This window comes from Nothobranchius furzeri, chromosome 5, assembly GCF_043380555.1.
Source record: "Nothobranchius furzeri strain GRZ-AD chromosome 5, NfurGRZ-RIMD1, whole genome shotgun sequence".
NCBI lineage: Eukaryota > Metazoa > Chordata > Actinopteri > Cyprinodontiformes > Nothobranchiidae > Nothobranchius > Nothobranchius furzeri.
In genome coordinates this window covers 8,913,492-8,985,580 of record NC_091745.1, presented here as the reverse complement: position 1 = coordinate 8,985,580, position 72,089 = coordinate 8,913,492, and the positions used below count along the sequence as shown (strand labels likewise).

The window sequence follows — 72,089 nt, the reverse complement described above, 5'->3', positions numbered from 1 at the left end:
ACCGATCTACAACATCCCGAGTAGAGGTCAGCAGCACACCATTACCACTGTAAACAGTGTTAGTAGCGCACTGCTTTCCCACCCGAGCCACATTCCGCTTGGACTACCAGTACCCATCAGCTGCCTCTGGAGTCCCACAGGGCAAAAAGACCCAATAGGACTCTTTCTTCAGCTTGACAGTATCCCTAACCGCTGGTGTCCATCAGCAGGTTCAGGGGTTGCCACCACAACAGGCACAGACAACAACCCTACGGCTGCAGCTGTGGTTAGCCGCCTCGACAATGGAAGCCAGGAATATGGTCCACTCGGACGCAATGTCCCCCACTTCCCTCGGCACGTGTTTGAAATTCTGTGGGGGTTTCAACTGAAGCTCCTTCTGATAGCAGACTCCGCTAGACTTTCCTAGTCCCCCAGCTGAAATCTCCATTAAAGTCCCCCAGCAGAACAAGGGAGTCACTGGAAGGAGCACTTGTGACAGTGTGAGCATCCTATCACAATGTCCTGACTGATCATGCACCCTGGCTAATTGGCCAAGGGGATGACCCTTTGGCTGACTGGTTAGAGCGTATGACTCTCACCCGGGAGTCTGGGGATCGAATCCCGCCCGGGCCCTCGTTTATCCACCTTGCCACATTTGGCGTTGTTGGCAGGATCCAATCCTGTCATTGTGGGGATGAATGTGATTAGTACATGTTGGGATGCTGTCTTCACCAAAGGCAAGTCTGCTTCTCTTCACCAGACATTCCAAGCTCACAGAGCCTGGAAGGATGCTTTTGCTATCTGCCGAGAGACTGTTTCTACTCGAACTGATGGATTTCTGGGTTATGTCTGGCCTGCCAGCTGCAGAGGGGTTCGGGTGCCCCAAATTGTGAAGTTACAGTCTGGGGCCGAGCATGCGGAGGCAGGGGCGGAGCAGAACATTTGGTGTTGGTGGACACTCTACCTGGGGATAAATCCTGGGGAATAGCCAGAACTCTAGCTGTAGTTAAAGAAGGAAGACTTCCTATCATACTTTGTAACCCCCACCCGCATGAAGTCATTATAGGTCGCTACCCGTAGCTGGGTCAGCTGTACCAGGTGGAGGATGTATAGAGGGAATGTCACAGTTAAAATATGGGGGGATGTCACACAGTGGAATGTGTGTTTTCTGTTGCTCTAAATTCTTTTATTAATTGTTGGAATTTCTTAACAGTTTTGTGTTATTGCATGATTTTGTCGTGTGTTGTTGGTTTTATGTGCCTGTTTAGTTTAGATTGTTTTGCCACTGTTGACATGACAGTCACCTGAAGAGGTGGGCGTGACTGGGAGAGCGCACCAGGTGCGCATATTTAGCAGGTTGGTAAAGGGAAGAAGCTGCAGAACTGCAGGAGGAGAGAGGAAAAAGAGACTAAAGAAACAAGAAGGCAGAGGGACTGGACTAATATAGGTGGACGTAGCACAGAACGCGTTGGATCGCAGGAGGACCGGTTCATCCCTGGCGTGCAGCGACAACGAGTGGGAGCAACGCCTTTGAATGACAGGAGGGCAGAGGTTGGACCTCTGCCTGCATCCGTGAGTAAACGGCTTCCTCTGTTGTATGCTGGGTGATGCGCCGTATGGGCCAATCCTACGAGAAAGAAATTGCACTGCGTCACAGACAAAAGTTCTGCCCCAATGTTCTGTCCTTGTCAGGGAGGATCGGCGAGAGCCCCCGGGAGATCACACCTGAGACGAGTGTCTGCTGAGAGCGAGACCAGAGACTGATGGAGTCAGACGCTGAAGCCGGGACGCTGCCTTTCCCATCCTGGAAATTCCCTCCGCGTGACGTTGTGGATCTGGGAGGAACCCAACTATCTTTTGGGGGTCTTTTTGAAGGACATGTTTTAAAATGCTTTTATGGACTCACACTTTTTAGTTGTATATTTTTAGACGGGGGGCTTTTATTTAGTTAATAAAAGAGGTTGCAGACAAACTTCTGCTCTCTGGTGTCTCTGTCCCTCTGGTTTTGCATCCTTGCACTCCACCTGTGTCGTTGTGAATCCCTGTGTGACGCTGGAGCGGCAGAGCCCCAGCGTTGCCTAGGTTACAGTTGGCAGGATCCATGTAGTACTGTCAAGTAGGTCCATGGATGTGAAGTTTGTGGCACCCTGCGCGGGAGCACGAGGACGTGCTTGTGGAAAGAGGGGGGAAGATGTGACAGTGTGAGCGTCCTGTCACAATGTCCCGACTGATCATGCGCCCTGGCTACTTGGCCAAGGGGATGTCCCTTTGGCTGACTGGTTAGAGCGTATGACTCTCACCCGGGAGTCTGGGGACTGAATCCCGCCCGGGCCCTCGTTTCTCCACCTTGCCACACACTCTACTTCACCACCTCCAAGGTCTCCAAAAAGGGTGGGTAGTCTGAACTGTAGTTTGGTTCACAAATACAAACCACAGTCAAGACCCGTCCCCCCACACGTATGCGGAGGAAGGCTACCTTCCCGTTCACCAGGGTAAACCCCAACATACAGGCACCAAGATGGGGGGCAACAAGTATGCCCACCCCTTCTCAGCGTCTCTCAGTGGGAGCAACTCCAGAGTCATAGAAAGTCCAACCCCTCTCGAGGAAACTGGTTTAGGAGCCAGGGTCATGCATTGAGGTGAATCCAACTATATCTAGCCAGAACCTCACACACCAACTCTGGCTCTTTCTCCAGCAGAGAGGTGACATCCACATACTGGGGGTTCGCGTCCGGTCGGCAACACGATGGCGCCTGTGCTTGGCTTAGCCACGGTAACCGGTGTAGTGGAATATAGTTGTATATTCTTACACTTTGATTAGGTCCAGATATTATAATCAGAAGAGGTTGTTTTTCTCTTCAGGGAGTTTTATTTAAACACTTTGTATTGACTGAGAGACAAGAAAAGAGAGAGTTGGGATCGTTTAAGAATCTTTAATTTCTATAATTATAAATTCAAACAATCTACCAGGACTAACTCTATGATGGATGCATATGGATTTGAATGTTGAAGGTGTGTGTGTGTGTGTGTGTGTGTGGTTCAGAATCTCTAGGCTGCCGCAGGCGGATCTGGTTGTCTGATGTTATGACTACGGACCACGAGGCTTCAGAAGCTCAGGACATGAACGCCATCTTGTGCCGTGACTACGTACCGTGTCGGAGCCTCCCGTGTCAGGAAATGCCAGGTCCTCGAACCCCCTTGGTACTGGACTGATGAAACAGCGTCTGCAGCACGACAAAGCCCGTCTGCGGATCGACTCCCGGTAGCAGCGGCAGGCGTCAGCGAGTTCAGCTTTTATTGTGAAGGAGCCGTCGTCTTGTTGTTCACATGACAGAATTTCCAGCTTGACAGTTCTCAGCTCAAAGTAGAAAATGCATCTGGCCAGTCTGCACTTCTCTTAGCGATGACGAATTGAGAGCTGGTTGAACTACGTTGAGTCTATGATGTAACTCCTTTGGAACTCAGATCGAACTGAGGTTAAAATTGCATTGCCTTGTTTTATTAACTTAGTTGTTTATAAATCTTAGCAAATCGGATTGGACAATTTAAATAAACAGCCCAGATTCTGCCCTGCGACAGACGAAAGCTCTGATTGGATGAGAACAATGTGTCATGCGTTTCTATGTTGTGGGGGATCAGTATGTCAGGTGCACAGTCCTGTTTATTCATTAAACATAAATCATGACATTTTTATTTCACAGATCAGTCACCTGATTATTATTGATCAACATATATTTTGATTAGCTTTATCACAAATGAAGTACTTTGCGTAATTAATGAAAAGCGTTCTTATTCTTTCTTCGGTCTCCTTTCCTGGAATGTAAACATTGAGAAACAAGCACCCGACCTTGGCAACTCATGCACGTTGCTACTGTGTGAAGGGGCAGCTGTTAAGGGCAGACAATTAGGATCTTAATAACGCTACACCGGCCACTTTTTCAAACTTTTCTCCACTAACCTCCTCTTTTCCACCTTGCTCCTGTCTGCGATCCTCTTTAATAGTGTCCCAGATACCATCTCCTATGATCGCCAGACTCTTTTGTCCTTCCGTTCGTTCACGATCGCCCAAGATGCACCGAGGATTTACCATCCTGTTTGTTTACCTGAGCGGCGCACTGGCCCGTAACCAAACGATGATGCAGAGCTGCGCACCTCTAGCGATGTTTGTCCGGTCCCGGGAAAACGTCGGAGGAAAAGAGGTAAACGAGCAGGAATCCAGGTGAGAATAAGACTTCTCTTAAAGCGTGGTTTATCTAGTAAACATCTGTGCAATCTTCCAGCTTCTTGTCCTTTGTTTGGTGACCTGAGCGCCACTTCCGCATTCCCGCCAGGCCGCGTTGGGACGCGTTTCATCCGTCCAAGTTTTTTAAGGTCGGTTTATCCTCATTCCTCAGTGGTTTTTCCTCCTGTTCCCTCCATAAGTGGTTTTTATAAACAGCGTGGATCTAACCCTGCTAATTTACGTCCACTAACTCCAGCAGTTTCTGTAGTTTCTGATTCCTCCTCCTCACTCAGCATGGCTCTATTAAATACCCGCTCTGTTAACAATAAGTCCTTCCTGCTCAATGAACTAATTCTGTCTAAAAACCTGGATTTTCTGTTTCTGACTGAAGTTTGGCAGCGAACATCTGATTATTCTGGTCTGATTGAACTTTGCCCGAGTGGTTATTCTTTTCTTAGCCAGCCCTGGGGTTCTGGTCGTGGTGGACGCCTAGCTGTTGTTTTCAGAGACCATCTTCCATGTAGCTCTACAACCTCTGGTCACTTTGCTTGCTTTGAACTGCAGCTGATTAAAGTCGGGCGTAAGGACCCGTTCTACTGTGCTGTGGTCTATCGTCCACCTGGCCCAAACAGTTCTTTCCTTCAGGAGTTTAGTGACTCTCTATCCTCCACTGTGAAGCTGTCCAGACTGGTGATTGTTGGTGATTTTAACATCCATGTTGCTGAGCCCTCTGATCTCTTTGCCATGAATTTCTCCAGCCTTATGGACACCTTTGGCTTTACCCAGCATGTTTCTGGCCCCACACACCAGGGGGCACACTCTAGACCTTGTTTTTATCCTGAGTCTAAATGCTGACAGTGATTGTCCTGAGGATGTTTATATTTCAGATCACCATTGCATTTTCTTTAACTTGTCAGTTTCTGCGTCCCCACCTCTTGCTCGCCGTGTGGTTAGTTCTCGTTTTCTTAATGAGAGCACAGCTAGCAATTTTTCTGCTGCTTTTTATCCACCCTGTTCTTCTGATAACGACCCAGATTCCTTAACTTCTCAGTTTAACGAGCATTGCCTCTCCATTCTGGACAACATCTGTCCTGTCAGAACCAGATCAGTTCCTGCAGTGAACCCTACTCCCTGGTTTAATAACAGCCTTCGCAGCCTGAAGCGCCAATGCAGAAAAATTGAGCGTTTGTGGAAGAAAACCCATCTCCACGTCCATCTGCTGCACCTAAAGGATCTTCTGTCATCCTTTAACTCTGCAGTCAGAGACGCCAGGGTTTCCTATTTCTCCAACCTGGTGTCCCAGAGCAAAGGGAACCCCAAGGTGCTGTTTAACACCATCAGCAGCATTGTCTCCCCTGCCTCTCCTACAGCCTCCATCCACTCTGTTGCAGACTGTGAGATCTTTCTGTCTTTCTTTGTGGACAAAGTCAATAAGGTTAGATCTAGCATCTCTCCTTCAGCCTTATCGCTGCCTCTCCCGACTCCAACCAAGCCCATCATCCTAGATAGCTTTGCTCCTGTTTCTTTGCCTGAGTTAACCAAACTAGTTAACTCTATGAAGACCTCTGCATACCCCCTCGACATCTTACCCTCATCTTTGTTTAAAGGTGCTTTTCAGTCCATCGGTCCCAGCGTGCTCTCTATAATTAACGCTTCTCTAGTTTCTGGTCAGGTCCCTGCTTACTTTAAGAACGCTGTAATCCACCCACTTCTTAAAAAACCGAGTCTCGACCCCTCTCTCTATAGCAGCTTCAGACCCATCTCTAAACTTCCGTTCATCTCCAAGATCTTGGAAAAGGTTGTGGCTAAACAACTCACAGCTGCTCTTGATGAACACAACATCTATGATAGCTTCCAGTCAGGTTTTAGTAGAGTTCATTCTACTGAAACAGCTCTTCTTAGGGTCTCTAATGACCTTCTGACTCACAGTGATGCAGGGGACTGCTCTGTTCTGGTCCTGCTGGACCTGACTGCAGCCTTTGACACTGTTGACCATCACCTGCTACTGGAGATGTAATGAACTCAAGCTGGCGGACCCGTAAAAACACCCAACACAGAATGACACGTTTTAGAATGTTTATTAAAGAGGGAAAAGGGGCGATGACTGGAGAGGCAGAGGCTAGGTCAGAAGACAGGCGGTCGTTACCAGAAGATCCGAGAGGTTGAATATCCGACAGGGGAATCCGGAGACGTGGTCAAGGACTGAGCAGGGTCGTGGCCAGGAGGACAGAGAGGCAGTAACTCCAATAGGGGAAATCCAAAGACGTGGTCGGGAGCAAAGCGGTAATCACAGGAGGGCACGAGGAGCAGGCAGGTCAGAGGACGAGGCAAGGTTCGGATCCGTGGAGTCAAGGTGGGTGAAAGGCTGGAGAATTTACTAACAAAAACGTGTTCAATAATCTGGCACCGGTTGGAGAGCAGGCTGGGAGTTATATAGCAGGAGGAGCAGGTGTGTGTGATGAGCTGATGAGGAGCTAATGAGAGACAGGTGGTAGGATGATGTGGATGGTGAGTTGACTGTGGTTGCTGGGGAAACAGCTTGGCTGGAGCTTGATGAGGTGCGGGCTGTGGCTGCTGTGGCAACAGGTCTTAGGCAGGAACAGGATCATGACAGGAGAGGCTGAGAGACTGGGTAGGCCTATCAGGATCTGCTCTGGAGTGGTTCTCCTCTTATCTCTCTGAGCGCTCCTTTTCTGTGGCCGTATCCAAGTTTAGGTCCTCCACCACCTCTCTTACCCATGGTGTCCCACAAGGTTCTGTGCTGGGGCCTCTGCTTTTCCTCCTCTATCTGCTTCCTCTTCAGCACATCCTGAGCTCCTTCAAATGAATCTCCTACCATCTTTATGCAGATGACATCCAACTGTACATCTCCTTTAAGCTCCATGAGATGTCTAAGCTGCAGCTGTTACACACCTGCTTAGACTCTATCAAAACCTGGATGGCTGGGAGCTTTCTTCAGCTGAATGAAGATAAGACTGAGATCCTCATCTGTGCCCCAGACAAGATGGTTCCCAAAGTCAGAGACTCTCTTGGTCAGCTTGCTTCTCACACCAAACCTTCCGTCAGGAATCTTGGCGTGACCTTTGACCCAGCTCTCACCCTGGATTCTCATGCCAGCTCTCTTGTTCGCTCTTCCTTCTTCCATCTCAGGAACGTTGCTAAGCTGAGTCCCAATCTGTCTCGCTCTGAACTTGAGACAGTTCTCCACACCTTCATCTCCTCACGCTTAGACTACTGTAACTCTCTTTTCACGTGTCTGAGCACAACCTCCCTGAACCGTCTACAGGTGGTTCAGAATGCCTGTGCTCGGCTTCTGACCAAGTCCTCCAAACACACCCACATCACCCCGCTTCTCCTCCAGCTTCACTGGCTGCCAGTCAACTTCAGGGTTCATTTCAAGATCCTGGTTCTGGTCTATAGGGCCCTACATGGACAAGCACCATCTTACATTGGTGATCTTCTTAGTCCCTACACCAACAGCAGGTCCCTGAGGTCCAGTGATCAAAGTCTACTGGTTGTGCAACGCACCAGGCTAAAGGCCAAAGGTGACAGATCATTTGCTGCTGTGGCCCCCAGACTCTGGAACTCTCTTCCTCTGAGCCTGAGATCAGTGGATTCAGTGGTCTCCTTCAAAAAACAGCTGAAGACTCACTTGTTCAAGCTGGCTTTTGGATGACCTTCTTCACCACTCTCTTTATTCTGCTCTCCCCACCAATTCAACCTTTAGCCTGATTTATGCTTCTCTGTCTGTGTCAGTGTGGAGACACGCAACACCATTATCCGTCCTTGCGTAGGGCTCCGGCAGGCACGCAAGTACATATGGAGTCGAGCCCACTTTTTTAAACATCCGTCGAACGAGACGGATTACGCAAGCTTGTGATTGGTCAGGACGCCGCTGTTGTTTATAGCGCTGCCATTGCAAAGAGAGCCGAGTTTAACTAGCGGTAGACACGGAGAAGCTTGAAGAATACCTCGCGAAAAAACTCTAAAAATATGAACGTTTAATTCTCCCGTGACTGGAGGAGTGAAAAGATGCGCAGCAAGCATTTTATTTGTGGACGGAAATGACAGGAAACGTGGGTTTAGAGGTGGGGAGTGCATGAAGCAGTGGGAGAATGAGAGACAAATATGTCCGTGTTAAAAGTCTCATATACACAAAAAACACAATATAAACACACAATCTTGGACCGATACATGACAGCATACCACAGAACAGCGCTACGCCCTCTGTTGTCCTGCCATGCAATTGCTTTGCAACACTCCCCAGGAGACGGAGAAGTAAAAGAGCAAAACGCTTCCGTCAATCCGTGCGTGTCTGTCCCTTGCGGAGCTGACGGAGAAGCATAAACCAGGCTTTACTCAGGATCCACTGATTGCCCTCTTTCCTATTCACTCTCTCTCTTTCTTAACATTTTTTCTTTTAAATCACAATTGCTTATTTTTGCTCATTTTACATTAATTTTTAAACATTTTCTAAATGCTTTTTTATATTTTTGCATATTTATTTTTTAATTTTTAATTTTTGTTTTTGTGAAGCGCCTTGTGATTTTTATCTTGAGAGGCGCTATAGAAATGATATTTTCTTCTTCTTTCTCCTTCTTCTACTGAGAGCTAGCTTTTGTAGCCGAGGATCAGACCACTAAGGTCCCTGTCTTCGGGCGCCACCCGACACACAATGCACCCAACCCCTTTGGCCCCTCCCATTAGTGATGAGTTAATGGAAGGGGGGACCTATGTCTCCTGAGGGAACACCTCCGGGTGAGGGAACACTATTTCCATTGATATTGTTCATCACAAGGGATCTGTGGACTGCACTTTTGGAACTTACATACTAGCATCAGCTCCATTTCGCCCCGCCCATCCCTGCCCAGCTGCGTTTTTTTCCACACTGCCTTGCATATTGTAAATCTGGGATCCATGTACCCTGCTTTTTATCTTTATTTATAACAACAAACTGACATCATGAAGGTGTTTTTCATTTGGTTTTGAATCAGATACAAAAAAGTCTTTATTTTTCTTAATTAAAATTTTCATGTTAAAACTACAAAATGGAAAAATAGGTTATGATTTTTAACTATGTAAACATGTCTTTACTGCTGACTGAATATCTGATCAGTTCCCGGCATCTTTTGAGTAGAGCAATAGTCAGCATGTACAAAGGGTTTTTTAGCCGAGAAATCTAGACAGATAGTAGCCAAAGTGAAATGATTTTGCTCTGCATGTCAGTCTAGCCATGCTAGCTATGCATCCAGCAAGTCTATCGCCCATGTTAACTATGGTGATGGCATACTCTTCTATTTCTCCATCTTTGTCTGTCCAAAGGAATCTATGCAGTTGCAATTCCCGCTCCTCCAACCACACAGAGTTGTACATCTTCCCGATGTCTCCAACAGCAGCACACAATCCTCTTCTGAATCTCATCAGGACTGCTCTGGTGGAATTTAGAACATCTGGTCCTTTTAACAGTAAATCGTTCATGTTCATACCCTTGAATTGTTGACTACTGTTCCAGACAAGATGTACTGGAGTAGAGATGGAGTGAGGATTTGGTGCTACAACATGACTTGTGGACCAGACTGGACCTACCCAGTCAACCATTTTCTTTGTGAGTTTTCTGGCAGCTTGCTGATCCCACATTTCATGGATTTGAGCTGTATAAGCAGCCCCCCACTCAGATTCCTTAGACAACCGCTTCTCAGTTCTCAGGAAGGTAGCCTCGACTCCACTTTTGTTGTTAGGTTTGTAGGCTGGATCTGTTATCCAAGGGTATTTTGCATCCCAGTGGGGAGATTCACTGTGCTCATCATTTATGATGTAGGTGAGGCCATATTTTATGATTTCTAGCTCTCTTTCTTCTATTGGAGTCATCTCCTTCCCTCCTAGTTTGCAGTTGCCACAGCGACATCCACCACATTTTGGGTCAAAGGCTGTCCCACTTCCTATATTCCTATATTCCACTAAGCCTCTATGGGTTTCAGCTGTGTGTGCCTTTATCATTGTGTTTTGCAGAGAAACAATCCTTTTCTCTGTTGGGATTTCCTCATATTTGACAACAGCAGTTCTCATGGAGCAGGCAAAATGAGTTTCTGACTTATATGCTGTCACATCAACTTGTTCAAATGGGCTCCACCCACTGTCTTTCTAAGGGGGATTTTCCACAAGACAAGATATCCCACCAATTTTACTCTTTGGAGAGCCAGCCTTCCTTTTCTGTGACTCACAGGAACACAGTAAATTAACCATATTGGTTTAAAAAAATGTGCTTCACATAACTGTTTAACATTTTCACTTCACACTAAGAAATAACCTCTAAGGCAGGGGTGTCAAACTCATTTTAGCTCAGGGGCCACATTGAGGGAAATCTAGTCCCAAGTGGGCTGGACCGGTAAATTAAAAAACAACTTCAGATTGTTTTCTTTGTTTTAATACAATCAATATAAAACAAGGCTGGAGCCTGAGGACAGTGTATCCAAAATAGTACAAGTACAACACCTGAAGTATTCTTGAAAATTTGAAAAAAAAAAATAAAAATCAATAAATAAAAAAAACATTCCTTCGTGATTCAAACAGCTTACAGATCACATGGCAAAATCGGTTTCATGCAGCACTTAAAGCATATTTGACTCATTTTACTTTACATCTTTTAGCTTTCACCAGCACATCAATATCAGAAGTCACATCTAGGGATAAACCGATCAGGTTTTTTGCTGCCGATCACCGATACCGATATCAAAGAGGGCTGATCACGATACCGATCACCGATACCGATAACGTGGATTGGCCAGAAATTTTCTACAACATTATAATGAGTGCTACAAACTACATAATCTGGGAATAAAGGAAATGTAACCTAATCTAAAATGGTCTAGGGTTGTCACGGTGTGAAAATTTAACCTCACGGTTATTGTGACCAAAATTACCACGGTTTTCGGTATTATCGCAGTAATTTTTTTTAAATGTGCTACATTTTCACACAATTAAATAAACCCTGTATATCAGGAAAATATTGTCCTCAGTTTGTGTCTAAATTTTGCCTAAAATGTGTTATTTTGTAATTATATTGTTTATTTGTTTACATTTTTTCCCTTTAGTCTTTAAAATACCAATATTTGCCCATAACTTCTTATTTTATGTCTGTTTGATGTCATCATTTAAAAATATTAGATCAGAAGATACTCAGTACTCAAGTAGCCTTCTAATCAGATACTTTTTTTTACCCTTACTTGAGTAATCCGTATATCAGGAAAATATTGTCCTCGGTTTGTGTCCTTCCAGTGAGCTTTGCAGATTTGGGAAAATGTCATCAGGCAGTAATCATTGCTAAACTCATAGTTATCCTTGGAGAGAGACCAACTCTTATCTGCCCCTGGGAGCCTCGTAATGCATAGCTTCATTTCAACATGGGGGTGTCCGCGACACGGTTTATATGCAGGTAGCTGCGCTGCGGCTGCTTTATATAGCGACTCGTTGCATTCTCCCTCAACCCAAATCCTCGGATCACGCATTTTAGCTAAAGCGCTAACGTTAGCTTGCCTTGCGTTGACTGCAGAGTTGTGGGTGATGGTCATGCAGATGTGTCATGAGATTTGAAGCATTGCTGCCTTTTGAAAATATATGTATCTACCTTATAAGCTTCTTTTATATATTTACCTTGTAAGCTCTTTTGTATTCTTCTATGCTATTTTATATTATCATATGCTATGGAGACCTGCTCAGTTACTCAAGGCCTCTCAGTGTTCTTCTGCACAAAGATTAATAGCAGCATATTCTCTTCTGCACCAAAGAAAGGAGTGAGCACATTCCAGCTCTTCTCAAGTTCCTCTCGGTACCGGTGAATGTGTATCTTTTCCTGTCAAGGACGTACCAGGATGTTCCTAGTTATCTCACGGATGCACGTTCTCGTGATGTATTAAACTGTCCACTAACAAGGCTGTTATTTTTTACCTGTCATGACCAATGACGTATGTACATGGCAAACTGCGTATGTTACATTCCTGTATTCCTTAATAAAAATGAGCCGTATCAGCAGAGCAGGGAGAGTGTCTAAATGCAACAGACAGGAGCAGAACGCGGGTTCTTGCTGGAAGTTGCATGCTCTCCCCCTCATGAGCGGTGAAACAGTGACTGGACTTCTGATCATTTGACTCCACATTCTACCAACGAAAGGTGTTTATCTCCATCTTCTCCGTACCTGTGTTTGGTCTAGCAGAAGAAAGACCAACAAATTTGGCGTCACGAACAGGATTTTTTCTTTTTGAAGAAAAAGGAGTTTTTGGAGGACGATTTGACCAACCGACCCAGTGAACGATCTTGGCACAAAACACTGCGGTGAAAATCAAGGTAAGCAGGCCTTTTTCTAAAAATCTGCTCATTGGACATATCCAAAGCCTTTGTGTCCAGAATCTTAGTAGCTGTGGTCCTAAAATAATCGTTGGAGAAGAAAGTGGAGACAAGTACAGAAATAATAAGAGATTTTTTTTGTAATGGTTTAATGGTAAAATAAGATAAGGATTTTTACAAATGGTTTAATGACAGAACAAGGGGTTGGAGGCCCAGGGTATTAAGAAGCCCTAAATTCCACTTAAAGAAGGGTTGGAGGCCCAGGACAAATAAAAAAGTCCTAAATTCCATTTTCCAGGTCGTGGCGGACCAAACTATTTACTGACGAGTGAATAGAAATATAACGAGGTTATATTACGCCAGGTTGGAGTCCTTAGGGGGTGGGAACCCTAAAATTCTACAGGTCAGGGACCTGTTCAAGGTTATACTAAAGGTTAGAGGCCATAGGAGGTAAAAGAAAACTCCTAAAATTCTACTACAAGGTCTGGGACCTTTTATGAGACAAGAAAAGTTGGGTTTGAGGCCCTAGGAGGTAAAAAGAGAACTCCTAAAATTCTAACAAAATTTTTGGGCCTTTAAAGGTACCAAGTAACTGATAAAAGTACAAAAAGCACAGCTGTAGAGAAGCTTCACTGTGTGTGTAAGCTGAGTTCAGCCTGTGTGTGTGAGGCGCAGCAAGAGGCTCTTTACGGCTCTGGATTGAAAGTGTGAGCAGTAGGAAAGAGAGAATGCAGAGCCGAGTTTTGGGAGCTCCGTGTGTGTGGGTGGACAGCGCTGGATGATGTGTGTGTGAAGGCCTGATGCGGTACCAGAAAATAAATAAATAAGATAAATAAGAGCTTTAAAAAGTTGCAACTCGTATATGTAAATTACACTGCAGTGCTAAAATTAATGTTTGAAGCTACGCAAAATTCAAATTCTGCAACCCTGTTCTGATCAGTCTTTGAACAGAACACCATAAGTTAATAAATAAAAGGTTTTTAAAGTAACATATGTATATGTATGTGTGTATGTATGTATATGTGTATACATATATATACATATGTAGTGTACAAGCGTGATAATCATTTGTGTGCGGGGCAGCATGTGAGTGACCCCGATCTGGGGGTTAAGTGGCCTGGAGATGAAAAAGGGAAAAAACCAATAAGAAAAGCAAGTAAGGTTGTAAATGACAACTTTATTTTAGAAATATATAGACATACATATACATAAAGTCAGATAGCTGCTAAACAGTAAAATCGAAACAGATCTGCAGAAAATAAATATATAAACTGTTTCTCAGAGCGCTCTCAAAAATTGCAATTGGATTTGCTCTAATGTTACATAAGGCCTGCTTAAAAGCATAGTAAGCATTAAATTCTGAGAATAATCAGTGTAGTGTTACATAATTTCTGTGCTTAAATTATATATAAATATATAAAGAGAATAAATAAGTGACGGACTGACTTATTTAAAAAAAAAGACTGTGACAAACAGAAAGAATGTCGTCTGTGCCTTGTGAGTGAGTGGAGGTGTGTCTTCTTGCATGAGAAGTAAATGCTGCTTCCGCTGGATATTCTCCTGAATGACTCAGTTTTTAATAGAGGGAGCAGCTGCTTGAGAAACAGGGTGCGGTCCATGTTTTTGCTAGACGGTTATTTAGTTCAAGAGACTGTGGAAACAATAGAAAAAGAATTTATGGTTAGTGTGATGACAAGAAAATCCTTTAAAATACAAAAAGTTGTATGGTTGTGGTTATAAAGGAAGTATTTTGCCTGATTATGGGCCGTGAAGTCAGCTGGACTCTCTCGCTCTCTCTGTTTTTCTGTGTAACATGCAGTTTTAAGCAATTTGTGACTTTAGAAAAGATATGTTTTGGTGTCTCGGGCGTACCTTAGGCTTGTGGTTAGGGTCTTCAGGAGATCCTTCCTCTCGACAGTCAGGGGTGAGAATGACTGGAGTTTCAGCCTGGGGACCTGACTCCACCCACTTTTACACACAAGAATCCCGTAGTCTAAAAATAGCACAAGGTGCTGCGAGAAGCAGCTCTGAACTTCTCAGGATCATCTTTATGAAAACCATAAAATTAACAAATAATCAGTCAGGAAATAAAATATTTGTTAAATCTTGCTATAAAACAAAATCCAATAATTGTCTTGCCTCAACTTTAAGAACCATTAACGTTAATGGCTGGATTTTGAGACGCTGAATAATGAAAAAACAGATAAACTAAGTATTATTTCCTGTAACCTGGCTAGAAACTGTACCAGGCTGTTTTGAGTTAAAAACTGGTAGTTATTTTCCCAAAATAAAATAGATAAATAAAAAATGAAAGGAGGGATCTTGCATTTGGGATAGATTGTGCCTAATGTTTAAAACCTGTGTAGAACTGATTTGATGATTCAGAACAAATTGTGCATAGGAAGTAGTCCAGATTTACCTTTGAGTCAATAAAGTCGACTAATTATTAGAAACCATCGTTGATTTTGATTTGTAAAAGAGAAAGTTCTGTCATTTCAACCCAATCAACATATTTAAGGAAAACGTTTGCTGTGCATTGTGGCGGCATGAACTTTACTGGGTGGGCCTGTCACAACCAGCTGCAAAGAATGTTTGGGTCTGACTTCTATACAAAGGAAACCTGGAAGCCCTCACCAAAAGCTGTGACTTATAACATCGAGACGGGGGAGCACTATAAGATGGACAAAGAGGCAGAAACTTATTTGCCCTGCTGCTGATGAAACAAAGTACAAAGGGGAGGAGCACGTGTGCTAACATGTGAACTTTAATCAATGACGGTGGTCATCCTGGACTTACAAAGAGAGGCTCAAAAGAGACTGTTTCCTATGGTTACACCCAGTAAAAGAGTGCTTGCTGCAGTCAGGTAATGAACAAGGCTTTTTGGCAACAACCAGTTGAATTGATGAAATGTCAGAACTGTGGAAAATTTACTAAACTACTGTAGAACATAGTTAACTGAGAAAGTTAGCCTAAAAAAAGATAATAATAATAATAACAATAAATAAATAAATAATAGGATTAGTAACCTGGATTTCAGCCCAACTCACCATTGGACGTCAATATAATCTTTATTGTCTTAGGATACTCAGCTGCAGCGGACATGCAGTAAAGCCTCATTTTCTTTTCAAAAAGGAATTCATCAGCGTCATCACTTATTTTCATTGGTTAAGGAAACGGTGTCTATTTATAAGTCTAGGAGAACGCTTTAGGCTTCAACAGTTTTCTCCTTCGAGCAAACATGGGCAAATTTCTGGACAGTTCCATCCCATTCCATTCATTGCATAAAAATAACAATTAAATGAATAATTTGGCATTCAGCTGACTAAATGATTCATGGAACATCTCATCCGAGACAATAGTGTTGTAGAAAATAATGTTACAAGATATTGAATAAATGGTACCCCTCATTCGATAAAAATTATGTTCACATTTTTCATCTTGTGAAATCTTTAACATAACATTTTTAATTGGCCTTTTTGACGACAATTGGCTAAAAAGTCTTTAAGATTATCATCACAGGATGGCATGATAAATATGTAAATAACATAAATAAATAAATAAATAAAAATAAGAGAGAAAAAGCAAAATTAATTAAATGAAACGTAATAGTAATCAAACGTTAAATTGATCTAAATCTGTCATGAAATCAGTGCCATTGGAAAACGGAAGAGGATAGGGGAGTATTTCTTAGCACAAATCACGTTATTGATTTAGCAATGCAGCTTAATTTCAGACGCTTTAAGGATGATACTAATTTGTGTTATAGATGGAGGAGTAGCACAGAAACACACTTCTAAATGAGGAGATAAGGAGAAACTGCTGATTACCAATACTATGCACAAACAAACCTGTAACTGCAGTTTGGTTATTTATGAATTAACCTTAAGTAGTGAATTAATTCTTAGGATTTCTTGTGCTAGTGAGGTTCTTAAAAAAAAAAAAAAAAAAAAGAAAGAAAGAAGGTAAGAAAGACAGGTAGTTTAGGTAAGGGACATTGGAAAACCTGAAACTATTTTGTTGAATTGATAGTAAAGTGGTTGTCCTAATTTCTAATTGAAGAGACCACATCGCAACGTGAGTTTAGAACAGCAGTTATGGGAAGTTTTGTTGGATTAATTTGATCACACGCTTTAGGTCTTATTTTTTCTTTCCACTGATTTAGCGTTGGGTCAAGTATTTCACACTTTCGCTTCAGTCTGACATTTGCTTGGTGTGTGAGGGCACAGAGACGTGTATGGACCGTGTGTTTGACTGTGTTTATCTTGTTTGTTTGTTTATTTATCTATATGGGCGTGGCCGAGCCTTGAGAAACATCAACAAAGCCATTGGACTATTCTGAGTAAATTAACCAATTCAAATTCAGGATCCTGAAACAATTTGGCAATAACCTCTAATTGATGAAGGACATCTAAAGAATTCATTGTACAAGGCATCATCTCCAGTGTTGCTGGAACTGTTATAAAACCCATGGATGGTTGGGTATTTTAGTTAAATCATTTATACTCATTGAATTATTGTCGTTTACTTTATGTTTTAATTTCTTTGTAATTTTTTCTCTGTGACATAGGTGGAGATGCTGGTGGCAAAATGGACCCCACTCATTTCTTTCTCCCACACACATTCTTACTCTCTCTCTCTCTCTCTCTGTGTATGTGCATGTGTATGTGTTTGTGTGTCCGTGTGTGTCCATGTCATGATTTCACTGTACCTTTAATTGCGCTTGCTGTTTGTAACTGTATGTGTCTGATGTTGAAGGTATCAGAGGCTAGGGTCAGTAAGAGTTAGGACATTTTTATGCATAACCATTAATCCCTAGGCGATCGGTTCGGGGAACTTATGGTCCGGCTGGAGTGTGAATCTTCCTAACAACTATCTGCCAAGATCAATTGGACTGCACAAGCCGAGAAAGCCTTCATTGGACCAAAACTACACACGCGAAGATACTTCGCCTTCGGTGCCAGGCGTCGACTGGGTCCTGCTGAAGGTCACCAAAAGAAAGTGGACGGAATCAAGGTGGACCGGGCCATACAGGGTCACGGAGAGGACGTCACACGCTGTCCGGCTGGACGGCAAGGGAGACACTTGGTATCATTGGACTCAGTGTGCTGCCACGGAAGAGCCCCACCGCACTCTGACCGAGGTCCAAGAGAACCTGTCACAAAGGGAGGATCCTGACCAGGGAAAAGGACCTACAGACCAGGACAAGAAGCAGCCGACATCTGCCTGACCAGGAAAAAGGACCTAAAGACCAGGAAGAGAAGTAGCTGACTGCAGTAGCGTGCCAAGCTACCAATTCTGCAGGACGAGGTAGCATGCCAAGCTACCACCACATCCAGCGGGACGAGAATTGTGACATCATCACCCCCTGCAGCTGCCTGGAGCCAGTGGAGGGACCTCAACAGGGGGAAGAAGAAACCAACCTTCAGTTATTTTACAAGGGTTCTATTTAACACCCTTCAGTTATTTTACAAGAGTTCTATTTAAACACCCTTCACACGGCTTACAAAGGGTTCGTTTAACACCCTCCAATCATTCTATACTATTATTCATTTGTCTGTTTAGTTGAGATATGTTATCACACTCATTGCATTTCTAAAAAACTTAATTCTTAATGATGACTGTGCAGATGATGTTACAGTGTGATGATGTTCAGTGATTTTGGCACAATTCCCTATCACCTGTTTATTTCCATGAGCTTTTGTTGTTTTTCTTTTGACCATTGATGAGGATATTTGTCCTCAAGCTAGGCATGCTCGCTCTGTGCCTCAGGCGTTCGTCCCAGAAAAAAAAGGGAGGACATGGGGGAATTTTCCCTGTTAAAGTACAATGGACAGGGTTTTTCGCCCTCATACGGGTGTGCATGCAATATGTCCATGACGTGATATGTTCAGTCAATGCTAAAGTCATGTTTCATGTATTGTTTCACAGTTTGTCATAGTCACAGCTGTGAATTCATCTGTTTTTCAGTTTCCTGATCATCATATATACATGTTGTTGATGTATTACTCTGGAACTTCATCTTGTGTTTTGAGATGGGTTCTTTTTAGCGATATTTGGTGTTGTTTTTTAATTTCTTTTTACCGTTTATCGATCTAATCTTTGTTGAACTCTTAAAAGAGTTCAAAAGGGGGATTGAAAATATATGTATCTACCTTATAAGCTTCTTTTATAAAATATATGTATCTACTTTATAAGCTTCTTTTATATATTTACCTTGTAAGCTCTTTTGTATTCTTCTATGCTATTTTATATTATCATATTCTATGGAGACCTGCTCAGTTACTCAAGGCCTCTCAGTGTTCTTCTGCACAAAGATTAATAGCAGCATATTCTCTTCTGCACCAAAGAAGGGAGTGAGCACATTCCAGCTCTTCTCAAGTTCCTCTCGGTACCGGTGAATGTGTATCTTTTCCTGTCAAGGACGTACCAGGATGTTCCTAGTTATCTCACGGATGCATGTTCTCGTAATGTATTAAACTGTCGACTAACAAGGCTGTTATTTTTTACCTGTCATGACCAATGACATATGTACATGGCAAACTGTGTATGTTACATTCCTGTATTCCTTAATAAAAATGAGCCGTATCAGCAGAGCAGGGAGAGTGTCTAAATGCAACAGACAGGAGCAGAACGCGGGTTCTTGCTGGAAGTTGCATGCTCTCCCCCTCATGAGCGGTGAAACAGTGACTGGACTTCTGATCATTTGACTCCACATTCTACCAACGAAAGGTGTTTATATCCATCTTCTCCGTACCTGTGTTTGGTCTAGCAGAAGAAAGACCAACACTTTCACAGACACTTTTTCTGCTCGTGCTGCAAACAGGATAGCCATCCGTCTCCTATAAACTCCCTCGGCATTCTTCAAATATCTAAAATATGCCCGTACTTCCGACTTTGTCTTCTTTGAGGGTTAAAAAATGTCCTCCTGAGCGCTGCCGTCTCCTCCTTTGACCATTATTTCAGCTTTAGCTTCAAGAAAGTTTTGTTGTAAACAAAGCGTGCATGTGCCGCCGGCAACTTCAGCCGATGATACGGTGGCTGGTAAGGGTCACCGCGCCTACACCGCAGCCACAGTAAACCGACCAAGATAATATAGTTTTTTAAAAAACAACACGGTTATTAATATTGTCAACTTTTTTTTTTACCGGGGTTTACCGCTACACTGGTTATCATGACAACCCTACCTGATCGTTTTGCTTTGATCTATTTTGAAAATTCCGATCAAAACCGATTGGGGCGCTATCGGCCGATTACGATCAAATGCCGATCCATCGGTGCATCCCTAGTCACGTCCTGAGTGGCAGCCAACTTCAGGGTGTGATTCAAGTTCTTGTGTGAGCCGTGAGCGCAGCTTTGTTTTATTTATACTCATTACAGAGAAAACTTGCTCACAAAGATATGTTTATTTTCACTCTACATTGTAAAGTATGAAAATAAAGTTTACACAACCATCACGGGGGCCGGATTTAACCCGCTTGCGGGCCGGATCCGGCCTGCGGGCCGCATATTTGACACCCCTGCTCTAAGGTATTTTCGTAACGCCTTTAAACTTGTCAAAATCTAATTTGTCTAAATTTGTCAACAGTAGTTAATAAAGGCTAGATCAATTCCTCATCTAGTCAGTTCTTAGCAGCCTCCCGGTTCGGCCGACCGTGTGAGCAAAGCACTTGGGACCATCCTCTTGTTTGACCTCAAGGTCAAAGCCTCGCTTCAACGATTGCGAGTGGTATCAGATGTTACAACACCTCAGTTGTGGAACGTCTAACTAGCACCCCCAGATAGCATCTTATGGCCAGTGATATTTGAATTCAAAGGAAGCCACAACTCTTTGAGATTTCAGGGGCCACTCCATCCAGTGAAATCACCACGCTGGCTTCCTTTCCTCCGGACCGCCAAGACCTGCCGTCACACACTGGTATCGTAGACCTGCACACTGGCGTGGCATGGTTTTTATGAATAATCTATAGCTTGTTAAATCATACAGTCAAACTGATTTTACAACCCAGACATCACAACATCTCTCAGATACTTAACAAGGTTTTGCTACAAAACATCTAGCTTACAATCCATAATTTCATTCATAATTAGTCATTTAATCATTAGTTTAGAAAGACAATTATATTCATTTTATATTTCATTTTTATAAACTAGAAACTTGACTCTGAATTAATATGAAGTGTGTGTTCCCTGAAAAGTTCAAAGAACCTAAGGTAATATTAAATCAAAAATTAAATGACCAATCAGATCATTGAATAAATGTAGCAACATCCATCATGCTACAGGAGGTAAAGGACTTTGACAAGATTTCTAGGCGCACCCAAGGTGTTGAGGGGATCAGTTTTGGTGGTCTAAGGATCAGGTCTCTTCTTATGCAAACGGTAATCTCCAGCTTTTGCTGGAGCGATTTGCAGTCGAGTGGGAAGCGGCTGGGATGAGAATCAGCTCCTCTATCCGAGACATGGTCTTGAATCAGAAGAGGGTAGAATGCCTTCTCCATGTCAGGGACGAGGTCCTGCCTCAAGTAGAGGAGTATAAGTATCTTGGGGTCTTGTTCACCAGTGAGGGAGGAATGGAGGGTGAGATTGAGACGCAGATTTGTGCTGCATCTGCAGTGATGCAGGCCTTGTACCAGTCTGTCGTGGTGAAGAGAGCTGAGCAAGAAGGCAAAGCTCTCGATTTACCGGTTGATCTACATTCCTACCCTCACCTTTGGTCACAAGCTTTGGGTAGTGACAGAAAGAACAAGATCATGGATACAAGTGGCCGAAATGAGTTTTCTCAGCAGGGTGGCTGGGCTCTCCCTTAGAGATAGGGTGAGAAGCTTGGTCATCTTGGAGGGGCTTGGAGTAGACCTGCTGCTGCTCCGCATCGAGAGGAGCCAGTTGAGGTGGCTCGGGCATCTGGTCAGGGAGCCTTCTGGAGGCCTTCCTGGTGAGGTTTTTCAGGCATGTCCAACTAGGAGGGGACCTAAGGGAAGACTCGCTGAAGGGACTATGTCTCTCGGCTAGCCTGGGAGCGCCTTGGGAATCCCCTGGAGTAGCTGGCTCAAGCGGATCGGGAGAGGGAAATCTGGGCCTCTCAGCTTAAGCCTAATTTATACTTCTCCGTCAGTTCCACGAGGGAGAGACACTCACGGACTGACAGGGACAATCTGCCCTCATACTTCTCCGTCTCCCGGGGTGTTGCAGAGCAGTTTCCCACCAGGTCAACATATGGCGCTGTTCAAGATATTGTGTTTGTATTGTGATGGGATGGACAGATCTCGTCTGGTCCCATCCCAGTGAGGAGCCAGGTCGCTCACATTAGAGTGAGTAATCTCATGAAAGGCAGCTGCCTGCTCTTTCAGCAGGACAGCTTTGATAAGGCACTTCAGGTGCTGGGGTAAGAAGAAACCCCAACTGCAAGCAGCGATTGTACGTACTCTCCCTCCTGTGTTGGGTAGCATTAGCTAATGCTCGTTACTCCATTTTAATGTGTTTTGTATCGTGTGATCGCAGACCGGAGCTGCATATGCTGTTACAGTGTCAAACTGCACCCAGGTACTCCTAATCAGTTCTCTGCCCATGTGTGTGTGGCAGCCGTATTAAGGCTGATCTGACTCAGCCGCGCTACGACCGTAAGTCTTGCCTCTGATTGGGGAGGGTTGTACTGATCCAGGGAAACCATGCCAGTTTGTTTGTTTGCAGTGTGGCTGCCCGTCTGTGCACCGAGAGCTGCTATTACATTAAGCTTTGCCTGCAGCTGTGCCACCCAGAGTAGCGGAGAGTTTCACGGTGTCGGCGGTGCACTGACCCTCCTGCTGCTCCATCCCACCGCGACTAATCTCATCTCCAGAGCCGGTTGTGGGCCCAGAAGACTCCTCACTGCTGTTCTGTCCGTATGGATTTGTTCCGCATGCAGGATTTGTGTTGATTAGTTGTTGTGCGTTGGATGCCTGGTTGCTGGGTCAACCACTAGTGAACTCTGAGCTGTTAAGCTCCAACAGCACGTTTTTCGTTTAGATATTTTAATAAAGAGTTGTTTTATTTCAACTGTTTCATCTGTTCCCTCTGTGATCATTTTAACCTGTGGGCCTCCTACCCTTCCCTGGGGGTGGTTAACCCAGGGTGGCATTGTTGCAACCACCTTTTTAACAGTATTCATTTTGTCGCGTCTACCTGCCACAATATTGTGGGTTTTCTTTTTATTCAAGAGACTTTTAACACGGACAAATTAGTCTTTCACCCTCCTCCACCTCTTCATTCGCTCACCCCTAACCCCATGTTTCCCACCATTTCCGTCCACAAATAAAATGCTTGCTGCATATCTTTTCACTCCTCCATTAACGGGGGAATAAAACTTTCATATTTTTAGAATTTTTCTGCGATGGATTCTTCAAGCTGTTCCGTGTCTGCTGCTAGATATCCTCGGCTCTCTTTGTGTTTTTGAGGGCGCAATGGCGGCACTGTAGATGACAGCGGCATTCTGACTAATCACAGGCTTGCGTTATCCAGCTTGACGGATAGGTTTTTAGAACAAAGAGCTTGACCCAGTCTGTTCTTAAAAGCCTGTCAGAGAGCCCTCAACAGGACGAATAAGGGTGTTACGTGCGTCCGTCCTGATGCAGACGGAGAGGTATAAATTAGGCTTCAGGTTGTTACCCCCGCGACCCGACTCTGGATAAGCTTCTGAAAGTGAATGTGTCACCTCACAGCAGCTGACCACGGCTGGTTCCGGATACAAGGTGGAAACAAGCGACTCAGGAGGTCCAAAAAACAGGCAGGGGAACCACTGAAGATGAAAACAGATAATTTATTGGGAGGAGCAAGGACAATGCTAAAGTTCCAGTCTTCAAAAGCTGAAGGAGTAAAAACATAACAGCAGTCTAAATTATCCTGTGCATCACCAGGGCCGGGACGGTGTCCAGTACAAGGAGCCACCTCTTAGCTCCAGCTGACCGTGTTGACCCACGTAGCTGGGACCCAGTCTCCTCCACCTTGTCCTTTGGCTGTCAGGCACAAAGTGAACCTCCTGCAGCAACCTGTCTGTTCTGCTACCATGGCTCCAGCATCGTCCCCTCGCCCGCTGGCTGCTGCATGCACTGCCGGTCTCTCCGTAGCCCCCTGGCACAGTTCCGCTCCTTGGACACGTCACGCCCTCCTCGGCCCAAAGCCCTTACAAGACACAGAGGCACCACCACCAAAATTGCGCCTCTCACACAGGTGAGCAGAGGGCAACCCACAATCCTCCACACTTGGCCGCTTGTCCACATCCCAGGATGGTGTTCCAGGTGCCGATCTGCATTCTGGGGGGTCGGGCGCCCGTGTCGTTGCCAGAGACGTCACTGTCCAGGGTGCGTCTCTTGTTCTCAATCAGGCCTCATGCATGTCTCTCTGGTGTCTGCTGCTCTCCTGGACTTCTTATTCTTCTTTGTCTTGTTTAATGGCAGGTGGCATCTAATGTCTAGGTGCATTTCTGCCACCTATTGTGCTGGAGTGTAAGTCGGAGTATGAGCGCCAAAAACAAAACTGCTCTCCTGGACTTCTTCTTCTTCTTCTTCTTCTTCAGTGAGGGAGGCGGGCTAGATGCCCAAGAGGCGTATTGCTGTCACAGCCGCCCAAACACACCGCCAGAGAGCATCACAGCCTCTCATAAACCCCCGTCACACGCAGAAACCACATCAGGGCCCACACCCTACGCCGGTCCTCCACACCCAACAAAGTCAGCAGAGAAAACACTGACAGACCCCTAGCCCTCAACCTCCGAAAATAGGCCTCCCTCTCACGACCATACCGTCCACACAGCAGAAGAACATGGCACACAGACACCTCCCGTCCATGTGTTTCCCCACCAAAAACAGCCCGCTTCGAAGTCCACAATGCCCCAACCTCAACCGAGTGCGGACCACCGAGTCTCTCCGAAGATCAAGGACAGACCCACAGCCACACACCAAACAATGCAACCCATAAAAGCTCCTACCCAAAACCCCACAATGCCTGCCACAATCTCATGGCCTCCTTGCCTAACAATACTCAGCGGAGCCCATGGCAACCTCTAGGTCCACAACAGTACTCAGTGCCACCTTGGCAACAGAGTCCACCCTCTCATTGCCCACCACCCCCACATGGGCAGGAGCCCAAACATAACAAACTTCACAGCCACAAGCCTGCAGATCATGCAGCATCACCCTGGCAGAAATCACCAGGTCTGGCCCAGAGCCAGAGCCTGACCCTGACAAAGCCTCCAACACAGCAGCAGAGTCAGAGCAGATAACGGCACGCTCCTTCACCCAATGCAAGGCACATAAGGTTACCCACCAATTCAGCCATGATCACTGAACAATGGTCCCAGAGCTGACAACCAAAGCTGAAGCACAGGTGCGGGACCACAAAATCCACCGCCACCCGACCACTATCAGGATCCTTAGAGCCGTCCGTATACAGCTGCAAATGAGAGCCCCACTCCAACCCCATATAATCCTGAAAAGCACCAGCCACCCCACCATCACTGCATCGCCCAAAATGTTAAATCCACCTCTGGTACAGGCAGAAGCCAGGGCGTAACATCAGACCAGATCAGGCGCGAACAGACAGGCCAACCCAGGAAGCCCAAGGCGTCCACTCTGTCCCGCAACCGGGCAGAAAATCCACTCTCACCAAACCGACCCTGCCCTCCAAACTCCCAATGCTGGTCCAACAGGCTCGATGCAGGAGAAGCATCACCCATACCCCTGACCCTCAACAGGTACCGGAGTCCCAGCTTGACTCGTCAAAACTCCAAGGGCATCTCACCCACGTCGACCAGAAGGGCAGCAACTGGGGTCGACCTAAATGCCACACTACAAACCCTCACAGCCGCCGCCTGCAAGACATCCGACCTCCTCAGGGTAGTAGGGGCAGCCGAGCCATACAGGAAACACCCATAATCCAGGGCTGACCTGAACACACTCTAGTACACCATCAGCAAGGTCCACCGGCTCACCCCCCAATCTGTCCCAGCCAAACACCGCATCACACTCAAGACCTGTCTACACCTGGCTTCCAGAATCCAAACATGAACACCCCATGTCAGCCGCTCATCCAGCCACATGCCCAGGTACTTAAAAGAGGACACACGCTCCAGCGGCAGCCCACCCAACAGCAAACCCACCGACGGGACAATCCACTTAAACCCAAAAACCATAAATTTGGACTTGGATGGGGACAACTTAAAGCCCCAATGCCTCGACCAAGCCACCACACCATCCAAGCCGTCCTGCACCCTGCGGAAAAGAAACGGGAGGTTCTGGCCCCGCTTCCAAAATGGCACATCATCAGCAAATGAGGACCTCCCCATATCACCGCCCAAGGAGTCAAACAAGCCATTGACCATGACAATAAAAAGCACCGGGCTAATCACACTCCCCTGAGGAACCCCGTTCTCCACCCCCACAGAAAACGGCAACACAGAATCCACCCTAACCTGAATCCTCCTATCACGAAGACAGCCCCTGATCCAGCGCAACATTCTCCCACGAACCCCAGCCAAGTACAGAGAAATTAAAAGCCCGTCTCTCCAAAGCATTTCATCAGCCTTTTCTATCTCAAGGAACACTGCCAACACTGCATTCTTATTCGCCAAGGCCTGCCTAACGCCCAGATCCAGAGGCGCCACCGTGTCCACCGTGGACCGCCCCAGCCGTGCTCCTGGACTCTTTCGTCAGTTCCTTTTAAACCTCATTTTATGAGTCTATTGCACCTGTGGGCATTCCACACCTGTTCCCATTTATTTAAATTAGTGTCTCTGGGAGGTACCACAAAGGGAAAGACCATGTCAACAATAACACAAATCATGCAATTTAAACTAAATAGCAAAATGGCAAATACAAACACAACTCATGCAAATTAAACTAAATCCAAAACTTTTCCACTTTGGGACAAATGGATGACTTGAATTAAACATGGTTGTCCGGGCATTCCTTTTTAAATTAAATTATTCAAAAGTGATTATTTACAAACTTTATACTGATTTATAATTATAACTCTTAAAGAGTCTTGATTATAATATTGGGTGTATTAAAGGGATTCTGTAAATGTTTATTTTTTACCAAATCATTATAACCTGACAACGTCAGCACAGACAAAATTGTGGGGACCCTCTTCCCAGATTGGGAACTACTGGGTTATATAGCTTTCCTCACTCCAGTCCAGTAGGTGTCAGTAATGTACCTTTATGCTTGTTTCTGGCTGCCTAAATTTACTAAAGAAGAAGACGACAAGCTGTTAGCTTGTTATATAGTATCAGGTGAATATCTGAGTCTCTGCAGTAAAAATGTCGTCAGCTCAGTCTCTGAGAGAGTTTATCAACAAGCGACTATCTGCTGCTGCTGAAGAAATATTCACAGAGTTTAGAAGAAACATCGTTCAGTTGGAGGAAGAGATCGATCGTCAGCGCAGACTGCTGGATCTCAGCTGGAAACCACAGATCAATTTACACAGAATAGGTATGAAACTCATGCGGGACTAATGCGGGTTTACTGAGGACATAATCTCAGACAGGATCGTTTTGTACTCAGTTTTATGTTTATAAGGTTTAAGGTTTTTTTAAGCAATCTGACACGATTGAGGTGAAAGTGGTCGGTAAACGTTCTCACATTAGTTTTTCTTCTTTAGAGAAATAACATTTAAAGAATTTTAGGAGCCACGTGTGCCTATTTGACAATTTACGGGTTCATAATTTTTCCATCTTTATTTGCATCAGATGATTAAAGTGAAGGGAGCTTTGAGCTTCCACATTAAAGATGGATTATATGTAGGGGTGCAACTACTTTCGGAGGACACACACACACACACACACACACACACACACACACACACACACACACACACACACACACACACACACACACATACACACACACACACACACACACACACACACACACACACACACACACACACACACGAGAAGGACCGACCCACAGACACCCACCAAACATTTCAAAACACACACACACCTCAAAGGTGTTTAATTTTTCTTGAATTGATCTCAGCTGGAAACCACAGATCAATTAAAACAGAATAGGTATGAAACTCAGGCGGGTTTACTGAGGATGGAATCTTGGTAAAGTCCTGTTCTCCTTTTTTCGGTTTAAAGGCTTCATTTCTGATACTTGGTCGGGAAACTTTGTTAACAGTTGTAACTTTGTTAGCTTTAGAGAAAGAAAATAGAAAAAAAAAGTTACAGGGATTTTAGGGACAATGAGTGTATTTGTGTGTCTACCTTATCGTGGTGGATTATTTTGAGTGCCCCAATTATCCTCGGAGCTATGTTATCTGGGGCACTTTGTGCCCCTGGTAGGGTCTCCCATGAAAAATTGGTCATTGGTGAAGGGTGAGACAAAGAACGGTTCACAGGATCTTTCATGGAGGTAAAATCAAAGAGTCGGAGTACCCGGCCTGGAGGGTTACCGGGGTCCCACCCTGGAGCCAGGCCTGGGGTTGGGGCCCGTGAGCGAGCGCCTGGTGGCCGGGCTTTCGCCCAGGGGGCCCGGCCGGGCCCAGCCCAAACCGGATACATGGGCTCATCCAACTGTGGACCCACCACCCGCAGGAGGAACATGAAGAAGAAGAAGAAGAAAGTATCATTTCTATAGCGCCTCTCAAGATAAATATCACGAGGCGCTTCACAAAAACAAAAAATATAAAAATTGTAAAAATATAAAAAAGCATTTCGAAAATGTTTAAAAATATATTTAAAATGAGCAAGAATAAGCAATTGCGATTTAAAAGAAAACATGTTAAAGAGAGAGAGTGAATAGGAAAGAGGGAAATCAGTGGATCCTGAGGAAGGTGGAATAGGTGGGGAGAGCAGAATAAAGAGAGAGTGGTGAAGAAGGTCATCCAAAAGCCAGCTTGAACAAGTGAGTCTTCAGCTTCTTTTTGAAGGAGACCACTGAGTCCACTGATCTCAGGCTCAGGGGAAGAGAGTTCCAGAGTCTGAGGGCCACAGCAGCAAATGATCTGTCACCTTTGGTCTTTAGCCTGGTGTGCTGCACAACCAGTAGGCTTTGATCACTGGACCTCAGGGACCTGCTGGGGGTGTAGGGACTAAGAAGATCACCAATGTAAGATGGTGCTTGTCCATGTAGGGCCCTATAGACCAGAACCAGGATCTTGAAATGAACCCTGAAGTTGACTGGCAGCCAGTGAAGCTGGAGGAGAAGCGGGGTGATGTGGGTGTGTTTTGAGGACTTGGTCAGAAGCTGAGCACAGGCATTCTGAACCACTTGTAGACGGTTCAGGGAGGTTCTGCTCAGACACGTGAAAAGAGAGTTACAGTAGTCTAAGCGTGAGGAGATGAAGGTGTGGATAACTGTCTCAAGTTCAGAGCGAGACAGAATGGGACTCAGCTTGGCAATGTTCCTGACATGGAAGAAGGATGAGCGAACAAGAGAACTGACATGAGAATCCAGGATGAGAGCTGGGTCAAAGGTCATGCCGAGATTCCCTGACGGAAGGTTTGGTGTGGGAAGCAAGCTGACCAAGAGAGTCTCTGACTTTGGGAACCAGCTTGTCTGGGGCACAGATGAGGATCTCAGTCTTATCTTCATTCAGCTGAAGAAAGCTCCCAGCCATCCAGGCAATGATAGAGTCTAAGCAGGTGTGTAACAGCTGCAGCTTAGACATCTCATGGGGCTTAAAGGAGATGTACAGTTGGATGTCATCTGCATAAAGATGGTAGGAGCAGTGTTTCCCCTAGGAATTTTTCCAGCTGTGGTGGTGTTGGCGGGGGGGGGGGTGACACGTCTCACCTTTATGTTTTATTTGATGCACTCCACTTTGAACTGCACCAATCCAGCGACTGCTGCATTGTAATAACTAGTATTAAAGGTGAGTACACCAATATTTGCACAATAATAATTTCTGTTTTAAACTCTCAGTGTCACACTTTGCAGGGTGGATTTGGCATTTAATTTTTCTTGGCGTCTGGAAAAACATCTTCTTTTGCCCCCTTTATTTGACTCTCTGCCCCCTTTATTTTGGTCCAAGATCATTACTGGGCTGGCCCTAATAAAAACGTTCTACACCCCTGCTTAGTAGACTTAATGGAGTATTTTTAAGCCAGTATAAAAAGGACTGAAACACAAATTTACATATTTGGCATTATTGACCAATATTTTTGATTTGATTTATTTGTTAAGAACATCAAGATGCATTACTGTGAACATTATAATTAGCTGGACACTGTGCGACTTTTTCACTCGTAACACAGCTTCAGCTCAAACTGTACGACCAGCGCAGGGTAGATCTCACGAGTCATGTGCTCACACTGTACGTCTGGTAGCAACACGTCGGACCTAAAATATGCTAAAAATAGCAGTTTTTACACAACACGTCAGACTTTTTTGTCATTTTGCCTGTTGTCCTTCGGGAGTGCTGCAGGAGGACACACGGGGATTTATGGGGGTTGGATGAGGAAACGAAATAAAGAGAGTAAATCTGTGTTTTGTGATCAGTTTAATTTGACATGAACACGACAAACACGCTTTCTTGACAATCTTTGTGAGTAAAAAAAACGTGTAGAAATAAAAACGAACAGCTTGTGTTATTAGGGAAATAGCGGGCGAGCGGAGTTGATGCAGGATTGCGAATGCGCCGTGAGCGGTTCTGATACTTTTTGGGTCGCAGCTGCTCGCTGCGCCGCTTCAACCCTCATGAGGAACGAGATAAATATTAAACACTCCAGAAGTCCGTGCGAGCTCACGATTGCTGATCAGTAGCTGGTCACATGGTGTTAATCGCCTCTCGACGCTCAGCGCAAAACTCGCCCCGATCGTGTGGATTCTCGCACGAGTGGAAAATCTGCTCAAAAAAGTGAAAAAGTCGCACAGTGCACGCCCGGCTTTACTGTCTGTGTGTGTGCGTTGATGCCTGGACCGAGCTGACGGAGCTCCCGGTTGCAGTTTTGCGTGTAGGGAGGGCCGGGCGCTCTATCTGACTGGCCAATCACAGAGCTTGAAGACAGCCAGTTACCCAATGAGAATTTCATTCAGCACGATTACAGATATTTCCGAGTTTTACACTCGTTTCATGCTCGTATTCGTCAAAAATGCTTTATCCGTACGCTCATAGCTGTAACCACCCTGCCGTGCCTCCTCCTCCTTGCTACCTGCCGGCTGTGATCACAAGCAACAACACAGTAGTTCCTGCTGCTTCTTTGGGAAACGGCGCAAAAAAAAAAAAAAAAAAAAACATCAATAAAACTTGGGATGTTGTAGGCGTGGCGGTGGGATTTCAGCCGTGGCGGCCCGCCACGGCTACGCCTATGTAAGGGAAACCCTGAGGAGATTCCTTTGAATGAGCTCAGGATGTGCTGAAGAGGAAGCAGATAGAGGAGGAAGAGTAGAGGCCCCAGCACAGAACCTTGTGGGACACCATGGGTAAGAGAGGTGGTGGAGGACCTAAACTTGGAGACGGCCACAGAAAAGGAGCACTCAGAGAGATAAGAGGAGAACCACTCCAGAGCAGATCCTGATAGGCCTACCCAGTCTCTCAGCCTCTCCAGTAGCAGGTGATGGTTAACAGTGTCAAAGGCTGCAGTCAGGTCCAGCAGGTCCAGAACAGAACAGTCCCCTGCATCACTGTGAGTCAGAAGGTCATTAGAGACCCTAAGAAGAGCTGTTTCAGTAGAATGAGCTCTACGAAAACCTGACTGGAAGCTATCATAGATGTTATGTTCATCAAGAGCAGCTGTGAGTTGTTTAGCCACAACCTTTTCCAAGATCTTTGAGATGAACGGAAGTTTAGAGATGGGTCTGAAGCTGCTATGGAGAGAGGGGTCGAGACTCAGTTTTTTAAGAAGTGGGTGGATTACAGCGTTCTTAAAGTAAGCAGGGACCTGACCAGAAACCAGAGAAGCATTAATTATAGAGAGCACGCTGGGAACAATGGACAGAAAAGCACTTTTAAACAAAGATGAGGGTAAGATGTCGAGGAGGCATGCAGAGGTCTTCATAGAGTTAACTAGTTTCGTTAACTCAGGCAAAGAAACAGGAGCAAAGCTATCTAGGATGATGGGCCTGTTTGGAGTCGGGAGAGGCAGCGATAAGGCTGAAGGAGAGATGCTAGATCTAACCTTATTGACTTTGTCCACAAAGAAAGATGGAAAGTTCTCACAGTCTGCAACAGAGTGGATGGAGGCTGTAGGAGAGGCAGGAGAGACGATGCTGCTGATGGTTTTAAACAGCACCTTGGGGTTCCCTTTGCTCTGAGACACCAGGTTGGAAAAATTGGAAACCCTGGCGTCTCTGACTGCAGAGTTAAAGGATGTCAGAAGATCCTTTAGGTACAGCAGATGGACGTGGAGATGGGTTTTCTTCCACAAACGCTCAGTTTTTCTGCATTGGCGCTTCAGGCTGCGAAGCCTGTCATTAAACCAGGGAGTAGGGTTCACTGCAGGAACTGATCTGGTTCTGACAGGACAGATGTTTTCCAGGATGGAGAGGCAGTGCTTGTTAAACTGAGAAGTTAAGGAATCGGGGTCGTTATCAGAAGAACAGGGTGGATAAAAAGCAGCAGAAAAATTGCTAGCTGTGCTCTCATTAAGAAAACGAGAACTAACCATACGGCGAGCAGGAGGTGGGGACTCAGAAACTGACAAGTTAAAGAAAATGCAATGGTGATCTGAAACATAAACATCCTCAGGACAATCACTGTCAGCATTTAGACTCAGGGTAAAAACAAGGTCTAGAGTGTGCCCCCTGGTGTGTGGGGCCAGAAACATGCTGGGTAAAGCCGAAGGTGTCCATAAGGCTGGAGAAATTCATGGCAAAGAGATCGGAGGGATCATCAACGTGGATGTTAAAATCACCAACAATCACCAGTCTGGACAGCTTCACAGTGGAGGATAGAGTCACTAAACTCCTGAAGGAAAGAACTGTTTGGACCAGGTGGACGATAGACCACAGCACAGTAGAACGGGTCCTTACGCCCAACTTTAATCAGCTGCAGTTCAAAGGAAGCAAAGTGACCAGAGGTTGTAGAGCTACATGGAAGATGGTCTCTGAAAACAACAGCTAGGCCTCCACCACGACCAGAACCCCGAGGCTGGCTAAGAAAAGAATAACCACTCGGGCAGAGTTCAATCAGAGCAGAATAATCAGATGTTGGCAAAAGGAGATCTGAGGCACTCAGGAGATACAAAAATTAAAAGCCTTTATTAGTACATGGCTTAAATTGTTAAAAACATCAATGCCAACACGTTTCAGCCCACAGGGCCTTCGTCAGGGCTCAAAATGTTTGTATGCTCACTCACCCCCATGTTAAAAAGGCCAATCAGTGACACCTGCCGAAGCTGGGCAGGTAGACTGCATTCTGATTGGATGACCAGTACAACACAAAAACTTTTTACATCTAAACAATCCTATTGTAAGGATGAATACTTACAAATATGAACTTTCACTTATAGAATTTGAGAAAAAATTATAAATATGCTACACAAATTGTAAGAAAACATGAGATTATAAATAAGGAGCTAAATCTAATTCTCCATTAAGACCTGGGAAATTAGTAGCTTTTAGTGTGTAAATCCAAAATGATTCTCTTTGCAAGAGTTTTTTAAGCCTATCTCCTCCTCTAATTGAATTTTTATATGTTCAATCCCTGTGATTTTAAGAGAGTTACAGCTTCCATGATTTGTGTCTTTATAATGCACTGCCATAGGATATAAAGGATTACCAGATCTGATTGCTTGTTTGTGTTCTGCAAGTCTTGCTTTTAACTTACGCTTAGTTCTTCCAATATAGAAGCAGCCACATGGGCATTCTAGTCTGTAGACCACAAATGAAGTATTGCAATTGATAAATGTATTATGTAAAAAGTACGTCCTGTGAAAACATCAGCAAAACAGTTAGTGTTAGTCATGTTGTCACAGTGAACACAATTTCCACATTTATAGTTGCCTTTTCGAGTTGATAACCAGGTTTTTTGTTGCTGTGGAGGAAGGTGACTTTGAACAAGTTGATCATTTAATGTTGGGGCTCATCTGAAGCTGATAGTAGGAGTATCTGGGAGAGCTTCCCTAAGAACACTGTCACTTTTCAGTATGTCCCAGTTTTTTGTAATTATTTTTTGATCTTGTTGGCTTGATCACTGAATTGGGTCACAAAATAAACACCATCTGATCTTTGTAGGTTCTTCTCTTTAGGTACCAATAGCTGTTCTCTTGGCAGGCTTTTAGTCTTATTAGTAGCAGTAGCTCAACAGGTTGAGCGGGTTGTCCAGTAATCGCAAGGTTGCAGGTTCAATCCCGGCTCCGGACAGAGAATTCTGCTGTTGTGTCCTTGGGCAAGACACTTAACCCACCTTGCCTGCTGGTGGTGGTCGGAGGGTCCAGTGGCGCCTGTGCTCGGCAGCCTCGCCTCTGTCAGTGTGCCCCAGGGCAGCTGTGGCTACATCGTAGCTCATCCCCACCATTGTGTGAATGGATGAATGATACACTGTAGTGTAAAGCACTTTGGAGTCCTTACTCTGAGAGGCGCTATACAAGTGCGGGTCATTTATCATTTATCATTATACGCTTTCAGTATAGTTCTTTGCTGGTATCCTCTTGTTGTAAAGCTCTGGCCCATAACTGTAGCATTTCTTTCAAATTCTTCTTCTGTGTCACAAATACGTCTAAGTATTGAAACTGACCAGTGGGAATGTTGTTTATTAACCATGATGGATGGAAACTGTCTGCTCTGAGGATTGTATTACGGTCAGTAGGTTTTCTAAAAATAGAAGTGTGGAAATCTCCATTATCAGATTTTGAGATTTTTATGTCTAGGAAATTAATTTCTGATGAGGAGAATTCTAGGCTGAGTTTCAAACTTTTGTTAGTTTTGTTAAGATATGAATGGAATTTAAGTAGTTCTGATTCTGAACCAGACCACAGCAGAATAATGTCGTCAATGTATCTTCCCCACCACATCATCTTATCAGCATAGACATTACGATCAGAGTATACACGTTTCTTCCCAAAGTCCCATAAAAAGATTAGAGTAATTGCGTGCAAAGCATGCTCCCATTGCTGTACCTTTTTTCTCTCTAAAAAATTGGTTCTGAAACAGAAACACATTGTTACATAAAGTCCACTTCGCCAGCTGAAGGATGAAAGAAGAAGGAGGCATATCTTCTGAATGTCTTTGGTCCAGGTAATAGGTTAGTGCTTCTAGTCCTTCTGTGTGGTCATTGTTAGTGTATAGCGCCTCCACATCCATAGTAACAAGAAGTCCAGGTCCTTTGTTCCTTATATCATTCAGTTTGTTCAGTACTTGAGTAGTGTCTTGAACAAAAGAAGGCAGTTCTGAAACCAATGGTTTAATGAAAAAATCTACAAACTGTGAGGCTGGTTCTGTGATTGATTCATTGCCACTAATTATTGGTCTGCCTGGTGGATTCTCCCAAGTTCTTATGGATTTTAGGGAGCATGTAGAAGGAAGGAATTCTTGGGTGCTCATTCAGTAGAAAGTCATGTTCTTTTTGTGAGATCCATTGTTCGTTTTTAGCATGTAAAATCATCTCCTTAAGTTCAGTCTTTATTTGCTCTGTTGGATTAATTTGAATGTGTTCATAGTATTCACTGTTATCCAACTGTCTCTTACCTTCTGTGACATATTGGTCTCTGCCCCACACAACTACCGCTCCTCCTTTATCAGCTCTCTTGATGATGATGTCTTAGCATAGCATAGCATAGCATAGTTTATTTATATAGCACATTTAAAATGCAGCATGGGAGCTGCCCAAAGTGCTGCACAGGCTAAAACAAAACACACCATTACAAGGAGCTAAAACAAAGGATAAAAATCTCAATTAAAAGCAGAGAAAACATGATGAATACTAAGAGCACATTAAAACAATGACACAATAAAACACTAAAACGAGTCACTGTCTAAAAGCCAAAGTGTAAAAGTAGGTCTTTAAACGAGATTTAAAAACCGCCAGAGATGTAGCCTGCCAAACTCCAATGGGCAATGAGTTCCATAGCTTTGGGGCAGCATGGACAAATGCTCGATCCTCCCGCGATTTGAGTCTCATCCGCGGCGTATACAGCAGCAAAAGGTCAGCCGACCTCAACGAGCGGGTGGGCACATATGGAGTGAGAAGGGCAGAGAGGTAGGAAGGTGCCAGGTCATTGAGTGCTTTAAAAACAAAAGTCAGTAACTTAAACTGCACTCTGAAAATGACAGGGAGCCAGTGAAGAGTGCCAGGACAGGGGTAATGTGGCTACGTCGGTGTGTACCCGTCAAGAACCTGGCAGCAGCGTTCTGAACAACCTGCAGCCGATTCAGGGCAGAGTCCGGAACACCAATGAGTAGGGCGTTTGCATAGTCCAGGCGAGAGGTAATGAATGCATGAATGACTGACTCCAAATGCCTCCGTTTCAGGATTTGTCTGAGGTGAGTAAGGCGGCGAAGCTGATAAAAACAAGACCTCACTACCAAGTTTATCTGTGGGGCCATTGTGAGTCCAGCATCCAGCTTGACCCCGAGACTCGTCACACACTGTTTGGGGTTAAGGATTAAAAGATCACAAACAGGGTGAGAGCCATGGCGGTTGCGGGGGTCAAAAACAATAAACTCAGACTTCTTTTCATTCAGTTTTAAGAAGTTGGATGCCAGCCAGCCCTTCACGTCATCCATACATGCAGCCAATTTCGAGCCTGCATTTTTCTCGTCCATTTCCATGTATAGCTGACAGTCATCTGCATAGATGTGGTAGCTCAGGCCATGCTGATTCAGGATATTGCCCAGAGGCAGAAGGTAGATTGAAAACAGCAATGGCCCAAGAACGGAACCTTGCGGCACCCCCCAAGGCAGTGGAAGACTGGAGGATGCACAGTCACCAATCTGTACAGAGATGGTACGGTTTGATAGGTAGGAGCGGAACCATTTAAGCGCCACCCCCGTCACCCCAACCCAAGACCCAAGCCGATCCAATAAAATATGGTGATCGACCGTATCAAAAGCCGCTGAAAGGTCCAGCTGGAGCAGCAGTACCGTAGACGCAGAGTCAGATGCCACCAGAATATCATTTAGCACCCTAACCAAAGCAGACCCAGTGCTATGGTTTGGTCTAAAGGCTGACTGAAATACATCCAACAACGAGTTGCTATTCACATGGGCAGAGATCTGGCCATGCACAATTTTCTCAAGGACCTTCGAGAGAAACGGGACTTTCGATATAGGGCGGAAGTTCTCATAAGTGGAGGGATCCAACCCAGGTTTTTTCAATATCGGCTGAACAACCGCATCTTTAAAAACCTTAGGGAACACTCCAGTGCTGAGGCTAATGTTAAAAATGTTCATGAGTGCCGGGCTCAGCGCAGACACCGCGTCACGCACCAATTTAGCCGGGAGGCAGTCCACCGAAGAGCCAGCTGGCTTCATGGAGCTAATCAGTTTCATCAAGTCAGCAAGCTGAACAGGAGTAAAGTCTGAGAAGGCAGGTGGATCCGGCGGTTCTACATGGATAGTGTGTATTTGAGGCTGGAGGCTAAGCCTAATACCAAGGATCTTGTTGAGGAAAAAGCTCTGTAGCTCTGTGCATAAAGCAACAGTAGGATTTAGACCATCAGACTCATTTAACAGTAGCAGGGAGTTAACTGTGCTGTACAGCCTGGACTGGTCTCCATGATGCTGTGAAATGATAGCAGAAAAATAATTATTACGAGCAAATCTAACTGCTCTCTGGTAGCGTGAAAGTGCATCAACCAGGAGCAGCCGAGAGCATGACAGTCTGTCTCTCTTCCACCTCCGTTCCAGCACCCTACACTGTCGCCTGAGGCTACGAGTGTAATCATTCAGACAAGGGTCACATGTTGTCTGTTTCCGCCTTGGTCTCAGAGGGGCTACAGCGTCCAGAGCAGCAGAGCAGGTCACCTGAACCGATGCAGAAGACCATCTACATCCATGCAGGAAACAGACAAGGGCGGAGTGAGGGCATCAGTGTCCAAAACCGACAGAAAGTTGGAAGTCGTACTCGGAGATAAGTGCCTGGAGTAACGAGCAGACCGTCGCCGGGCTGGAGGAAGGAGACGTGAGATGCTGAACGTGATCACAGCATGGTCCGAAAACGCCAATGGATCCACAGATAAATCATGCACATCCAGTCCAAAAGATAAAACCAAATCCAGGGTGTGCGAGTCAGCATGAGTGGGAACATTTACCAGTTGCTGTAGTCCAAATGAGTCTAAAACATTCATAAAATCCCTCACCAGTGGTTTCAGAGGGCAGCAGACGTGGATATTAAAATCACCCAAAATAATCCCCTGTTCATATTTTGGGAGCACATCAGCTAAAAGGTTGGAGAATTCATTTATAAAATCCTTATTGTATCTTGGTGGCCTGTAGCACAGTAAAACGAGGATGGGAGGAGAGAAGCCCAGCTCTAATACTGAGACTTCAAAACTGGTCGGAGCCATCAGCCCAGCAAGAGGTTTAAGTGGGAGATTTGAACAGTACAGGGACAGCAAGCCCCCCCCCCCCCCCCGGCCAGAGAGTCTCGGTTCATTAACAATGTTACAGTCAGGAGGACAGAGTTCGACCAAGGAAGCCGTCTCACCTGGCAGAGCCCACGTCTCCATCATGCAGAACAGGCTCACAGCGTTATCGGTGTAAAAATCCTTTAGGATAGCTGTCTTATTTCCCAGCGAGCGGACGTTCAGCAGAGCAATCCGAAGCTGCGGCAGAGAGCTGGATGGAAGCTGATTTGAGGTTCGCCAAAACCCCGACCTCACGGGATAGAGGAGATTTTCCGGATTTATTCCACCAGTGCGCTGCGCTTGCTGGGAGCTCCTGCGCGCACGGGCCAGCCTTTGGCGCTGCAGAACCCAGATGGATCCAGGCGAGAAATCACAGAGGGGTACGTCCTGGAAGAAACGACCATCGCTTTTATCTCGCCGAAGGGCCCTTATCCTAACCCGGACGCCACCACGTTTTTCACGCCGTCTCCACCGCCTCGGGTTTCGCCCCACTCGGTCCGGGACAGCCAGCAGGAATGCCGGGACCTTGTCAAACAGGTGACCAAACGTCAGCCTGAACTCAGCATCATGTAGCCCGAGTCCAGGGCTCAACCGAAGATCAAGAAGGGTGAGTCGATCATATTTAAAAATGTGATCACAAAAAGCTAAAAAGTGACTCAAAAACAATGCTAAAACCACAATTACAAGCAACAGATGGCGTGCCGCAACAGTCGGCGCCATCTTGTCACACTTCATTAGCTGATAACCTCTTAATTGCATCTCTTTCTTTGTTTGTGAGATTATGCTTCGTTTTATTTTTAGATGCAAAGAGTTGATCAACTTCATGTGTAACTTTTTTGTAGAAGACATTTAAGTCTGATTACATATGTTGGGTATAAAGGTGGACTTGGGTCTGAGTGGTGTTCTCCCACCATCTTGCTGTATATGGTCTCGAGAAGCTGCTTGACTTGGATTCGTATGGTACCAGACCTTCAGCTGAAGATTACGGTGAAACTTGAACAAATCCATTTTGGTCTGGAATTTTAACAATTTAAGGCTTTTTATTTTTGTATCTCCTGAGTGCCTCAGATCTCCTTTTGCCAACATTTATGTGGATCCCTTGGCTGAAGAGCACCAGTGAGAGCACCAGATAAGATTTCTCACACCCATGCAGCACTTCCAGCATTTTTTCTATTTGCAGAATAATCAGATGTTTGCTGCCAAACTTCAGTCAGAAACAGAAAATCCAGGCTTTTAGACAGAATTAGATCATTGAGCAGGAAGGTGTTATTGTTAACAGAGCGGGAATTTAATAGAGCCATACTGAGTGAGGTGGAGGAATCAGAAACCACAGAAACAGCTGGAGTTAGTGGACGTAAATTAGCAGGGTTAGATCCACGGTGTTTATAAAAACCACATATGGAGGGAACAGGTGGAGAAACCACTGAGGAATGAGGATAAACCAACCTTAAAAAACTTGGACGGATGAAACCCGTCGCAACGCGGCCTGGCGGAAATGCGGAAGTGGCGCTCAGGTCACCAAACAAAGGACAAGAAGCTAGAAGATCGCGCCGATGTTTACTAGATAAACCACGCTTTAAGAGAAGTCTCATTCTCACCTGGATTCCTGCTCATTTACCTCTTTTCCTCTGACGTTTTCCCGGGATCGGACAAACATCGCTAGAGGTGCGCAGCTCTGGATCGTCGATTGGTTTCGGGCCGGTACGCCGCTCAGGTGAACAAACAGGATGGTACGTCCTCGGTGCATCTTGGGCGATCGTGAACGAACGGAAGGACAAAAGAGTCTGGCGATCATAGGAGATGGTAGCTGGGACACTACTGAAGAAGATCGCAGACAAGAGCAAGGTGGAAAAGAGGAGGTTAGTGGAGAAAAATTTGAAAAAGTGGCCGGTGACCGCGGCTAGGCCAAGCACAGGCGCCATCTTGCTGACCGGGGGGTCGTGTGCGTGTGTCAAGAAGTCATGAAGGGTCCGGTGCAATGTGGATCGGGTGGCAGACCAAGACGGGAGCCTTGGCGGTCCGATCCCCGGACAAGAAAACTGGTTTTTGCGACATGGAACGTCACCTCGCTGGCGGGGAAGGAGCAGGAGCTTGTGGCAGAGGTTGAGCGGTTCCGGCTAGATGTAGTCGGACTCAGCTCGACACTTAGCATTGGCTCTGGAACCCAAGTCCTTGAGAGGGGTTGGACACTCTCCTTTGCTGGAGTTGCTCCGGGTGAGAGGCGGAGGGCTTGGGTTGGCTTTTTGTTAGCCCCAAGACTCTCTGCCTGTGTGTTGGGGTTTACCCCGGGGGATGAGAGGGTAGCTTCCCTGCGCCTTCAGGTCGGGGAACGGGTCCTGACTGTTGTTTGTGCCTAAGGGCCAAATATCAGTTCAGAGTACCCACCCTTTTTTGAGTCCCTGGGACGAGTGCTAGATAGTGCTCCATCAGGGGACTCCATTGTCCTGCTGGGGGACTTCAATGCTCACGTGGACAATGACAGCTTGGCAGGAACGGCCCACCTGATCTGAACTCGAGTGGTGGTTCATTATTGGACTTCTGTGCATCCGCAGTTTGGCCATAACGAACACCATGTTCGAACATAAGGATGCCCATCGGTACACTTGGTACCAGGACAGCCTAGGTCGCAGGTCGATGATAAACTTTGTAGTCGTATCATCTGACCTGTAGCCGTATGTTTTGGACACCCGAGTGAAGAGAGGAGCGGAGCTGTCAACTGATCACCACCTGGTGGTGAGTTGGATCAGATGGCAGGGGAAGATGCCGCGTAGACCTGGCAGACCCAAACGCATAGTGAGGGTTTGCTGGGAAGGCCTGGCAGAAGAACCTGTTAAGACGGTCTTCAACTCCCACGTCCGGCAGAGCTTTAACCGCATTCCGAGAGCAGTAGGGGACATTGACTCCGAGTGGGCCTTGTTCCACTCTGCGATTGTTGAGGCAGCTGTTGCTAGCTGTGGTCATAAGGTGGCCGGTGCCTGTCATGTGGCAACCCCCGTACCTGCTGGTGGGCACCAGGGGTTCGAGAAGCTGTCAGGCTGAAGGAGGCCTAAAGGGCGTGGCTGGTCTGTGGGTCTCCGGAGGCAGCAGACAGGTACCGGATAGCCAAGCGGGGTGCAGCACTGGCAGTTGCCAAGGCAAAATCTCAGGCGTGGGAGGAGTTTGTTGAGGCCATGGAGAAAGACTTATCCATCGGCTCCAAAGAGGTTCTGGCAAACTGTCCGGCGCCTCAGGAAAGGAAGGCAGCAACTCGCTCACACTGTTTACAGTGGGGATGGGGAGCTGCTGACGTCAACTGAGGCTATAGTCGGACGGTGGAAGGAATACTTTTAGGAGCTCCTCAATCCCACCGAGGAGGAACCAGAGCCGGGAGACCTGGGGATGGACTATCCAATCTTGGGGGGCAGAAGTTGCTGAGGTAGTCAAACAACTACACAGCGGCGGAGCCCCTGGGCGGATGAGGGTCGTCCTGGGTATCTCAAGGCTATGGATGTTGTTGGGCTGTCATGGTTGACACGTCTCTGCAACATTGCGTGGTAATCGGGGGGACTTCCGGTGGAGTGGTAGACCGGGGTGGTGGTCCCCATCTTTAAGAAGGGCGTGTTCCAACTATAGGGGGATCACACTCCTCAGCCTTCCTGGAAAGGTCTACTCCAAGGTACTGGAGAGTAGGGTCTGATTGATAGTTGAATCTCAGATTGAGGAGGAGCAATGTGGTTTTCGTCCTGGCTGTGGAACTGTGGACCAGCTCTATACCCTTGCAAGGGTGATGGAGGGGGCATGGGAGTTTGCCCAACCAATCCACATGTGTTTTGTGGATTTGGAGAAGGCCTATGACCGTGTCCCCAGGGGCACCCTGTGGGGGATGCTCCAGGAGTATGGGGTGGGTAGCTTTCTGTTAAGGGCCATTCAGTCCCTTTACCAAAGGAGCGTGAGTTTGGTTCGCATAGCCGGTAGTAAGTCGGACCTGTTCCCGGTGAGGGTTGGACTCCGCCAGGACTGCCCTTTGTCAGCGGTTCTGTTCATTACCTTTATGGACAGAATTTCTAGGTGCAGCCGTGGTGTGGAGTGTGTCGAGTTTGGTGGCAGTAGAATCTCGTCTCTGGCTCTCGATTTACCGGTCGATCTACGTCCCAATCCTCACCTATGATCACGAGCTTTTGGTAATGACCGAAAGAACGAGATCGCGGATACAAGCGGCCGAAAAGTTTCCTCCGTAGGGTGGCCGGGCCCAGCCTTTGAAATAGGGTGAGGAGCTCGGACATTCGGGAGGGACTCGGAGTAGAACCGCTGCTCCTCTGGATCGAAAGGAGCCAGTTGAGGTGGTTTGGGCATCTGGTCAGGATGCCTCCTGGACGCCTCCCCGAGGAGGTGTTTCGGGCATGTCCTGCCGGCAGGAGGCCCCCGGGTCGACCCAGGACACGTTGGAGAGGTTACATCTCCAATCTGGTCCTGGAACGCCTTGGGGTCCTGCTGGAGGAGCTGGTGGAGGTGGCCAGGGAGAGGATGGTCTGGAGCTCCCTAATTGGGATGCTGCACCCAGATAAGTGGAGGAATACGACTAAGACGTGTCCATTTGTCCATTTGCAGGTTTGTTGTTTTCCAAAGAATCTTTAGATGCATCAGATTCATGCAGATGTCCATCCATTCATTTTCTTCCCCTTATCCACTCGGGTCACAGGGGCCTAAGCAGGCCCAGCCTAAGTGGGGATGCCCAGACTTCTTTCTCCCCAGTCACTTTGGCCAGCTCCTCTGGGGGAATCCTAAGGCGTTCCCTGGCCAGCTATTACACCCCTCCAGGCCTAGGATTACCAAGAGGGGCAATGCAAGTGTGGTGGGAGCAAACACGAGGACAATAAAAAGTCAAAAGGAGTTTATTTAACTAAAAGTATCCCTGGCAGGTGAAAACTGGTCCTTGAAAATAATAAAGCCAGAGGTCTGTTTAAACTAGTCTCTTAAAAATATAACTAAAGCTCTTGGCAAGGCCCCACACTCGTATAATACCCTCCCTTGGGTATGTTGTCCTCCTTTCGGTCCCGTGCTGCTCCTAACGTGGCCGGCGTCTCACGCTCTCCCGTTCTCTCGGTCTCTCTCTCTGAGCGGATAGTTCTCCTCCAGGAAAAGATCCCCGTGTTATCTGTCTTTTCTCGTTCAGGTAATCCACGGATCGTGTATGTAACTCGTCTCCACTATCTCCGGCTGCAACTCTCTTCCGGAACACTGCTTCTTTACTCTGCTTTTGCTTCTCTGTTCCGCTCTGCGCTCCTTCTTCTAAACTCCCGAACTCTGTGACGGGACTCCTCTTCCGCTTTGCGCCCTCGCTCCTTCTGGACCCTCTCAAGCGCTCTCTTCGCATTTCGTCTTTTCCGTCCCGCACCCCTGTCTTGCATCTCGTCTTCCTTTATAAGAAGTCCTGATGAGCACTGATTGTCCCCAGCTGGTGTCAGCGGGCCGGCAGAAGGGTGTGTCTTGGCGTGCCTCTCTCCATGGTGCTGATTAGCTGTCTCAGCGGGTTGGAGAGAGGAGCTGTCCATGGTGCAGTGGTTTAAAATAGAGCTCAGGAACACAGAGGTTACACCAGCCAAGAAAAATAGTCCCTCCAGCGTGTCCTGTGTTTTCCTTTGGGTGTCTTCTTGGTTTGATGTGCCCGGAAATCCTCACCAGGAAGGCGTCTAGGAGACATCCTAACTAGATGCCCTAGACACCTCAACTGGCACTTCTTAATGTAGAGGAGCAGCAAATTTACTCTGAGCCCCTCCCAAATGATAGATCCCTATGTCTAAGGGCGAGCCCAGTCACCCTGCAAAAAAAATAAATAAATAATTTTGGCCGCTTGCATCTGCAATCTCATTCTTTCAGTCACTACCCAAAGCTCGTGACCATAGGTGAGGGTAGGAACGTAGATCGACCGGTTCAGCTCTCTTCACCATGCCAGACCGGTACAACACCCACATCACTGCAGATGCAGCAACCAATTCAGCTATCAGTCTTGCTCTCCATCTTTCACTCATTTGAGAACAAGACCCAGAGTTACTTAAACTCCCTTCACTTGAGGCAGGACCACGTCCCTGACCTGGAGAAAGTAAAGTACCCTCTTCCAGTACAAGACCATGGTCTCAGATTAAAAGAGGTGATTCTCATCCCACCCGCTTCACTTTCGTCTGGGAACCGCTCCAGTGAAAGCCGGAGATCACGTTCTGATGAAGCCAATAGGTCAGGACCACATCATCTGTAAAAAGCAGAGGCCTGATCCTCAGGCCACCAAAACAGATCCCTTCAACACCTTGCCAGTGCCTAGAAATCCTGTCTATAAAAGTTATGAACAGAATCTGTGACAAAGGGCAGCCTTGGTGGAGTCCAACTCTCACTGGGACTGAGCCCAACTTACTGCCAACAATGTGGACCAAGCTCTGACACCGTTAATACAAAGGGCCCGGTACCCCATACTCGCGGAGAGTGAGGGGTGCTGCTGGATTGAAATGTCTCTCTGGTTTCTGTCTCCGTGGGGGGTCTCCGTGACTGAATCTAATGCCAGTGAATACTAATTTGGGAAGGCAGCTGTAATAAGGAGTGAAATTGTTTATAGGTTTTAAAATAGTTTCCAGCCCAAAGCGGACAGGGCTTGACAGGGGTGTTCCTGAAATTGTGGATGAAAACTCCACCTCTCCTGGTTGCGACTCCACTGAGTGTGACTTCTTGTCTTCTGCGCATATGAGTTGTTTTGGAGTCATCAACCATTTACACTGGGTAGTCTTTGGTGTTTCATTTCAGTTATAATGTGAACAACCACACAAAAAAATCAGATTTATTTAAAAAAATTAAATTGAGCATCAAGACCTGCAGTGTGAGCCTAGTAGCCTAAAGCATTTTTAGGAATGAGAGTGATTATCTATCATTTGTAATTTTAGAGGTGTGGGAAACTGTTTAATCAATACATTTGCAGTGGTTCCTGGTACGAATGAAAACCTTGCAAGTAATACTCAAGGCAAAATAAGCCACAAAATGCTTGGATCAGCACAGGCAAGTTTCTTGCAGCAAACAGTGGCATAGCACGGCAGGATTTGAAGACTTATTTCCTGACATTTGGACACCTTGCCTCGGATTGGATACAACAAAACATGTTCAGCCTGCATGAAAAACACAAAAATAATCATTAAAAATAGTTTTTCAGCGTCTCACACTTATAAACTGTAGTTACTTATCTTCCATTTTCCCCTCAAACCATATAATTATAATGTATTGTAAATAATGTAAAATTTTTCTGATTAAACAAGTTTATCAAACTATGATTCAGCTGTTGTGATCAATATGACCAAAGGGCCTGGTACCCCATACTACTGTAGTACCCCCCACAGGGCCTTGGGGGGACATGGTCAAATGCCTTCTCCAAATCCACAAAACACATGTAGATTGGTTGGGCGAACTCCCATACACCCTCCAAGATCCTCCTATGGATATACACTCACCTAAAGGATTATTAGGAACACCATACTAGGGCTGCAACTAACGATTATTTTCATAATCGATTAATCTGTCGATTATTTTTTCGATTAATCGGTTTGTTATTGTTTAGCTATTTAACCTATACAAGTGATGAATACATTTCAGTTAAGAAAAAGAAAAACATAAGAGAATTGTGCAGTTGACTGCAATCTATTTTATTGCACATGAACACAGTCAGTGGTGTAAAATGAGCTAAACAATGCAAAATATCAGTCCAGAATTATTTTTTGGCATCAAAATATAAAGGTAAATTCCATAAAAAATAATGTAGAATTGCTGGGGGGTGAGTGTCTTGTTCCCCATGCAGTTGTCCGTCGTTGCTTGTTTTTTTCTGCATAAGAAACACAAATAGACTGAAATAAGTACACATATAAAATAAAGCAGCACACACACTACAACACTAAATCAATATTATATTTGAATTAATTAACAATATACAGTGATCATTTATTTTGACAAAAATGTGTTATGAGGTGTTTTACAGCATTAGATAGTAAAACAGCCTTTTAATAGTAAAAAAATTACCTTCTGAATTTCTCCTGTATTTTAAAATTGAAAGCGTACAACCATGCCACGATATATTCACCTGGACACAGCTCGTCTGTATATTTTTCTCCGCGGAGTTGTCCTTTTTTGAATGAAGAACATAGTTATGGGTTTGTGCCGTTTTTCTCTCAACGAGAACATTCTTATAAACAGACGTGCTAAATTTAGCAAGCTCATGATTCACAACACGGAGGAGATTCACGATTGCATCTAGTCAATCAGAAGTAGAACACCGTAGACTGACGCGGCAAACAAGCATGTTTAACATCCACTATAACGAACTCAGGTAAAACACTAAGTCCCAAATTTGATCTGCGTGTAGTGATATTTAGCTAGTTTATTTGCTGTTACTTACCGGGTTGGCTCTTCCTCTGCTGCATCAGCCACCGCAGTCAAGTGAGCCGTCATTTGTGCATCAGCCCCACATGTTTTCGTCTCAAATGTTCACTTAGGGACGTCGTGCTCCCGTGCCATGCTAGATGGTTTTTGCATATTTTGCAGGTCACCCGTCTTTTCATCTAGAGTGAAGTGCTCCCATACTCGTGAGGTTTTTGTCCGGGGTTTCTCTTCAGATTTGTCGCTTCTATTTTTCTTCCGTATTTCTTCTTGTTCCGCCATCTCTCACAGCAAGATGAGCGTCAGTAACGTGTTACGTCATGAAAACCGAGGGCATTTATTGGCTCGTTTCTTCTTCTACGGCTCCACTGGTAGATCAGTGGCTCATTACTGCCACACACTGGCGGCAAATTTAACAGCTTGTAACCGATGTCAGATTGTGGTAAAAATAGACTTTATGTGGTAAAATGTGATTATTGAACAACTAATCGATGACTAAAAAAGTTGTTAACTATTTTAATAATCGATTATAATCGATTAAATCGATTAGTTGTTTCAGCTCTACACCATACTAATAACCACACCATACTTTCACCTTCTGGTGAACTGCCTTAATTCTACGTGGCATTGATTCAACAAGGTGCTGAATGAATTCTTTAGAAGTGTTGGCCCATATTGATAGGATAGCATCTTGCAGTTGATGGAGATTTGTGGGATGCACATCCAGTGCACGAAGCTCTCGTTCCACCACATCCCAAAGATGCTCTATCGGGTTGAGATCTGGTGACTGTGGGGGCCATTGTAGTACAGTGAACTCACTGTCATGTTCAAGAAACCAAATTGAAATGATTGGAGCTTTATGACATGGTGCATTATCCTGCTGGAAGTAGCCATCAGAGGATAGGTAAATGGTGATCATGAAGGGATGGACATGGTCAGAAACAATGCTCAGGTAGCCCGTGGCATTTAAACGATGCCCAATTGGCACTAAGGCATGATGGATCCATGTTCTCATTCTGTTAATTCAAAATTTTGACTCTACCATTTGAATGTCTTAACAGAAATCAAGACTCATCAGACCAGGGAACATTTTTCCAGTCTTCAGTTGTGCAATTTTTGTGAGCTGGTGCAAATTGTAGCCTCATTTTCCTATTTGTAGTGGAGATGAGTGGTACCCGGTGGGGTCTTGTGCTGTTGTAGCCCATCCGCCTCAAGGTTAAATGATAAATGACCCGCACTTGTATAGCGCCTCTCAGAGTAAGGACTCCAAAGCACTTTTCACTGCAGTGTATCATTCATCCATTCATACACACATTCACACACTGATGGTGATGAGCTACGATGTAGCCACAGCTGCCCTGGGGCGCACTGACAGGTTGTGCACGTTGTGGTTTCACAAATGCTTTGCTGCATTCCTCGGTTGTAATTAGTGGTTATTTCATTCAAAGATGCTCTTTATCAGCTTGAATCAGTTGGCCCATTCTCCTCTAAACTTTATAATCAACGAGGCATTTTCACCCACAGGACTGCCGCATACTGGATGTTTTTCCCTTTTCACACCATTCTTTGTAAACCCTAGAAATGGTTGTGCGTGAAAATCCCAGTAACTGAGCAGATTGTTAAAAACTCAGACCGGCCCGTCTGGTACCAACAAGCATGCAATGCTCAAATCATTTAAATCACCTTTCTTTCCCATTCTGACATTCAGTTTGGAGTTCAGGAGATTGTGGTGAGCAGGACCACACCCCTAAATGCATTAAAGCAACTGCCATGTAATTGGTTGATTAGATAATTGCGTTAAGGAGAAGTTTAACAGTTTTTCCTCATAATCCTTTAGGTGAGTGTAGAGCTGGTCCAGTGTTCCAAGGTCAGGTGGAAAACCACATTGTTCCTCCTGAATCTGAGGTTCGACAATCCAGTGGACCCTCCTCTCCAGAACACCTGAAACGAACTTACCAGGGAGGCTCAGGTGTATTATCCCCCTGTAGTTTGAACACACTCTGTGGCACCCCTTTTTAAATAGTCTGCCAATTTAGTGGAACTGCCACCAATGTTCACGAGATACTGCAGAGCTGCGTCAACCAACACAACCCCATAACATCTAGGGTTAACCCTCCCACTGTCTTTATGGGTGACCTAGTGAGAAAAGTTGATCATTGAGCAGGATTGATGGTTTATCTCTTGAGGTCCATGTGGCAGGGGTGATGTGGTGCCCACTCCTCATCCCGGCCACATGGACCTCAAGGGATAAACCATCAACCCTGCTCAATGGTCAACTTTCCTTGCGGGGTCACACCCATTAGGACAGTGGGAGGGTTAAGGAATCTGGACGAATCTCATCCACTCCCAGAGCCTTGTTACCGAGGAGTTTTTTGACCACCTCAGTGACCTCGGCCCCAGAGATTGGAGAGTCCAACCCAAAGTCCCAAGACTCCGCTTCCTCACAGGAAGATGTGCCGGTGGTACTGAGGAGGTCTTTGAAGTATTCTGCTCACCGATCTACAACATCCCGAGTAGAGGTCAGCAGCACACCATTACCACTGTAAACAGTGTTAGTAGCGCACTGCTTTCCCACCCGAGCCACATTCCGCTTGCACTACCAGTAGCCTGCCTCTGGAGCCCCACAGGGCAAAAAGACCCAATAGGACTCTTTCTTAAGCTTGACAGCATCCCTTACTGCTGGTGTCTACCAACAGGTTCAGGGGTTGCCACCACGACAGGCACAGACAACAACCCTATGGCTGCAAATGTGGTTAGCCGCCTCAACAATGGAAGCCATAAATATGGTCCACTCGGACGCAATGTCCCCCGCTTCCCTCGGCACGTGTTTGAAATTCTGTGGGTTGTTTGAATTGAATCTCCTTCTGATAGCAAACTCCGCCAGACTTTCCTAGTCCCCCAGCTGAAGTCTCCATTAAAGTCCTCCGCATTTGTTCCACACAGCCTTAGGAGTGCAGACGTAACTGAGCACATGGGATGTCATGAGTGCAATTCCGAGCATGTGGGCAGGGCCAAAGAGCGCGAAGAAGTCAGCCGTGTCTCTATTAGAAAACAAAAGCAGCCTGAGTAGTCTTGCTTCTGGAAACTGTGACTGATATTGCATCCTGATTTGTGTGTGTGTGTGTGTGTGTGTGTGTGTGCGCGCGTGTGCGTGCGCCTGCCTACTCACAGCAGTGAGGGACAGAGAAAAACCGCTTCAGTCAGAGGCTTGTTAACTCACAGCATCAAGAATGATAATGAATCTCGCAAGCGGGAAGCCCTCGCAGGTTGATTCTATCTGCCAATTGGAGGTTCCCCCTAATGGTAGGCGTGCTTTTGAGCCATCCAATCAGTCAGCAGTGGGTGTGTTGGATCAGTTCGGCTCCAAGCAGACCTCCTAGAGAAGAGGGCTGAAAAGACATGAGAAAATCCAAGGCTACCTAAATGAGAAAACTCCCAATACGGTCCAGGCGGAGTGGAGCTGATGCTAGTGCGTAAGGGCGTTTAGTCTGCTTTCTCACCTAGAACCTGTTTGCCATGGGTGACCCTACCAGAGGTATAAAACCTCAGACAACTTACCTCCTAGAATCATTGGGGCACATAAGCCCCTTCACCACGGTAAGGTGGCAGCCCAGGGAGGGGAATCACATTGTAGCGTTGTTAATCTATATAAGTAGAATTTAACGCTGTTGCTATTCAGCTTTGTTAAACCTTGAGAAAGATCAACCGAATTGGCAATGAAAGTTATATCATATATATATCCACGGATATTTATATTTGATAGAAGTTCATACACCAACTGGCTTGGTCTATATTTAATCAAAAGATTAATATTCATTTTAAGAGATTTAAATTAATAGCAAACGTTTATTAATTCAGAAGATCTAAAAAGATCTTTGCTCGTTCAATGACCAAATATACACCACTCTGTGTCTTATTTCAAAGAAGAGTCAGGTTTAAAAAGTTAAGAAGTTATTACTAACAATTTAAAGATGACAGTTTAAAAGACAATTCATAAATGACAATTTATAAAAGGCTTTGGCATTAAAGCTTGGTATTAAAGCAATCTGTGTCTGGATGAAACTAAAAATGAAGTGTGTGTTTGGATGTGTGAATGTAAGTCTCAGAAGGTTTTTATCTTAGAGAGAGAAAACGTGTTCTGGGAGAAAAAATTTGGTTTGCAGTTAAGCTAAATTATTTCTTAATAAAAGGCATTCAGACGCAATCTGTCGGAAGTGTCTACCTCACCCAGTTGGAGACCCCCTTTTGGATCCGAGATGTCAGGAGGAGATGATGACCTCCCAAGCACGAGGTGGGTAGAAGAACCGTAGTACGACCAAATCGGTCCTGAGATGTCTCCGGGTCACAACGACTGATGAAACTGGTTGCGTCTCAAAAAATTAATAACTCTGAAGGAGTTAACATCAGCTTGTGCTGCAGATGGCGTTTCTGTTGAAGCAATTCTATCGGCGTGACAGAAAAGCTTTAGTAGAGGTTTCGAACGGCCAACTCGATCCTCTGGACTCTCGTTGCCACAGAGAGAATTTGGTGAGCTCAAGAACTGAACTTGAACTGAGGAGTGAAGTTTTAAGAGACGGCCGGTAGTCTTATTCTAACGAACTAGATTTTGACATGTTAGAGGGTGGGACTTATCATACCTCGGAACACGCCCTCTCAGAGACAGAAAAATCTGGGTTGTCATGTGACAAAAGGTTATGCAAGTGCAAGGTTACCATTTAACATGGAGACTATGTGTGAGGATGCAAATAATACACTTGTCATGATTAAACATTACTGATTATCATAAATAATTATTAACCACAGAATAAAAATTCATTTCAGTAATTAAATACATTTATAATGAACCTTTGGTGATTTAACATTAAAAGAGTTTATTCTAAATGATTCTTCTGGAACGTGATAAAATCCTTGTCTTGCTGTGGAGGCAAAGGAAGTCAAGAAATGGGAAGGCAGATTAAAGATGGTTTACAGCAGACTTTGCGTCTCCTGTAATGGATAATCTGTAGTAGGGCTGCACGATATTAGGTCAACCTGCGATATTCGATAACAGTGCTTAATATTGCGATATCGATATTACTCACGATAAATAACCAAATACTAAAGTATGCCGTGTTGATGTCGTCTGGCGTCTGACGTCTGCTCTGGGTTCAAAGCAAACAAAAACTAATGCATGAATTCCATTACAACATACCATTTTTATTGAAAAATATGCAGCTGCACCTGCTACTGTATTAGCAGCAAAACAACAAACTGCATGCATGCAGTTTCTCAGTGACTTTAAAACATCACCTCCACCATAAAACTTTTTCTGATGCTCCAAATACAGAAAAACATCCCTTACCAGGGTTTTCTGAATAAATAAAAAAAATCTGAATATAAGTTTAAATGTTAAATAATAGTTAACATCACTTAAATGCAACAGCAAATTATCTCATTGCTACTGAGCATTTTCTCCACTTATGTGGTTATGATATAAGGCTGTTGCTGTAATTGGGAAGTGAACTGTGCTGGGCCAAACTAGGAGAATATTAAGATTTTCTGAGGGAAAGAGAAAAACAATTGTCAATTGTCAATTGAAAAACAATTTTCAGAAGAGGAACTGGCAAAAAAAAACTACATGGAAAATATGTGAAAACATTTGTTTTTAACCCCAAATTGAACAAGTTTACCTAGATCTTAAAAAGCAGCTCAGATGATGAAACTGCAACTATGATTCTGATAACAAGCTAACAAATTGAACTAGCTCCTCTTAAGATAACCGGCTAGCAGAGCTTCTGACTGACAGTTTATGTGCAGCAGCAAATCAACTATCCTGATTGACAAGGTTATAAAAGCTCATAAATGAAAAATCACTTTGATATGTGGGGGAACTTTTCCAGGCCCTCTTTAGCAGGGTGGGACTGGGAGGAGAGTGCTGTAGCCTTTTAGCTGGAAGCTAACCGTAGCCTTGGGCTAACGTCACCACCCGGTGGAGCACTAGCGACATGGAGGTAGGTGGGTTGGTTCACCGGCCTTTGTCGGAGTCAGCCCGGTTATTATCAGCTGCTTAACGACACCGAGCGGACTCACGTTCACGTTTGAAAGCAGCGCTGATTCCAGAAACCTCAGCACAAAGTGCGTTCGTTAATCTGAGCCAGCATGATGAACAAGGGAAGCAAGCGGCAGCAGAAAGCGGGGGCGGAGCAGAGCGGAGATGGTGGAATTTTTGGGGTAAGGGTCTACGTAGGGGGCGGGCATATTAGGTGAACGGACCCATCTGATTGGCCACATATCAGAAGAGCTACATTTGATTGGTCAAATAATACTTCCACGTAAAAAACAGAGCTGGTTTACAAAAAACTGATGTATGACACGGACGGAAATGTTTGAACCAAACATTTATCGCCGTTTTTGACGTGCTTTGCGATGGGCCTATCGCACATCCTGTTAACGTGATGACGATAATTTTTCAATATATCATATTATATATTCAATATATTATATATATTATATATTGAATATATTATATATATTCAATATATATATATATATATTCAATATATTATATATTATATTATATTATATTCAATGTATATTATATTCAATATATTATGCAGCCCTAATCTGTAGATAGGAGTACAGCCAAGTCAGCTTGACCCAGCTGCCACCCCTCACCTGGACACTCTTACTCCTCTTTCCTCTAAATCACAAGCTGCGTTCCTTGTGAAGGAAGAGGATGTCTGCAACATCTTTAGGAGACAGAATGTACGGAAGGCACCAGGCCCAAATGGACTAACTCCTTCCTGCCTCAGGACATGTGCTGTCCAACTAGCACCTGTCTTCACAACGATATTCAACAGATCGCTGGAGCTGTGTGAGGTTCCATCATGCTTCAAAAGCTCCACTATCATCCCAGTACCAAAGAAATCCTCCCCTACCGAATTGAATGACTACAGACCCGTGGCTTTGACATCAGTAGTCATGAAGTCCTTTGAGCGTTTTGTGCTGTCCCATCTTAAAAGCACCACAGGCCACCAGCTGGATCCCCTGCAGTTTGCCTATAGGGCAAACAGGTCAGTGGATGATGCAATTAACAAGGGGCTGCACTTCATCCTGGAACATCTTGATCAACCAAGGACCTACGCAAGGATATTGTTTGTGGATTTTAGCTCTGCTTTTAACACCGTTATACCAGAAATCCTCACCTCAAAGCTTTCTCAGCTCACTGTTTCCCCTGCTATGTGTCAGTGGATTTCCAGCTTCCTGACAAATAGGAGCCAGCATGTGCGGTTGAACAATGCTACGTCTGGCACAAGGTAGATCAGCACCGGTACACCACAGGGGTGCGTCCTTTCTCCACTGCTCTTTTCATTGTACACCAATGACTGCACCTCTAATGACTCATCTGTAAAAATCCTGAAATTTGCAGATGACACCACTGTCATTGGGCTCATCCAGGATGGGGATGAGTCTGCTTATCAGCGAGAAATTGAGAGGCTGGTGGTCTGGTGTAGTCAGCACAATCTTGAGCTTAACACCCTTAAGACTGTGGAGATGGTCGTGGATTTTAGGAAGCTTCCCACAGTGCTGCCCCTCCTCACAATATCCAACAGCCCAGTGTCAATGGTGGACTCATTCAAGTTCTTGGGAACTATCATTTCCAGGGATCTGAAGTGGGAAACAAACATCAACTCCATCGTCAAAAAGGCTCAGCAGAGGATGTATTTCTTATGGCAACTAAGGAAGTACGGCCTACCACAAGAGCTGCTGATCATCTTCTATACTGCTGCAGTCGAATCCATACTTTGCTCATCCATCACTGTCTGGTTTGGGTCAGCCACAAAAATGGACAAATGCAGACTACAGCGTATTATTAAAACAGCAGGAAAAATCATTGGTGCCCAACTGCCCTCTGTCCAGGAACTGTACATCAGCAGGACCAGGAAAAAGGCAGTGAATATTGTCCAAGATGCCACACATCTTGCATCTACTCTCTTCCATCTCCTCCCATCTGGCAGACGCTATAGATCACTGTACACAAAAACTACCAGACAAAAGAACAGTTTCTTTCCTTCAGCCATTTCTCTCCTGAGTCTGTAGATTATTTTACCATCCTTTTATTATAGTTTTTAATACTTATGGATATGTGTGTGTGTGTGTGTGCGTGCGTGCGTGTGTGTGTGTGTGGGTATGTATATACAGGTGCTGGCCAGTAAATTAGAATATCATCAAAAGGTTGAAAATATTTCAGTAATTCCATTCAAAACGTGAAACTTGTACATTATATTCATGCAATGCACACAGACCAATGTATTTCCAATGTTCATTACATTTAAATTAGATATTCATAAGTGACAACTAATGAAAACTCCAAATTTGGTATCTCAAAAAATTAGAATATTCTGAAAAGGCTGAATATAGAAGACACCTGCTGCCACTCTAATCAGCTGATTTACTCAAAACACCTGCAAAGGCCTTTAAAAGGTCCCTCAGTCTTGTTTTGAAGGCACCACAATCATGGGGAAGACTTCTGACTTAACAGCTGTCCAAAAGACAATCATTGACACCTTGCACAAGGAGGGCAAGACACAAAAGGTGATTGCTAAAGAAGCTGGCTGTTCGCAGAGCTCTGTGTCCAAGCACATTAACAGACAGGCGAAGGGACGGAAAAAATGTGGTAGAAAAAAGTGTACAAGCTCTAGGGATAACCGCACCCTGCAGAGAATTGTGACGACAAACCCATTCAAAAATGTGGGGGAGATCCACAAAGAGTGGACTGCAGCTGGAGTCAGCGCTTCAAGAACCACCACGAGGAGACTCATGAAAGACATGGGATTCAGGTGTCGCATTCCGTGTGTCAAGCCACTCTTGAACAAGAAACAGCGCAAGAAGCGTCTCGCCTGGGCCAAGGACAAAAAGGACTGGACTGATGCTGAGTGGTCCAAAGTTATGTTTTCTGATGAAAGCAAGTTCTGCATTTCCTTTGGAAATCAAGGACCCAGAGTCTGGAGGAGGAGCGGAGAAGCACAGAATCCACGTTGCATGAGGTCCAGTGTAAAGTTTCCACCGTCAGTGATGGTGTGGGGTGCCATGTCATCTGCCGGTGTTGGCCCACTCTGTTTCCTGAGGTCCAGGGTCAATGCAGCCGTCTACCAGGAAGTTTTAGAGCACTTCATGCTTCCTGCTGCTGACCAACTTTATGGGGATGCAGACTTCACCTTTCAACAGGACTTGGCACCTGCACACAGTGCCAAAACCACCAGCACCTGGTTCAAGGACCATGGTATCCCTGTCCTTGATTGGCCAGCAAACTCGCCTGACCTTAACCCCATAGAAAATCTATGGGGTATTGTGAAGCGGAGGATGCAATACGCTAGACCCAACAATGCAGAGGAGCTGAAGACGACTATCAGAGCAACCTGGGCTCTCATAACACCTGAGCAGTGCCACAGACTGATCGAGTCCATGCCACGCCGCATTACTGCAGTTATTGAGGCAAAAGGAGCCCCGACTAAGTATTGAGTGCTATACATGCACATTCTTTTCATGTTCATTCTTTTCAGTTGGCCAACATTAGAGAAACAAACATTTTTTCATTGGCCTTTAGAATATTCTAATTTTCTGAGATACCAGATTTGATGTTTTCATTGGTTGTCACCTATAAATATCAAAATTAAACGTAATAAACATCGGAAATACATTGGTCTGTGTGCATTGCATGAATATAATGTACAAGTTTCACGTTTTGAATGGAATTACTGAAATATTTTCAACCTTTTGATGATATTCTAATTTACTGGCCAGCACCTGTATGTATATATGTGTGTGTTTAAATGAACATGTGTGTGGGTATACATGTTCTTATGTGTTTTTAGGTATTTTTATTCTCATTTATTGTGGTTGTTGTATGTTTTAGAGAGCGACCATCTACCGAAGACAAATTCCTTGTAAATGTACTTTTACTTGGCCAATAAATCTGAAATCTGAATCTGAAATCTGAAAATCTGAGGAAGTGTGACCTTTGGCTCACAAATGAGGCCATTCATGTCGCTACAACATAAAGGGGAAAAAATTCTACAAACTTAAAATGAAACTTTTTTTAAACTAAATATCATTAATTTATATTACCTATTAATAACTTAGTTAGGAATCTTACTCTTAAGAAATTTATCTAGTTTGGATTTAGTTTAGATCTGTGGCTGTCAGAGGGCGTATGATCTGATATGTTTGTTCTGTTGCTAGCTGCTAATGGGTCCTGCTTTAGTTCGTTGAAATAGTCTTGTTGAACACAGATGAATAAAATAGATTTATTAAGTTTTAAATGTTACGTAGTTTGTCGAAGTGAATATGTTCTGGCTTTCCCAATATTTAGCGACTATGCTGTTAATGCTAATTTAAATCCCATATTTTATTTTTGTGGTATCTACCGGAAGTGCTGATGACTAGTGTCATATTTAGCTTTATGAACCCTGCAGTGTAGTAACAATTTTGGTCCACCAAAGGAAATCCTTGATCTCGAAAAAGACATTAACGGATTGAGTTATCATGTTTCCATCCAGTTAAGTTTAATAAAACAGGAAACTTTTACATCTCGGTGCTCTTGGCCAGTTCACCACCACACACAACAATTGTGTTTAACACTGTTACATAATTACAATTTAAATAGTGTTTTTAGCTAAATGAAAAGAGATAGATTGTTAGACGAGACCTTTTTTTGCTAACACTGTAGCATTTTATTTTGAAAGAATTTACAGAAAGTTTTTCTACTAACTTTTAATTTTATAAATGCAGTTTCCTGTTCTATAATAGGAGGTACGAGCCTCCTATTGGAAAATTACTGCATGGGTGATTATCTTTCAACTAACAACAAGTTATTTAACCCCAACTGGTGCAATGAGCTGCTTCTCATTTCATAAACAACCATGTAAAGATACGTCTGGTGGTCGTGGAAAAGATGTTAGTCTGTGTGAGAAGGGTCAGATCGTTGGCACCAAGCAGAGAAAACATCTAAGGAGATTGTAGAAACAACTAAAACTGGGTTAAGAACTGTCCAACACATTATTAAAAACTGGTCTGAGTCCAGATGGACCCTGATCCAGAGTGATGGTGCATCGGGGTAAGAAGAGAGGCAGATGAATTGCCTAGTGCCTTCTGTACAAGCCTGTGGGGGCAGTGTTATGATCTGGGGTTGCTGCAGTTGGTCAGGTCTAGGTTCAACAACAGGATGTGTGCCAAGATTGAGGTCAGCTAACTACCTGAATGACCAGGTTATTCCCTGATGACACGGACATATTCCAAGATGACAATGCCAGGATTCATTGGGCTCACTTAGTGAAAGAGGGGTTCAGGGAGCATGAGACATCTTTTTCATACATGGATTTGCCACCACAGTGTCCATACCTAAACCCCATTGAGAATCTTTGGGATGTGCTGGAGAAAGCTTTGTGCAGAGGTCAGACTCTTCACATCATCAATGCAAGATATTGGTGAAACATTAATGCAACACTGGATGAAAATAAACCTTGTTACAATACAGAAGCTTATCAAAATTATGCCACAGCGAATGCATGATGTAATCAAAGCTAAAGGTGGTCCAACGAAATATTAGAATGTGTGATCTTTTTTGGGGTGGGGACTTTTTTTTGGCTGGGCAGTGAATGGATTGCTATTGACATGTGAATAGCATTTAAGCAATATGGCAAACATGCTCCAGAAAAACATCTCAAACCAGACTTTAATGAGCATTTATTTCTTATCTTGGATCTGTTTTTCCGTCCAGAACTCCCACTGCATTATGTCTGGAAAGATGAAGAGGGTCTGACTGACCAGCAGCTCTGTAACCCGGAGAGGGCCTCCAGTTTGGAGCAGGAAGAACCAGAAGCTTTACAGGAGGGGCCAGAACCTTCACAGATGAAAGTGCAGCAAGATGACCCAGAGCCTTTGCAGATTCTTGAACAACAGGAATTCAGCATCAGTCAAAATAAAGAGCAGCTTGTACTGCAACTGGAGACTGTTACCTCTTTTGTGACTCCTACTTATGAGGATCAAGACCACAATGAACCAAAACCAAACTGTGACCAACTCCTATTTTCAATGTTTCCCGATGCTGAGATCCAAGAACAGGAAGGAAGCAGAAAAGATGCAGAATCAGGCAGGGATGAAGAGTTTAAACTAAATCGGAGAAGTCCACAAACCAAAGATAACAGAGGCAATGGAGACGGTTCAAAACTAGAAATGCACACAAACACTCACACAGGTAAAATCTGTTTTATTGTGAAATCTGTGGTAAATGTTTTGATGAGACTACATGATCCATTCAAACCATTCAGACAGTTCTGTTTTTAATAAGACTTAATGATTTACACTGATATTTAATAAAATCCAATAATAATGAGGAACATTTAAAGTTTTAATTATGTATCACCGTCAATACTAATGTTTTAATGAGGACAGAATTTTTGGAAAGTGGTTTTTTATTCTTTTTTTTTCTGTTTGCATCATAGGTAAGGTTGGTCAGAAACATAGGTTACTACATCAGTGTTTCTGCTTTAGAGGAATAGAACCTTTCTATGATTTGAGGTATTTACCACAAACAACAAGAGACAAAATTGATTTTTGTAAAAACTTTAATCACTTTGTGACTTTGTTCCTCTTGGTGTCAGTTTCTTGAGATTTATCAGATAAAAATTAAATGAAATCTTTTTAAATGTCACATTAATATAAATATTCTTTTATTTAGCCTGTCCAGAACTCCCACAGCATCATGTCTGGAAAAAGGAGGAGATTCTGACTGACCAGCACCTCAGTAACCAGGAAATGACCTTCAGTTTGGACCAGGAGGAACCAGAATATCCACGGTTGAAAGAGGAACAGCAGGAACTCTGTATCAGTCGTCAAGAAGAACAGATCGCTCTGAAGCAGGAAAATGTTACCTTCATGGTGAATTCTGCCTCTGAAGAAACAGACTGCTGTAAATCAGAACCAAACAGTAACCAACCCATTTGTCAGATTTCTCCTGAACCTGAGAACCAAGATTTATGTAAGAATAAAAACTCAGAAATAGACAGACATGAAGAATCAAAGCAAAATAACATACGTAAACAAACCGAAGGGCACGGAGAAAGTTTTGACGATCACAAGAAGCCATTTTTATGTAAAATATGTGGAAAATCTTTCCGTCACAATAGTATTTTTATTCATCACATGAGAACACACACAGGTGAGAAGCCATTTCCATGTGTAACTTGTGGTAAACGTTTCTCTCAGAAGAGTAACTTAACTAAGCACATGAGAACTCACACAGGTGAGAAGCCATATTCATGTAAAAAATGTGGTAAATGCTTCTCTCAGAAGAGCAACTTGACTAAGCACATGAAAACTCACACAGGGGAGAAGCCTTTTCCATGTTACATCTGTGGAAGGAGATTCAGAAAGTCATCAGCTTTAGGTCTTCATATAAGAAGTCACACTTGAGAGTTTATTCATAACAATGTTTTGCTACCAATATTTTGATAATGGTGCAAACTCACACAGGTGAGAAGCCATATTCATGTGAAAATTGTGGTGAACTTTTCTCTCAGAATATTATCTTGACTCATCACATGAGAACTCACACAGGTGAGAAGCCATTTGCAATGTGAAACTTGTGGTAAATGTTTCTCTCAGAGTGAAAACTTGACTAAACACATGAGAACTCACACAGGGAAGAGGCCTTTTCATGTTTGATGTGTGGAAGGAGATTCAGAAAGTGATCAGCTTTAGGTCTTCGTATAAGAAGTCACACTTGAGAGTTTATTCATAACAATGTTTTGCTACCAATATTTTGATAATGGTGTAGTGGTCAACTCAACATTTCTAGAGTCCCAGTCACACTCAAGTCCTCAGTGTTTGAGTCCAAGTCACTAGGTCCTACAGGCCAAGACTTGAGTACAACGTCCAATTTTAACTCACTTTTTATGTAGAAAATGAAGATATATTACTATTGTAGGAATTAGCAGGTAACCTATGCTAATATTAGCTTGTTATATTGGGTCAGATTACTGGACCAATATAACCACAACTTCCGAAAGCATTTGTAAATGTACAGGTGACATGCTGTTTGTTGTTTTTGTGCCAAGGTGGATAAACGAGGGCCCGGGTGGGATTGATCCCTAGATTCCTGGGTGAGAGTCACTCACTAACCGGTCAGCCAAAGGGACATCCCCTTGGCCAAGTAGCCAGGGCACGCGTGACTCTCACCCAGGATTCTGGGATCGAATCCCGCCCGGGACCTCGTTTCTCCACCTTGCCACATTTTCAAATTGATGTTATGTTGTTTTGCCACATGCATTAGCTTGGGGACATTCAGCTGCTTGTTTTCTTGTCGGCTTGCATATTATGTATCTGAAATCCACGTACCCTGCATTTTATCTTTATTTATAACAACAAACTGACATTATGAAGGTGATTGTTTTTCATTAGTTTTTGAATCAGATACAAAAAAGTCTTTATTTTTTATTTTTTGTTAAAACTACAAAATGAATAAATAGGTTATGATTTATAACTATGTAAACATGTCTTTACTGCTGACTGAACATCTGATCAGCTCCCTGTATCTTTTGAGTAGAGAAATAGTCAGCATGTACAAAGGGTTTTTTAGCCAAGAAATCTAGACAGACAGTAGCCAAAGTGAAATGATTTTGCTCTGCATGTCGGTCTAGCCATGCTCAGTTGGAGCGTCAGCAGGCCCGAACAGTCTCATGCCTTGCCAATGGCGATCTTTCGGTCTGGTAGGCGGGGTGACGCAACGCAGCAGAACAACTAACATACCGATGGCTTAGGGCTGGGTGCTATGGCCTAAAATCAATATCACGATATATTGAGGATTTCACCCTGATGACGATAAATGAACAAGAAATACAGGAATGTAAACATAAGTTGTCCACTAGATGGGGCTGCCACATGTATTACGTTAAATCACATTATTTATCTGACTCAAGGTGGTACAGCTTCTTAAAAGGACATGAACGTTGCCAACCAACACACATCTTTTCATTTATTATCAATTTTATTGACATGGGAAACGTTATCTCAATAAGAGTCAAAAATTTTGATAACAATAAATTTTCGATTTATTGCCCAGCCCTAGGTTGGCTTGTTTGAATTGGCTTTGACATCAACTTTGGGCTATTCAGACCTGTTCTTTTCTTTGAGTCAAGAGCAGATAGAGGTACTTAAGTCCTTTATTTAGAAAAATATGTATTTGGACTGACATCTGTCGCGTTGAGTATATCAAGTGGTTAATTGTCCAATAGCAGGTGGTGACCACTTGAAAGACAACTTTAGATTTCCTCCCTTGACTGAGTTATCTCTATGGGTTGTGGCTAGACTATATGTATTTTCACATAAATAGGATGGCATGCCAGGCTAAGAGTTTTATCCTGGCAATGGAGAACCACAACATTAGCCTTGGGACAACAAAAAAAGGTATTAATTGTAATATCAACAATTTTGGGAGTTGATGGTGTGTTTAAAACTTTGATAACTAGACGTATCGTGGCATCTAAAGCCGGGCGTACACTGTGCGACTTTTTCACTTTTTTGAGCCGATTTTCTACTCGTGCGAGAATCCACAAGATAGGGGCGAGTTTTGCGCTGAGCGTCGTGTAGTATACAGGGGGTTTCGAGAGGCAGTTAACACCACGTGACCAGCTACCAATCAGCAGTCGTGAGCTTGCACGGACTTCTGGCGTGTTTGATATTTTGCTCGTTCCTCGTGAGGGTATCGCACTGTTGAAGCGGTGCTGCGAGCAGCTGCGACCTAAGAAGTATCAGAACCGCTCACGGCGCATGCGCAATCATGCATCAACACCGCTTGCCCGCTATTTCCCTAATAACACACGTTGTTCGTTTTTATTTCTACACGTTTTTTTACTCACAAAGATTGTCAAGAAAGCGTGTTTGTCGTGTTCTTTCAAATTAAACTGATCACAAAACACAGATTTACTTTCTTTATTTCATTTTCCTCATCCAACCCCCATAAATTCCTGTGTGTCCTCCTGCTGCACTCCCGAAGGACAACAGGCAAGTCAAAAAAGTCTGACGTGTTGTGCAATAACTGCTATTTTTAGCATATTTTTAGGTCCGATGTGTTGCTGCCAGACGTACAGTGTGAGCAGTCAGGTCGCATCCAAGAACTGGGTCGTACAGTGTGAGCACATGACTCTTGAGATCTGCCCTGTGAGGAAGTCGTACAGTTTGCGCTGATGCTGAGTGCTACAAGTGAAAAAGTCGCATAGTGTCCGCCCAGCTTAAGGGAGAGCCCAGACGCCCTGCAGAGAAAACTAATTTCGGCCGCTTGTATCCACAGTCTTATTCGATTGGTCACTACCCAAAGCATGTGACCAAAGATGATGATTGGAATGTACCAGTAAATTGAGAGCTTTGCCTTCCGGTTCAGCTCTCTTCACCATGACAAATCAGTACAACGCCTTAATCACGGTAGATGCAGCACCAATCCGCTTATCACTTTCCCACTTCGTCTTTCCCTCACACGTGAACAAGACTCCAAGATACTTAAAGGTGCACTATGTTAGTATATGTTGAAATTTTTACAGTGACAAAATCCCAAAATAGTCTATTGTTAGTCTTTTTGGAAGGAAGGTTATACTGAAACATATTTCATATCCAGCTGGTTGTGAGGATTGTTAGTTTTTCTCCTTTTAAAACCATGGAAGGAGGGACGTAACTACTGTTTACCATCAGTGAGTTTGGCTTATCGTGTCTCCTGCAAGCTAATACTGCAGCGTAGATGATTGTAATCTGACGACAGCTGGTAAAAAGCTCCAGAGTTGTTGCAGGAACCAAATTTTACCACAGGATGGCATTTTTACCTAATTTCTACATAATGCACCTTTAAACTCCTACAGTTGAGGCAGTTCCTCCTCCTTGACCTGGTGAAGGCACTCAACCCTTTTTCGATTCTAGACCATGGTCTCGGATTTAGAGTAGCTGATTCTCATCCCAACTGCTTCACACTCGGCTGTGAACTGCTCCAGCAAAAGCTGGAGATCACGTTCGCCTCCGGACCAGAAGTCGACAGAAGTCGATACCTCCTGTCCTGAAGTCGGTGCCTCCTGTCCTGAAGTCGACGCCTCCTCGTGTCCTGAAGTCAACGCCTCCTCGTGTCCTGAAGTCAACGCCTCCTCGTGTCCTGAAGTCGACACCTCCTCGTGTCCTGAAGTCAACGACTCCTCGTGTCCTGAAGTCGACACCTCCTCGTGTCCTGAAGTCGACGCCTCCTCGTGTCCAGAGGTCTACGCCTCCTCGTGTCCAGAGGTCGACGCCTCCTCGTGTCCAGAGGTCGACGCCTCCAGTCCAGAAGTCGACGTCTCCTCCTCCAGTCCAGAAGTCGACGACGTCTCCTCCAGTCCAGAAGTCGACCACGTCTCCTCCAGCGTCTCAGCCTCCGGTCACCGCCGGTCCTGCCCTCGCCAGGCGCAAACCTCCCAGAGCCTGTCGTCGTCTCCTCCTCTGCCCCAGACGCAGGCCCCCCAGAGCCCATCATCGTGTCCTCCTCTGCCCCAGACGCAGGCCCCCCAGAGCCCATCGTCGTCTCCTCCTCTGCCCCAGACGCAGGCCCCCCAGAGCCCGTCGTCGTCTCCTCCTCTGCCCCAGACGCAGGCCCCCCAGAGCCCGTCGTCGTCTCCTCCTCTGCCCCAGATGTAGGCCCCCCAGAGCCCGTCGTCGTCTCCTCCTCTGCCCCAGACGCAGGCCCCCCAGAGCCCGTCGCCGTCTCCTCCTCTGCACCAAACGCAGGCCCCCGGACTCTACTGGTCCCTGCCTCTTCTCCACCGCTCCCTCGGTTCCTCTCGGCCCCCCTCCTCCCGCCCTGCTCTGTGTTCCTGTGGGCGTCTGGAATCCGCCCTTTGAGGAGGGGGTACTGTCACACCTTGTCCTGTCTCCCCATTCTGTTCAGTCAAGTGTATCTGTTAATTGCTCCCACCTGTCTCTCGTTTTCCAATCACCCAAGCTCCCAGCCCTCATGTATTTAAACCCTCTCAGTTCTGTGTCTTTTGTCGGTTCATTGTTTCAGTGTCAGCGTGTTTATTATTAAAGCCTTTAATCGTTCGTGTCTGCCTGCCTGCCTTCTTCACCCGCGTGTGGATCCTCACCTCCGCTTCACTCACCAGCACGCCTGACACTAAGAGCCTTTAAATATGATTTGTGTCATAATAAATAGTGATACGACACAGGGAATAAGTATCGAACATATTTTATTTAGTACTTGGTTGAAAAGTCTTTGTTGGTGATTACAGCTTCTAGATGCCTCTTGTATGGAGAGACCAGTCGTCTGCATTGCTCAACAGTTATTCAGGCCCATTCTTACACACAGCTTGTTAAATGCTTCTTGAAGTTTCTTTGGGCTTCTTTTATGAACTTTGATCTTCAGTTCTCGCCATGCATTTTATATGGAATGTAGGTGATTGACTGGGCCAATTAAGAAACTTGATTTTCTTTCTACCCTCTTTTCATTTTCAGCTTTCTGGTAGATGGCAACATATTTTTTATCTAGAATGTCCCAGTAAATTACTCCATTCATCCTGCCTTCAGTAATATGAAGTCTGCCAGCACCCTTTGCTGAAAAGCAGCCCCACACCATGATGCTTCCACCCCCAAACTTACTGTTGGTATGGTGTTCTTGGGGTGGTGGGAAGTGCCATTTCTTCTCCAAACATGGTGTGTAGAATGACAGTTCAGAGACAAATCGTAGAGGATAAGGACTCATTCCTACTAATACGTTTATTTAACAACAGTATTTACCATTAGAACATCTTGTGGGCTCAGAATCAGTTGCTTGACTTGTCAAGTCTGCCATTTTTCACAGTCCAAATCTTGCCTTGCTGACCAGACTTTTTAGCGCAATGGTGCCCTCTAGTGGACGTTAGATATAAACAAAAGCACAGTGTCAGGCCTGACAGAATAAAAATTTGATTATTTATCTTTTTAAATAATACCTTTAAAGGAGAAACTGTACATTTATTCTGCTCACACCTGAATGCCCCCTGGAGGTATTATGTTATTTTAAATATAGCTTTTTATTAAAATGTTCCAAATTCTAACTTTAATGTTGGTTTCGTCTGACCATACTATAATCTCTCAGAATGTCCACGGGCTTCTTCAAATGCTGTTTTGCAAACTTTGACCAGGCCTCAACATGCTTTTTGTTCACCAATGGAATTTTGCATGGTAAGCGTGCATGGATGCCATGGTGGTTCAGTGCATTGCTTATAATTTTCTTTGAAACAACAGTATTTGCCGATGCAAGGTCTTCCTGGAGTTCTGCATGAGTAGTTCTTGGCTCTTGGAGATCTCTGATTATTCTTTGGACTCCTTGAACAGGAATCTTATGTGGAGCACCTGGTCGTGGCTGGTTTATGGAGAACTGATGCTCTTTCCATTGTTAGAGTGCTCACAGGAACATTCAGCATTTTGGAAATGCACAAAACATTCCCATCAGAATGTTTTTAATAAGAAAGCTCTTGGAGAGTTATTTGCTTTTACCCATCATGAAGTCTTTTCTGTGTGCATCCTGGGTCATGAGATGCCTTTATAGGCCTTCAATTAGGACTAAAGCAGCTGATATCAATACTGGTATGTTTCATGTGATCTCCTGGCTTTCTTTACCATTCTGCACCTTGTTTTCCTCATGTACCTTTTCCTTAATTTTTTTACTTTATTACACATAACTCAATTTATGAACTGAAAAGTTTAGATGTCTGCATGAATTAAATACTTGAGGTGACACTGACATGTGGTGGAAAGTTTTTGTCAATAGAAAAGGCCCTACTGATAAGAATGCTGATTGCTCTCCCCACTGTATGAAAGTGACCAAATTAGAGCCATTTTGTGTGATAATTTGGTGGGATTTTGAATTGCCCTTCGTCTTCCTCCACTTATCCGGGTCGCGAGGGCAGCATCCCAACTAGGGAGCTCCAGACCGTCCTCTCCCCAGCCACCTCCAGTTCCTCCGGCAGGACCCCAAGGCATTCCCGGACCAGATTGGAGATATAACCTCTCCGTGTCCTGGGTCGACCCGGGGGTCTCCTGCCGGCGGGACATGCCCGAAACACCTCCCCAGGGAGGCGTCCAGGAGGCATCCTGACCAGATGCCCAAACCACCTCAACTGACTCCTTTCGATCCCGAGGAGCAGAGGTTCTACTCCGAGTCCCTCCCGAATGTCCGAGCTCCTCACCCTATCTCTAAGGCTGAGCTCGGCCACCCTATGGAGGAAACTCATTTCGACTGCTTGTATTTGCAATCTCCTTCTTTCGGTCATTACCCAAAGGTCATGACCATAGGTGAGGATTGGGACGTAGATCGACCGGTAAATCAAGAGCCTGGCTTTCTGGCTCAGCTCCCTCTTCACCACGACAGATAGGCTCAGCGTCCGCATCACTGCAGACATCAAACCAATCTACCTGTCGATCTCCCGATCCCTCCCACCCTCACTCGTGAACAAGAGAGTTGGCAAGCCACCCTTTCCCGGTCGAGAACCATGGTCTCAGATTTGGAGGTGCTGATCCTCATCCCAGCCGCTTCACACTCGGCCGCAAACCTACCCAGCAAGAGCTGAAAGTCAGAGCTGGATGAAGCTAGGAGGACCACATCATCCGCAAAAAGCAGAGACGAGATTCTCCTGCCACCAAACTTGACACACTCCACACCACGACTGCGCTTAGAAATTCTGTCCGTAAAGGTTATGAACAGAACTGGTGACAAAGGGCAGCCCTGGCGAAGTCCAACCCTCACCGGGAACAAGTCCGACTTACTACCCGCTATGCGGACCAAACTCACGCTCCTAAGGTAAAGGGACTGAATGGCCCTTAACAAAAGGCCACCCACCCCATACTCCTGGAGCGTCCCCCACAGGGTGCCCCTGGGGACATGGTCATAAGCCTTCTCCAAATCCACAAAACACATGTGGATTGGTTAGGCAAACTCCCATGCCCCCTCCATCACCCATGCAAGGGTATAGAGCTAGTCCACAGTTCCACGGCCAGAACGAAAACCACATTGCTCCTCCTCAATCTGAGATTCAACTATCGATCGGACCCTCCTCTCCAGTCCCTTGGAGTAGACCTTTTCAGGGAGGCTGAGGAGTGTGATCCCCCTATAGTTGGAACACACCCTCCGGTCACCCTTCTAAAAAATGGGGACCACCACCCCGGTCTGCCACTGCACAGGAACTGCCCCCGATGACCATGCAATGTTGCAGAGACGTGTCAACCACAACAGCCCTACCACATCCATAGCCTTGAGATACCCAGGACGAATCTCATCCGCCCCCGGGGCTCCGCCGTTGTGTGGTTGTTTGACCACCTCAGCAACTTCTGCCCCAGAGATTGGACAGTCCATCTCCAGGTCTCCCGGCTCTGGCTCCTCCTCGGAATGTACGTAGGTGGGATTGAGGAGCTCCTCAAAGTATTCCTTCCACCGCCCGACTATAGCCCCAATTGACGTCAGCAGCTCCCCATCCCCACTGTAAACAGTGTGAGCGAGTTGCTGCCTCCCTCTCGTGAGGCGCCGGACAGTTTGCCAGAACCTCTTTGGTTCAGATCGAGAGTTTTTCTCCATGGCCTCACCAAACTCCTCCCACGCCCGAGATTTTGCCTCGGCAACTGCCACTGCTGCACCCCGCTTGGCTATCCGGTACCCGTCTGCTGCCTCCGGAGACCCACAGACCAGCCACGCCCTGTAGGTCTCCTTCTTCAGCCTGACGGCTCCCCGAACCTTTGGTGTCCACCAGCGGGTAAGGGGGTTGCCACCATGACTGGCACCGGCCACCTTGCGACCACAGCTAGCAACAGCCGCCTCAATAATCGCAGAGTGGAACAAGGCCCACTCGGAGTCAATGTCCCCCACTGCACTTGGGATGTGGTCAAAGCTCTGCCGGAGGTGGGAGCTGAAGACCATCTTGGCAGGTTCTTCTGCCAAGCGTTCCCAGCAGACCCTCACTATGCATTTGGGTCTGCCAGGTCTATGCGGCATCTTCCCCTGCCATCTGATCCAACTCACCACCAGGTTGTGATCAGTTGACAGCTCCGCTCCTCTCTTCACTCGGGTGTCCAAAACATACGGCCGCAGGTCAGATGGCACGACTACAAAGTCTATCATCGACCTGCGACCTAGACTGCCCTGGTACCAAGTGTGCCGATGGGCATCCTTATGTTCGAACATGGTGTTCGTTATGGCCAAACTGCGGCTCGCACAGAAGTCCAATAACGAAACACCACTCGAGTTCAGATCAGGCAGCCCGTTCCTCCCAATCACACCCCTCCAGGTCATGCTGTCATTGCCCATGTGAGCATTGAAGTCCCCCAGCAGGACAATGGAGTCCCCTGATAGAGCACTATCTAGCACACATCCCAGGGACTCCAAAAAGGTTGGGTTATCTGAACTTATATTTGGAGCATAAGCACAAACAACAGTCAGGACCCGTTCCCCGACCCGAAGGCGCAGGGAAGCTACCCTCTCGTCCCCCGGGGTAAACCCCGACACACAGGCAGATAGTCTCGGGGCTAACAAAAAGTCAACCCCAGCCCTCCGCCTCTCACCCAGAGCAACTCCAGCAAAGGAGAGTGTCCAACCCCTCTCAAGGACTTGAGTTCCAGAGCCAATGCTATGTGTTGAGGTGAGTCCGACTATATCTAGCCGGTACCGCTCAACCTCTGCCACAAGCTCCTGCTCCTTCCCTGCCAGCGAGGTGACGCTCCATGTCCCAATAACCAGTTTCCTTGTCCGGGGATCGGACCGCCCAGGCCCCCGCCTCGGTCTGCCACCCGATCCACACTGCACTGGACCCTTCATGTCCTGCGGGTGGTGGGTCCACAGTTGGATGAGCCCATGTATCCAGTTCGGGCTGGGCCCGGCCGGGCCCCATGGGCGAAAGCCCGGCCACCAGGTGCTCGCTCTCGGGCCCCAACCCCAGGCCTGGCTCCAGGGTGGGGCCCCGGTAACCCTCCAGGCCGGGTACCCCTACTCTTTGTTTTAACGTCCATGAAAGATCTTCTGAACCGTTCTTTGTCTCATTTTTTGAATTGGATTACTTGAAATCTTATAGGTGAAGATGTACATGCAGTAAAGAACTTCAGATGCAATGCCTGGTGGTTAATAAGACATCTGGCTAAAAGAAAAGAGGGAGCAACCCTTCTTCATGGTTCAGTACAAAACACAAAGATTTTAAACAATGTCGAGGACTCAAACTCCATGAATACACAGATGAGTAACTAACAACAGTTCAGTCCTAGTTCCCTTACACGTCTTTAGGTTATCTCCCCATCACTCCAAGTCAATTAGATCTCGATCACTGCTGTCCTCCTGTGGTTGCCGACTCCTCAGCCATTCATCTCTTGCTTTCTTTACTTCCTGACCATAATGATAATGGAGTTTACTGAACTCCACCAGTGGATCGGACCCCACCAAAGGCCATTCGCCGTACAAAGGGGCCGGTCCATTGAGTGGCGTCACATAAGCATTCCTCCTTGGCCACAGTTTGGGAGACTTTTTGGGTACTACTGCTTTAGTTGGTATTGATGGGGCTTGTAGCACGGCACTGGCGCTGAAGCTCCTCCCCTCTCTGATGACTGTTGATGTCACCTGTACAGGTAACAAGAGGCTGTTTGGATAGAGGGGACAGGCAGAGGAGCTGGTGTCACCAGATCCTTGTTGTTTAGCTTCTGCAGAAACAAGAATGTGAATTATTGTTTCTAAACGTACACATTTGGTAATGAGAAAGGCAGTGGAGACATGTCACAACCAACGTGACCTGTGTTCTCCTGGCCCACCTTCATACTGCCTCCCCAGATCTATCACCAGCTGCGACAAGAAACAGTGGCTAGCTGGGAGCAACGCTTTCACCCAGCTCTCCTGAGTCAAGTGATCTCCAGCTGCTAATCTGTAGGTTTTGAGTCCAGGCCCAAACACAAGGGAGAAGGAAAACGGTCCATCTGACTCCGAGCACTGAACTGCAAACCTCTCCAGCACAATGACGCCCAGCAGATGTCGATCGGCTGGACGCTCCTGGTAGAAGAGTAGATTAGCCTTCAGGACAAACCATCGCCGCTGATAAGTGGCAGTTTGCTCTTTCTGTCAAATCAGAAAAAAATAAATGGTTGTTGATGATGTGATAAGAAGACTAACATGAGATCTTGTGTTTGATGAAAACCTTTTTGTAGAGATATCCTTCTTTATCCACCGGAGAGGTGCATGATAGGTAATGGGTCATAATCTTCTCGTGGATCTTCATCTTCACTTCTAATAAGACAAAGTGATGATTATTTAGGAATGTGGAAAATTAACTCCATTAAAACTTGTGAAAAGGTGATCCTCCCATCACAGTGATTCTATGAATAATCACGTAGCTTGACTCAAACCTGATTTAGACATGCAGGCAAGCCCAAATTGTGCTTTATTACGAGATTAATCCTTGTAAATAAACTTTAATTTAACACTTTGGCTTCTCATTGTTGCAGTAAGTTTTAATTATTACTAGAATCTAATGATAAAAATCTGCATACATTTTCTCTTCAGTTTTCAAACTTTTTTTTAATTATTTTTATAAGTAAAATAAATTATTACCAATTCAGTACATCAAGTGGAATCTATTTGTGTGCTTTTGTGAAGTGCGTTTTATTGTGTGTTGTAATTTTACATTTTAAACAGGTCAGTAAGTGTGTACGTTAACTCTAAAGGGACTTGTGTTCAGAAGATTGCGCAGAAGCACAGTTACAACAGGAATATCATTTAACCAACAGCAACACAATTTATGCTTTCACCATCACAAACTGAGCACTCCTACTACTATTACAAAAAGCCAGATAATTAGTGGGAATAGAAAGAAACACATTGTTGAAATTAGAGTCAAAATGAAATAAGTGAAGTGAAAGTCACAACAGCTGGAATAACACTAAGGCAAAAATATATATGGTCTGTGCCATAAAATGTATTATTCTCACTTTGAGTGTCTCAGACTGCAATAAAAACAGAAAGGAATGAGTCAGACTTACCTCTGTCAGAGCTGAATCTGTCACAAAGTTCATTTATGCTCCCCCTTCCTGGTATGTGAAGCCAACTGCTTTCTACCAGGTTGATTCAACCAAAACCAGACAATGTTTGACTATTTAGCTTTAGGTTACTAATGCCGGTTCTCTCACAGGGACGAAAAGACGGGTGTTGAAATATAAATAACCCGACCCACTTCCTGGTAACAATACCCTGATGCGTTATATTCTCTCGAGCCTGCCTTGAGCTGATGGACTGAACCACACAGCTCACCCATTTGGTGTGTGTGTGTGTGTGTGTGTGTAAATATATATATGTATATATATATATACATATATATTTACACACACACACACATATATATATTCCAACGTGACCAAAACTGTTCTGATAAGTACTGCACCTGTCGCCACCTTTTACGTGCATACATATCCTCTTTGATGAATGTGCCTGGAGGGGGCAGGGATATCTTTGACTTCATGGTAAGCAGGTGATTTGGCGTCAAGGGCTCTGGGCTGCTTGGGTCACTTAGGTTGTCCACCGTTAGAGGCCTGCTGTTGACAATCGCCATTGCCTCATAAAAGAATGTCCTTAAAGATGCGTCATCCATTCTGCCAGATGAAAGTGAAACTGTGGAGCGCAGAATGTTTCGAATTGTCCTGA

The 72,089-nt window shown here is 45.1% G+C and overlaps 2 protein-coding genes across 3 annotated transcripts; one reads left to right on the top strand and one right to left on the bottom strand.

Moving 5' to 3' along the window:
- The first annotated feature begins 26,738 nt into the window (after positions 1–26,738).
- On the top strand, positions 26,739–60,090 carry LOC107373210 (uncharacterized). 2 transcript variants are annotated; one of them, XM_054734912.2, is made up of 4 exons: positions 26,739–27,002; positions 58,164–58,640; positions 58,888–58,963; positions 59,124–59,318. In XM_054734912.2, exons 1-4 carry the CDS (start codon positions 26,831–26,833, stop codon positions 59,176–59,178), a joined length of 780 nt encoding a protein of 259 aa, XP_054590887.2. In that variant the 5' UTR covers positions 26,739–26,830; the 3' UTR covers positions 59,179–59,318. The 2 variants fall into 2 exon arrangements, with proteins under 2 accessions (XP_054590887.2, XP_054590886.2); XM_054734911.2 differs by lacking the exon at positions 58,888–58,963 and having other exon boundaries at positions 26,740–27,002; positions 59,124–60,090.
- A 9,490-nt stretch (positions 60,091–69,580) lies between these two features.
- On the bottom strand, positions 69,581–70,874 carry LOC107373211 (sesquipedalian-1). The gene is made up of 3 exons (XM_015941374.3): positions 70,591–70,874; positions 70,211–70,511; positions 69,581–70,102 (listed from the first exon to the last, which is right to left on the bottom strand). The coding sequence occupies exons 1-3, from the start codon at positions 70,669–70,671 to the stop codon at positions 69,705–69,707; spliced, it is 780 nt and encodes a 259-aa protein (XP_015796860.1). The 5' UTR covers positions 70,672–70,874; the 3' UTR covers positions 69,581–69,704.
- Between the last annotated feature and the right edge of the window lie 1,215 nt (positions 70,875–72,089).

Coding starts and splice junctions, on each gene's coding strand:
- LOC107373210 (XM_054734911.2), top strand. CDS start 26,831: ATGTCGTCAGCTCAGTCTCTGAGAGAGTTTATCAACAAGCGACTATCT. Junction 27,003..58,163: donor GATCAATTTACACAGAATAG/GTATGAAACTCA, acceptor TTTTCCGTCCAG/AACTCCCACTGCATTATGTC. Junction 58,641..59,123: donor GCACACAAACACTCACACAG/GTAAAATCTGTT, acceptor TCTTTTATTTAG/CCTGTCCAGAACTCCCACAG.
- LOC107373211 (XM_015941374.3), bottom strand. CDS start 70,671: ATGAAGATCCACGAGAAGATTATGACCCATTACCTATCATGCACCTCT. Junction 70,512..70,590: donor AAGGATATCTCTACAAAAAG/GTTTTCATCAAA, acceptor CTGATTTGACAG/AAAGAGCAAACTGCCACTTA. Junction 70,103..70,210: donor TCTGGGGAGGCAGTATGAAG/GTGGGCCAGGAG, acceptor TTGTTTCTGCAG/AAGCTAAACAACAAGGATCT.